At 35.2% G+C, this 72,089-nt stretch overlaps 2 protein-coding genes across 8 annotated transcripts in view; one reads left to right on the forward strand and one right to left on the reverse strand.

Annotated features, from left to right (window-relative positions):
- Positions 1-1,418: 1,418 nt before the first annotated feature.
- Positions 1,419-58,779, forward strand: LOC123546141 (uncharacterized). Of its 7 annotated transcripts, none has more exons than XM_045332332.2 (19): positions 1,419-2,055; positions 6,418-6,499; positions 14,414-14,537; positions 16,015-16,080; positions 20,759-21,217; positions 27,484-27,619; positions 28,338-28,468; positions 28,833-28,900; positions 29,368-29,551; positions 31,603-31,697; positions 35,054-36,885; positions 38,344-38,372; positions 40,703-40,738; positions 45,399-45,458; positions 48,112-48,240; positions 48,926-49,008; positions 50,988-51,115; positions 51,443-51,566; positions 53,938-58,779. In XM_045332332.2, the coding sequence occupies exons 1-19, from the start codon at positions 1,759-1,761 to the stop codon at positions 54,060-54,062; spliced, it is 4,188 nt and encodes a 1,395-aa protein (XP_045188267.2). In that variant the 5' UTR covers positions 1,419-1,758; the 3' UTR covers positions 54,063-58,779. The 7 variants fall into 7 exon arrangements, with proteins under 7 accessions (XP_045188267.2, XP_045188272.2, XP_045188276.2 ...); XM_045332346.2 differs by lacking the exon at positions 20,759-21,217 and adding an exon at positions 26,194-26,250 and having other exon boundaries at positions 1,421-2,055; XM_045332337.2 differs by lacking the exon at positions 40,703-40,738.
- A 2,204-nt stretch (positions 58,780-60,983) lies between these two features.
- Positions 60,984-72,089, reverse strand: part of LOC123546187 (N(G),N(G)-dimethylarginine dimethylaminohydrolase 1-like) — a 16,025-nt gene continuing 4,919 nt past the window's right edge. The window contains exons 3-5 of the mRNA XM_045332383.2: positions 71,945-72,089; positions 65,894-66,025; positions 60,984-65,250 (exon numbers count right to left, since the gene is read on the reverse strand). The exon at positions 71,945-72,089 is cut by the window's right edge and continues 55 nt beyond it. Coding sequence (XP_045188318.1) covers positions 65,068-65,250; positions 65,894-66,025; positions 71,945-72,089 — 460 coding nt within the window. The 3' untranslated portion in view covers positions 60,984-65,067. The remainder of the gene's footprint in view (positions 65,251-65,893; positions 66,026-71,944) is intronic.

Genomic DNA, 72,089 nt, shown 5'->3' on the forward strand with positions numbered 1-72,089 from the left:
TGTCTAAAGGAATATGTCAAAACGAAAACACAACAGATAAGATATTTGTCATGTTTTCTTGTTTTCCTATTGGCGGGACACTCAATAAATAATATATTTTTCGTGTTGAAAACTCGACAATCTTAAACTCAAATAAATATGTCGTCTCGGTACCCTCTAAACGTCGTGTTGTGTCGAGTTTTCATGTTCTTGTGATGTTGTGTTTGTGCCTGGCCGACACGACATGGCAGAAATCAGCCACACCATATTGTATTACAAGTAATTTACTGCTCTTGTGTAGGTATACTCCGGAGAGGGTGTGACACCTTATGTATCAGTCACTTTATGTACCAGTCACTTTATGTACCACTTTGACACCTAATGTACCACCTATATTATATAGTGACTGTATCTCATAGTGTAGTACTGTGAATAGATGATAATTACCTGTGAAAACAACTTTTGTTTTAATCAGCTCAATGATATTAATCTGTTGAAACAATTAACAGTTATATTATTTTTCATTTGATATTAACGTTTTGATATGAAATGACTATCAAAATTAGTTAAATATTGAATAAAATAAAATAAAATATAAGGGATACAATAATATGGATAAGATATGGCTCTTAACTTTGAGGTAGGAATATTCAAATATAACAAGTGCATATAATTTATTTACCTTATTAATTATGACAATTAACAATTAAATTTAATAAAAAAAAAACATATCAAGTAACATGAAATATAATATTTTGATCAAATCAAAACAAAAATGATAATCCACTATATATCATATATGTGGTACATAAGGTGTCCAAAGTGGTACATAAAGTGCCACATTCCTCCGGAAAGAGTGCTTTTATTTTTATTTACAATTGCACATTACGTGTATATATACAAGTGTCTGACAGATGCAGCCTAGTTTAAGAGACTATCTATCTATAAATACTGCATGACACCCTTGCGAGTATTTTATGCAGGTGCGCGTCAGTGCATAAGAGTTTAAAAGCAGGAATGTACAGGAGAAATAAAGTAATACATAAAGTATTTGTGAAAGACAGATATTCAGATACAAGGGAATCCGTGTACCAGACCCTAGCTCTTTTTTAATAGACCCCTTGGTTCTTTAACGTACCCGGTGTATAGCAACGATAAGAATTGCCTGGGTTTTTTATTTTTGACCAATACGCCTCTAGTTGGGTGGGAAACACTGAAAGCGTTTCTGAAAAATCCCGAGGCATCTGTCTGGGATCGAACCTCTGGATTGGAAAGCCAGCATGCAAACCACTGGGCTAATCCATCCATCCAAAAAGATAAAGACTAACTCGCAGAAGCTAAAGGAACGATGACAATGATCATTTAGTCAGTCGTCATTTATAAATTTAGTGTGCTTACCTCCCTTTGGGCACCTATTGTGTAGTAATTTATATGATTTTGATGATCGACTCAAAGTTTTCATGGAGAGAAGTTTTTCCAAAATGGTACTAAATAATTTAGGAAAAATGTCTTTTTTTAAAGAGATAACGGCTCAATCTTCACATGATAGTTCTTTTCCGTTAACAGGATTACTCCACCCGGGAGATTACTTTTCTTGCGTAGGAATAAGAACTATGTGTTATTCGGTGTAAACAACATGGAGGACTCCGTTGCTATCAGAACCGAAATTTCAGAAAATTATATGCTTTAATGTGAAAGCAAATGAGTGACACTCATAAACTTTTTTATCTATTGCATGTTTTATCATTTCTTGATTAATTAAAGTTCTCCACTTTACCCATGACCATGAATAAGCAAAATATTGAAAAGAAAAGCAAGAAAAATGTTAGCATGAAAAATGGTCCAAAATTGTCATTGGCTGAGGACCAACAAAATGGTACAGATAACAATCAGGAGTACCTTGAATTCGATCCAGATCTTTCAAAAGATGTAGAAATATTTTTAACAAAGGATAATCGTGCTGTTTCAAGAGCAACAATGTCTGCAAAATCCAGAAAGACCATTCAAAGTGGGCGGCTGTCCGAAAGCAGGGAAAATATTGTGAGATCTAGAGGAAGACCGATTAAGCCACATGAGGTATTTACTTAAAACAGTAATATTTAAACAAGTTCATATGTAAAAGAATGTTGCAGTGGACTATCTGATTATTATATAGATCTACATAAGTACACGCCTATAGGCTGACTCAGACCATAATTAGTCTTATTTTAGTTCAATAACATTAAACTTGCACAGGGCGCCTTTTAATATTTGGACGTTCAACATGTCCCTGTGTCAAGTTTAATCGAATGTCAGCCATTTGCATAGCACAGATTACGACTTTATTTTATTGAAGTGTAATGTAGGAAAACTCTCAAACACATGAAACATTGGTTTACCGTAACTAAAACTGCACCACCAATCACTTCCCTGACGCATTTCACAGAATCTTTTAGCGTAATTTATTGAAATATCATGAACAATACAACACCGAATAAATACATAGAATCAATTATACATGCTTAGACGAAAACAAATACGTTTAGCCTACGACACTTGTAAAAAATCTGCGGCCATTATTTAACACATGGGTACCGCCGAACGCATGTGGTCTAGCCTTTTAACCTGCTTTGATATGACTTTACAACTAATTTAAGTAACATTTAATAAAATGACAACCAATAAATGCTGATTACACCCATCGATTATAAACATATACATACTACATACACAATACGTTAGTAACGGGCCGCACTTTTTTTCAAAACCGACCGTGAGAATATTTTTTCGTCTAAAATTATTCTTTATAATAAAGAAGATTTGACAGTTTTGTGTTGTGTTGTGAAAGTGAATGGATGTAAATTTCATTTTCAAAGTGCGGACTGGTCTTCAATATCTTCAGTAAGACAGTATGTTCAATGGATGTGTAAATTATGTTTCTTTGTCAGTTGTTGGTATTTAGCTATCGCTTTCAAGTCACTTCTACCGTGAACTTGTAAAACCTTCCGCAATAACTTTTGCGGAAAGTTCTACCGGGAAATTCATACTTGCGATAAAACGTCGGACTATATGAAATGTCAAAATCGTAAAATATTGAAGTCCGACGATTATTTATAGAACTAGTCTTATTTAAATGCATAAATGATGCATTTTAGTTTATCAAAACTTCTTACCTGCTTTGATGGTGTATATTTTATGTCCTTACTTCAAGTTAAACCCCTATATAAGCTTTAATCAACATTATTTTCTGAAAATTTCTCAATCATCCAAAATATATGGTCATTATTTAGTATTAAATAAAAGTTTGTGGTCTGAATCAGCCAAAATATATGGTCATTATCTACTTTTATTCAGAGTATGTGGTCCGAATCAGCCAAAATATTTGGTCCAAATCAGCCATGGTCCGAATCAGCCACGGTCCGAATCAGCCTGTTTCCATGTACACTTCAAACAAATCTAATCCTAGGTAATTTAATTACCACTCCTGAGTATCATTAGATTTTCAATAAAATGAAACATTAACTATTTATTTAAGTTTAAATTCTGACCTAAGTAAAAAAAATCTTTATTATGCCTACTTCCTATCAACATATGTCATACTCAAATATGCATCTAATCTTATCTGAAATACCCACAAATTTGTCAGTCTTTGTCATTAACACGATGTATTTGTACTTAGTAGCTGGAAAAAAAAGCACCTAATTTATATCTACAAGATGGTTTAGGCAGTAGTCAAAATAATTCGACGTTCAGATTGTTTTTTATTTGTGACTGGCAATCTAAACGTCAAAACTTTGAAGGACTAAAATAATGGAGGATGAAACACAGTACACAGTCAAGTAAAGTTATTGGTTTTATCGCTTGCACATATCAATTGGTGTGTATACACGGTAAACGTTAATCGTGTACAGTACTTACATAGGTTTAAATCACCAGAAAATTTAAACCTATAGCATGTAAAGTGTTGGCAGCGATGAAAATTTCATGGGAAATTGCTTCAACTATATTGGTCTTTCGAGTGTTTGACACGAGTGGGGATATATGAAAAAATTATCTCAATATTTCCTAGGATTGTGTCAAATTAGTTGGACTAGTTTAGGCAGCTGCTTATAAAAATCATTCCTAAATATGGAGGAACTAATTGATTAGCCTTTAACTTTTATTGCTTAATAGAGAGCTGTGCATTTTGTATTAGTTCTTCATACTGTAAATTCAAATATTCAAAAGCCATAGAAATGTCAGGTAAGTTTTTGATACGGGTTATGGAGCAAACTTTTCCAAGAGTTATCTAAAAGTGGTCTTGGAAAACACCAACCAATTAGAAGGTAGGGCCAGATAACACAAGGTACATGTCATAAACTATTACAGGGAAACATTTTGCAGCTTACATGTTCAGTACAGTAACAATTTGAATATGAAATGGAAATGTTTTTTTTTGTTCTTCAGTTTTTCCTTCATTATTAGAAGTCAAGGTAGAGCTACTGCACTCACTCTTGTCAGGATGATTTATGCTTTTGTTTTTGGTGTCGCAATATCTCCACATTGAGATGATCTGCCATGAACAGTTTTTGGTTTTGTATGCTGGTATCTCAAAAAGTACGGGCTGGATTAGATTCAAAGTTACATACATATTCACTATGATGATCTTAATTGCAAAGCACAGATTCTCAAACCCTTAATTTAATATACCTTTCAACTACAGTTTGGTATTCATTTATTTTTAGCTCATCTGATTTTTTGAAAAAAAATGATGAGTTATTGTCATCACTTGAGCGGTTGTCGGCGTCGGCGTCTGCGTCGGCGTTGCCTGGTTAAGTTTTATGTTTAGGTCAGCTTTTCTCCTAAACTATCAAAGCTATTGCTTTGAAACTTGGAATACTTGTTCACCATCATAAGCTGACCCTGTATAGCAAGAAACATAACTCCATCTTGCTTTTTGCAAGATTTATGGCCCCTTTGTACTTAGAAAATATCAGATTTCTTGGTTAAGTTTTATGTTTAGGTCAACTTTTCTCCTAAACTATCAAAGCTATTGCTTTGAAACTTGGAATACTTGTTCATAATCATTAGCAGACCCTGTACATCAAGAAACATAACTCCATCTTGCTTTTTGCAAGAATTATTGCCCCTTTTGGACTTAGAAAATCAGTTTTCTTGGTTAAGTTTTATGTTTAGGTCAGCTTTTATCCTAAACTATCAAAGCTATTGCTTTAAAACTTGCAACACTTGTTCACCATCATAAGCTGACCCTGTACAGCAAGAAACATAACTCCGTCCTGCTTTTTGCAAGATTTATGGCCCCTTTTGGACTTAGAAAATATCAGATTTCTTGGTTAAGTTTTATGTTTAGGTCAACTTTTTCTCTTTAACTATCAAAGCTATTGCTTTGAAGCTTGCAACACTTGTTCACCATCATAAGCTGACCCTGTACAGCAAGCAACATAATTCCATCCTGCTTTTTGCAATAATTATTGCCCCTTTTGGACTTAGAAAATCATTTTCTTGGTTGAGTATTATGTTTAAGTCAACTTTTCTCATAAACTATCAAAGCTATTGCTTTAAAACTTGCAACAGTTTTTCACCATCATAAGTGGACACTGTACATCAAGAAACATAACTCTATCCTGCTTTTTGCAAGAATGATGGCCCTTTTTAGACTTAGAAAATCATGGGTAGGACAATATTTCTATTTCACAAAAAAAATCAGATGAGCGTCAGCACCCGCAAGGCGGTGCTCTTGTTTATTTTCATTTTGGCTTTGATCATGATGATCTTTCTATCAATTCTGTAAACATGGGTAGTCGTAATATTTCCAGCCATTGAAGCATATGGCAGTTGTCATATTTATCTCCCCAGCATCCAGTCTTAGCTGATACTGCTGGAAACAGTACCAATTTAAGTAAATCACCCAACACTGAATACTAGTCTGGATATCAACGGTGACTGGGAATCAAACCTGGATCACTAGTGTGATAGTGCAACCTGCTAACCACTGCGCCACTGACTCACTTTGTAAGATGCTGGCAAAGGCTTTTTCTCTAATAATGTTTTCCAGCAGGTCTTTGACTCGGGTTCAAATAAAGGCCCTGGTGATTATTGGAATATATTATATGGGCTAATTTGCTGTTAGTCTTCTTCTTCTTCTTCATACGCAACTACACTGTCAGACCAGTTGCCTCTATGAAACTTGTGATTGGCCGCAGCTCCTCATTGCCTCCATACAGTTTCTGGTGGATTGAGCCAAAGTCGCAGCTCGCTCCTGGTCATGCCTTTTACATTTCTGGAGTATATGCTCTATAGTCTGATCTTCCTCACCACATGGACAGGTTGGTGATAGTGCCAGTCTGTATTTCTTGTACATGTGAGCATTTGAACAAGAACATGTGCCCTGAACAAAACCTGACCAGCATCACTTGTTCAGACCACTGTTAAGTAACAATTCAATGTTTTGTGTTTCAGACAGAGCCTTTCCTTTCCATAGACAACTTACCTCCAGAGAAATCGTTTGTTTCAGAGAAATCTACTCTCACAGATAATACAGGTAAAACTACACTGTTAGATGCTTAAATGTTTGGTTACAATGGTATGTATTTTTAAAGGACAATGTTGTTTGATATGAAAGGACTGTAGAAAGCTAAGATGTCCAAAATGAATGTAGGTTTAGTAAAAGGAAGTAAAATTATTAAAAAATTATAGCCTGGTTCCCTGGCTGAATGGTTATTTTCAGTAAAATACAGCTAAAAATTTGTAAGCAAAATACTGAAAGCTGTTGCTGGGTATAAAGTCAGTTCAGTTCAGTTTTAATAGCAGACAACAAAGATATAGGGTTGTGTGGTTGATTTTTAGCACGACTATACAAAGTATTGAGAGCTGTCCTACTTGACCAGGCGTCAGTGTCCTTCCACGTCCGCACCTCATTTCAAGTTTTGATGTATTTTCTCTTTGTCTCTGTAATTACTTGATGGATTTGTTTTAAACTTAAAATGGTTATTCTTCATCATCATCCACATCATATTGCACAGGGGCCATAACTCTCATACCAATATTTCATGAATTATCCCCCCATTTTAATTTCAGGTTAAAGTTTTGATGCACTTTCACACTATCTCAGATATTACTTAATGGATTTGATTTAAACTGAAAGTAGTTGTTCCACATCATCTCCCACATCATATGACACAAGGGCCATAACTCAGGTACCAGTATTTAATGAATTCCCCCAACCTTACCTAATTCCATTAAAGTTATTGAATTAATAAAATAATATAGTATAAAATAAAATAACGATATGCATTTAAACTTCAAATAGTTTCAACATCATCACTCACATCATATTACACAAGGGTCATAACTCTTGCTCCAATATTTCATAAATTATCCCCCCTTTTTACTTAGAATTTCAGGTTAAAGTTTTAATCACTTTCACTCTATCTCAGTTATTACTAAATGGAGGTGAGTAACTCTTGCACCAATTTTTCATGAATTATGCCCCCTTTTACTTAGAATTTAAGGTTAAATTTGATGCATTTTCACTATATCTCAGTTGTTACCAAATAGATTTGATTCAAACTTGAAATAGTTGTTCCACATCATCACCCACATCGTATGACACAAGGTGCATAACTCTTGCACTAATATTTTATTAATTATGCCCCCTTTTTGCTTAGAATCATATTTATTTAGTGTTTTGATACACTTTATCTTTATCTCTCTTATTACTAAATATTTTTGACACAGACTCAAGCTATTGTCCAATATCTTCATCCTCCATAGGAGTCATTAATTTAATTAATAAAATAAAATAAGTAATAAAATAAAATAACAGATATGCAGAACTATTAACCCTTACCATACTGGACACAACTGAATTTGCCTTTGCGACCAGTGTAGATCATGATCAGCCTACACATCCATACAGTCTGATCATGATCTGCTCTGTTTGGTATTCAGCCAGTATCTTTTTGGTAAGCACCCCTTTTAGCAGTTAATGCTACTATCCAAATTGGAAGATGGATAAGTTCATTATAGAAATTTAGCAGGGTAAAGGTTAAAGAAAACCTCATATTGGCTGTGTTGTTTTAATCATGAAAATTTGAACATGCATTAAGTTTCAATTTATAGTATTAGGCGTAAAAAAAATTGTTTGTTTCATGATATGAACTTGTGCACCTCCTATTTTTCATTTGGGGCCGCCCCTTATTTTCAGAGTTATGGCCCCTGAAATAATAAAAAATGCACATTTTCACCTTGTGACGCGCCTAGCTCAAAAGTATTTGATATAGATTGATGAAACCTTGCATGAGTCTTTATAATATGATTCTTGGCATCTCCTATTTCCGTTTCTGCCTCCGCCCCCTATTTCCAGAGTAAGGCCCCTGAAATTAAGTCAAAAATGACATTTGCCACTTTTGAAAAACGCCTAGCTCAAAAGTATTGATATCGATTCTGAAACATTGCATGAGTCTTAATCAATAATAATATAACTTCTAATTTTTCATGTTGGTCTAATCCCCTATTATCAGAGTTTAGGCCTGAAATAGTAAAAAAATGCACATTTTCACCTTGTGACGCACCTGCTAAAAAGTATTTAATATTAAATAGTTTTTAAAACTTGCCATAAGTGCTTTGTATTAAATTGTACACACCTTATATTTTGGCTGGCTCACCCTATTTAGAACGTATGGCCCCTGAATAGTAAAAACTCAGAAAATTGTGTCCACTGGACCAGATTGCCCCCATTACATGACAAAGGACACAGATCAGCTTTAGGAAAACAACATGTTGCTATTTAAAAAAATGCCAAAAATAACCATATATAATGTACAGGGGCCATGACTCTTACAATACTGAATGAATCCGGACGCGAAACCCCAGGTGCACAACTGCACATGCTGACCAACATTCCTATAAACTTTGGTGACTCTAGGTCAAATACTTTTGGAGCTACGCGCAACACAACATTAAAATGACAAATTTTTAACTAAGTCAGGGGCCATAACTCCTACACGACAGAAAGAATCCAGACACGAAACCCCAGGTGCACAACTGCACATGCTGACCAACATTCCTGAAAACTTTGGTGACTCTAGGTCAAATACTTTTGGAGCTACGCACGACACAACATTAAAATGACCAATTTTTTACTAAGTCAGGGGCCAAAATTCCTACACGACTAAATGAATCCGTACACGAAACCCCATGTGCACAACTACACATGCTGACCAACATTCCTGTAAAGTTTTGTGACTCTACATCAAATACTTTTGGAGCTAGGCGCGACACAACATTCTCGGAAGGATGGATGGACAGACAATGGCAAATCTATATGCCCCTCCAAAAGTGGGGGCATAAAAATGCACATTTTCACCTAATTATGTGCCTAGCACAAAAAGTATTTGATGTAAATTCATGAAACCTTGCTTGAGTCTTTATCATGATGTGTCCTTGCACAATTGGCATTCTTCTTGAGAATCTTGGTGCTTATTACAGAGTTATGGCCCTTGAAATAGCCAAAATAGTGGATTTTTTGTTTGTGATGCTCATAGCTCAAAAAGTATATGGCCTAAAATAATGAATTTTTTCATAAAATGTTTGTTGAGGCTATACCCCATTAAGACTGCAAACATTTGAATTATTGCCCCTTATTTGTGACAAATGTACCAGTGGGGGGCATTCTAGTTTAACAAAAACTTGCAAAACAGCAATTTCTATGCTTTAAACATGGTCAGTGATGTTAGATGCTCTAAAGGCATAACCCCTAAATTTGTATTCATTTTTGGACACAAAAATAATTTCCGAAAAGTCTCACTTAATAAAAAAAAAACTCCGACCTACCTACCCTAATTTTTTTGAGCATGTTACCGGAAACAAAGAATTTTTTTTTAGGCCTTACAGTCATATTGTATTTTTTTTATGCATTTCTTGTTGTCTTTTTGTTTGTCAATAAACGATACATATCTCACAATACTGAGTTACTGGAGTTTTTCCAAGGAGTAATTTATACATTAAAATATGCTGTCATCTTTTGTTCAGCTGTTAATGTGTCATAATATATAAAACAAGAATTTATTGATAGATATAGTGTGTTCTTTGTTACCTGTACTTTAAGATGGTCATCTACAATGTAATAGCTTGTTAATAAATAAGAGATTTTTCTGTAACATAATATCTGATTCATTGAAGAAAATAAATGTAGATAATTTATTATTTACTCAAATACAACTTGAAAATCATTGAAATAAATCTTGAATCCAAAATTGTTTGTAATCAGTCCATATAATTCAATTCTATATAAAAATCCATTTCTTTTTATGCTCATGGGCATCCTTGGATGCTTCGTTTTTAGCTCGACTATTTGAAGAATAGTCTAGTTATTCTACTCACCCTGGCGTCGGCATCGGCATCACACCTTGGTTAAGTTTTTGCATGCAAGTATATCATTTAAAGGCATATAGCTTTGAAACTTCTTTATTCTTTTTCTAGGTCAATTCCCTACCTTGCTGGGTCAAGTCCCAAAACTCTAACATGTATTTTGAGCAAATTATGCCCCCTTTTGGACTTAGAAAATTCTGGTTAAAGTTTTACATGCAAGTCACTATCTCCAAAACTAATGCAGATATTGAATTGAAACTTCACATGTGTCTTCGAGGTTATAAAACTAGTTGATAGCACCAAGTCCCATAACTCTGACCTTCATTTTAGCCAAATTATGCCCCCTTTTGGACTTAGAAAATTCTGGTTAAAGTTTTGCGTGCAGGTCCATACAGTTATTACTAAAAGGCATATAGATTTGAAACTTATTTTTTCTTTTTCTAGGTCAATTACCAACCTCACTGGGTCAGGTCCCACAACTCTGACATGTATTTTGGCCAAATTATGCCCCCTTTTGGACTTAGAAAATCCTGGTTAAAGTTTTACATGCAAGTTACTATCTCCAAAACTAATGCAGATATTAAATTGAAACTTCAAATGTGTCTTTGGGGTTATAAAACTAGTTGAAAGAATCAAGTCCCATAACTCTGACATGTATTTTGGGCAAATTATGCACCCATTTGGACTTAGAAAATTCTGGTTAAAGTTTTGCATGCAAGTACATACAGCTATTACTAAAAGGCATACAGATTTGAAACTTATTTATTCTTTATCTAGGTCAATTACCAACCTCACTGGGTCAAGTTCCACAACTCTTAACATGTATTTTGAGAAAATTATGCCCCCTTTTGGACTTAGAAAATTCTGGTTAAAGTTTACATGCAAGTTACTATCTCCAAAACTAATGCAGATATTGAATTGAAACTTAACATGTTTCTTCGGGGTTATAAAACTAGTTGATAGCATCAAGTCCCATAACTCTGATATGCATTTTGGTCAAATTATGTCCCCGTTCCAACTTAGAACTCTTTTGATATTTAACATTTTGGGTAATAATTTCCTGCTTCTGTGACAATATTTCGAATAGTCGAGCTTGGCTGTCTTATGGATAGCTCTTGTTCTTGTTCTTTTGTGTCCGACCGAGATAGAATCACCCTAATGACATAAACAAGACCGAAGAACATTGTTCTCGGGTCAAAATTTCACACCACCTCCTAATCAGGAGGAACGCGAACAATGCGAGAACAATATGGTGGAATGAGAAAGTGAGGACGATTGGTGCATGATATGCAGGGCAAAAAAAACTCATTTCCTGATCCTTTTAGTATTGAATGCGAACGAATGATAAATTAATGACCAAATAGAATATTATTTGAATGAAGAAATTACACTACTTTTGTAGAAATGTTGGTTCAACCCCATTGATAATGTAAACAAGAGCCGTAAACAAGGCTGAAAAACTCCACCCCTGGTTCCTGGTGTTAGAACTCGAGCTAAGTGATCCGACTTGACTTATTTCCATCTGGGGAATAAATGCCCAAGGACGCCCTAGGAGTTTTTTTAAATTCTGTTTTCTATATGAAACCTCAAAAATACCAGTTTATGGGCTATTTTTACACACTGAAAAACCTCATTGACCATCCATTTGAGTATATTCATCCATTCATCCACCTCCAAATCTTTGTTTGGATAAATCCTAGTTTTACAGTTTTCAAGCAATCCTCCACCGCAAGTGGTGGTGGGTTATAGGGATGGTCTCCATCCGTAACAATTTGTGTCCGCTCTGTATCTTCTAAACCCCTTGAATGATTTTCATGAAACTTGGGTCAACTGATCACCTTATCAAGACAATGTGCAGAAATCATGTGTCAGCCATGGGCTTAAGGTTAAGGTCACAACTCAAGGTCAAAAGTTTGAGCTCTGTATTTCCTAAACCCCTTAAAGGATTTTTATGAAACTTTGGTCAAATGATCACCTCATCAAGACGATGTGCAGAACTCATGAGTCAGCCATGTCAGCTCAAGGTCAAGGTAACAACTCTAGGTCAAATGTTTGAGCTCTGTATCGCCTAAACCCCTTGAAGGATTTTTATAAACTTGGGTCAAATGATCACCTCATCAAGATGATGTGCTGAACTCATGAGTGAGCCATGTTGACTCAAGGTCACAACTCAAGGTCAAATGATGAAGCCTTCCATTTTGTGTCCATGCACTCTCTATCTCCTTCCTTGAAGGATTTTCAAATTCATTGATGTTGTCATACATGGACTTCTATATATAATGAAATACACTTAACAATGTCAATGCTTCCACTCAATAACATCAACCCTTTCACTATCCATAACACTGACGGGGGATATAGCTATCAGACTGCCTTGTTACATAAAACATCAGAAGCTAAAAGTGATTTAAATATTATTTTGTAATATTTTTGAGTCCTGCGTCTTAAGCAAGTTACTTAAGACTTTTTAGGGGTCTCTCTGGTCAGGTGGTTAAAGTTGCCGACATTGAATCACTTATCCTTCACAGCTGTGGATAACAAATCCTTCACCTTAAAATACAATCTGGAATATGACCTTACTTTGTGTCAGTGTGATTTAAACCCAACAAAACAAAAGAAACAGTTAGTTTCAAGTCTTCAAGTTTGCTGCTAGCTGCAGTTGATAAAAAATACCCAGCAAAACATTAATAAAAATGTGGATACATGGCCACATTTTTCCAGTATTTCATTGTGGCTGTTGAGTCGTTATGTACTATTATACATCCTTGTACAATGAAAAGTTTGCAAACAGCACTTCATTTTCTTTTAAGGTAGTTCTGCACATTTCACTGTAAAAACTTTTCAAAATTTTAATTAAAATCTACATTGTAAAACCTTTTCTTTATGTAAAAATGTCATAAAAGAAGTGATTTGCCCGTAGAACCCTTGTGGAAATTGACAACAAAATCAGTATATCCAAATTGATCTAACATTACCCTGTTTTCTTTATTGGCTGAATTTCATTTGAATATAATGATGCTTGGAAAAATATGGTTTAAATAAAATTTACATCATGTATTTGTTTCAAACATGCAGAACTACCTTAGTAATTGAATTGTATGTTCTTTTAATATTGAAAATTAAGTTATCATTTTATCATGATTGTGTAATACACAAGGGCATTGTAATTATAAAAGTTATTATGTATATTGGAGACTTTTCTTGGAGACAGTAAGTCTAAATTAATTTAAGTTGAAATGAAATTACGTTTTAATGATGTTGCCATAGAAACACATCCTTAAAGTATTTATTTGCTTACATGTTTTTTGAAAGTTCTTCAAAACATCTATACAACTTTTTCTATTTTAAATGTTAGGTATCCATTTAGAGTGTCTGTGTTAAAGTAGCTGTTAGACAAGCCTCTAGTAAAGTATCTGTTAGACTGACTCTAGTAGTGTCTTGTAAAGTATCTGTTAGACTGCCCTAGTAGAGGTCTGGTAAAGTCTGTTAGACTGCATAGTAAAGTATCTGTTAGACTAGCCACTAGTAGAGTGTCTGTTTAAAGTATCTGCTAGACTGGCCTCTAGTAAAGTGTCTGTGTAAAGTATCTGTTAGACTGGCCTCTAGTAGAGTGTCTGTGTAAAGTATCTGTTAGACTGACCTCTAGTAGAGTGTCTGTGTAAAGTATCTGTTAGACTGGCCTCTAGTAGAGTGTCTGTGTAAAGTATCTGTTAGACTGGCCACTAGAAGAGTGTCTGTGTAAAGTATCTGTAAAGATTCTGTTAGACTGGCCACTAATAGAGTGTCTGTGTAAAGTATCTGTTAAACTGGCCACTAGTAGAGTGTCTGTGTAAAGTATCTGTTAGACTAGCCACTAGATTAATAATTAAGATATTTCTACACTTTTTATCTTTTTAGTCTAATTCTATTTCATTAGAGATAATTGTAGTTAAAAATGATGTTAAAGTTATTATGACATTGGATATAGGATATAGACTGGCTCTATTCACTGCATTGAATCATAAAAATGTAAAAAAAGATATGTCATAGTCTAGGATCGTGGTCCTATCAGAAAGATTTTATTATATTATCATTTACTTTTTAGTTCATTCAAGAGCACCAAAACCAACACAGCAGAGTACAGATGAATCTCGCAGTCTTGAGGCCCAGCTACACAGAATGTCGGCGTACATGTCGCCATATCACCAGCAGACACCAGCTCCTCCCAGGTAGGCAACACAAATGTTCGAAGTTTTACTTGTTAACAAAAATGTTAAAAAATGATTTGATAAGTAAATATGCATAAATTGATCATTTCGTTTGATAAAAATGAGAACAGTTGAATTTTGACATAGGTTATAAATTTATACAAATTGAAATTAATTTCTGCAACTTGTCTCATAATAGAACAAAATATATATATTTATTGTTGTTGTTCATGTATATTTTCATGTTGCTTGTCATTGTTGCAAGCTGTTTGTATTCATGCTACTTGAAGTTTTCTCTTAGTACATTATTACATTCATCTCTTTTCTTCACTTTTCATATAACACTATGGTTGAAACAATAATCATATTTTAGGTTTGCTCCACAATGAGCTTTTTATACAGTAGGCTTCTTACTTTAAATTTTATTTTATGACAAAACATATTGTTGGGTCATTACTGAACACGTTGCTACTGCTAGTCAGTTAAACAAGACTTAGACATTAGCTGTTTCTGTCAAGAAATGAGCCATGCCATGAGAAAACCAACATAGTGGGTTTGCGACCAGCATGGATCCAGACCAGCCTGCGCATCCGCGCAGTCTGGTCAGGCTCCATGCTGTTCACTTTTAAAGCCTATTGAAATTGGAGAAACTGTTAGCGAACAGCATGGATCCTGACCAGACTGCACGGATGCGCAGGCTGGTCTGGATCCATGCTGGTCTCAAACCCACTATGTTGGTTTTCCCATGGCACGGCTCAAATATGTTTTTCTTGCATACCAGACAGAATTTTCCCATGATTTTGCCCATGCTAGGAAAACTTGTACTATAATAAAAATAATAAAATAGTGCTCAAAAGGAAAGCATTCATTATACTTCATTTCTGCTATTAATTAAAGAGTACAGCATGCAAGAAAAAGAATCTGTCACTAGTTGAAAGTGCAGATGGAAATAGCTGGCTCATGGATAACTGTGTTGCGGTATCTCGACACAGCCTCGTTACCACCTAAACAGTTACCCTTGAGCCGCACCTTCAACCAGTGAAAGATTCTTATAAGATTTGAACTTTTTGTCATATTTACACATCACTTTAAGTTAGGCAACAAGATACAGAAAGTGTTGCTAGAATAAGAAATGTAATTTTTCTTAACTGACTGAAGTTCAGTGAAAATATCTAGCATACTGGAAAGTGTCACAGGTGTAAACATTGTCTATACTTTTAGATTACATCTTCACTTTCTTCCTATATACTGTATATAATGTCATTAATTTGTTAACAATGTAATGATCTTTGTAGTGTACCATGACTTTTTTCATATTGCTATTTATATATATATATATATATTTTTTTTTTTTTTTTTTTTTTGTTGTAAAAAATGTATATATTATGAAGAGGCTCGTTTGGAAGATCGGGTTTTACCTGAATTCGTTGCCTCTTAAAATAAAGTCTTTATTATTATTAAAGTCTTTATTATAAATTTATCCACTTACTTTTTCTAGTCCAGTACAGTTTAGGTTGCAACATGCTGTGTTAAAGGAAGAGACATCTTCAGTTGACTCTGAACGGTATTGAAATTGCAGTTTTGTTGATTTTGTATATTGCACAATTGTTTCATGGAGAGCAAAGTTTCATGGTCTTTATGGTTGATAGGGTTTTCTTGTGCAATGTTTCTAAATTTCTGTGTGTTTCTTTTGTATATCAATATCAAGATAGATTGCAGTGAACTGCACAGAAAGTGCAGTTTTTGTGTATTTTGACTTTGTTTTTAAGTTTAGGCAGGACATGACATTATATACATGTACCAGTAATTGTGACATTTGAGCTGTGCCATGGGAAAACCAACATAGTGGGTGTGCGACCAGCATGGATCCAGACCAGCCTGCGCATCCGCGCAGTCTGGTCAGGATCCATGCTGTTCGCTAACAGTTTCTCCAATTCCAATAGGCTTTAAAAGCGAACAGCATGGAGCCTGACCAGACTGCGCGGATGCGCAGGCTGGTCTGGATCCATGCTGGTCGCACACCCACTATGTTGGTTTTCCCATGGCACGGCTCATTTATTAATTTTTAAGAAAGGTTAGTTTGTTACAAAGTTTTATTCAAGACGGTACTGTCTAAAAAATGACTGTAATTACATTAAATTTTAATTCCATAAGTTATTGATAATACTACTTTAACATTGTTTGCTCTCAAAAGTAAAAATTTAATTATTGAAAGTATTTGATAGTTAAAAGTAAGTACCTCTTACCCAATTCAAGTTACATAACTGTTGGAGGTACCATGAAATTTAACTCTCATGAAGTGCAAAGTACATTGAATTATTACTACCTTGGCTTAAATAGCTTATAGAAAATTGAACACTAATGTTTTATTTGATTGGGGTTTGTTGATATAAGATGTGAAAATGGTGGAAAGAAGAAAAAATGTTTAATGACATGGTTTATATTTTTTCAGTAGGCTTTGTTTGATTTGCATCTTCAAGGCAGAGTTAGGAAACTAAAGAAAGAAAATCATGGCAGTCAACAACAAAAGTTGTTTGAAGGCTTTGATATTATATCATATTTATGCTTGACTTCTGGGAGAGCTTGTATTGTATGGATCTCCTATATATTTGAAACTCCAGTTTCTAAATGTCTTGCATATTGAAAATTACTGAGGTTGATCAATAATTATATGAATCCATAATTCTGTTAAAATCTGATATTACCAATCGATTAACTGCATCCAAATTTGTAGCTATATTTTTGCTAAATATTGAATATTTTTATGAAAAATAAAATATAATTAATTTAATTTTTCGAACACTGGCTGGCTTTTATTTATATCAGTGTTTATTACGTGTAGTAATAAATAAAATGTGAACAAGTACAATAATTATCGCACTAATAAAATATTCAGCATTGTGATATAAAAGTCAAGATGCAAATCAAACAGAGGTTTTAGTGCATTGTTTATGACGGGGCCTAGGAGAATTTTGATTAACACATTTTTTTGTAGACTTATAGGACAGGAGTAAGCAGGGGCCAAATTTAAAAGTGAAATATTAGTAACTTCTGATGTATTTTATTTGTCTACAACTGGCTTTTGTAGAAAAATAGAAAAAAAAATAGAGAATTCCTTTAATTTCATTGCAAAAATTAAAGATACTATATGTAACTTTAACATAACATAAAGAGAATGCCAAAAAGAAATATTTCTATATTGGCCTGAACATTTGAATGTGTTTTATAATATAGGAAATAGGGGTTGGTACTAGAAATGACAGTTATGTGCTCATTTTGAACATGAACTATTTGAAGTAAGGATAATGGTGGTGTTTGGTAGTATAATATCGGATTAACACTCTTTTTCTTGTAGTTTTGTAATGAATGGAGTCATTTAGGTTCAGATGAAAATTGTTTATAATAATATCTTGCCTAACAAGCAACTTATAGGGTAATGTGTGTTTTTTGTTTTATATCTCTGTGATTTGTTGAGACAATAAATTTGTGACTACTGTCTGCAGAAATCTGATAAATGTTTTGTATGTAAGGATTTCAAATATCCTGGGGATTACACAATATAAAGCAGAAATATCATTTAAATTCCATCTTTCCAAGAGCTATTTAAACCCCCAACTGCCATATAAAAGCCAGAAGATGGCGCTGGGGCAGGTTTTTATATAAATCATGCATGTTTCACATCAGAGAGCCCTTTTTCAAAATTTTAAATAAACTACTGAATAAAAAGTTATGAAAAATTGCATAAATACACATTGAAACATTCTTTATCAATTGGTGTTTTTATTTTTTAAAACAAAAAATTGTGAAGTATAGTTTCAAAAAATTATTTAAACCTAACTGTCAAATATTTGAATTTGCCGGGAGGAGCTAATGAGGTCATGAACCCTAGAGAAACAGAGAATGTAAACAATTCCCACGTGGTTAATTTTATCAACAAACTTGATCAGCAGAAGGCTTGATGTATCAATGGAATTAACACCTAGAGTGCATTGTAAAACTTTTCCAGAAAAGTAATTTTGAATTTTTAAACTGAATAGAATATCATATTCAATCATTTCTGCAGTTATATTTTTATGTGTTATTTAAAAAATGTTTTAAAGATATAGGGAACTAAATAACAGACATAGAGTGATAAATTATTTCAGATAGCTTATCATTTTTATTAGACCTTATCACAGCAACACTTGCTAATTTGTGTGCATTGTGCTACATCTCAGACTTAAATAGTTTATTATTTCTGCATTTACCGTATTTTGGTGTGTATAGGTCGCACTTTTTCTACCCATTTTGCTGCCTGAAAAAGTTCCTGCGACCTATACGACAGAACATTGCCAGCAGTTTTTTTTTTCGGGCCAATTTTCTGACCGTAGCTTTCGCAAAATTACGTGCATCTGTTACGAACGAACAAAATGGATAAAAAATATCAATATCGGCGGCTTTTCAACCAATAGCGGTTACTTTCAATAAAATATATCGTAAATAACCCATACAGACTATTAAAATTACGAATGAGTTTAATTCAAAGATGTTTTTGCAGTCTGAATTACGTTTGTTTCTACTTTCGTTTTACTGGACGCCATTGACATGTACTCCGGGTTGGATAAAATCCGGACAGATCCGTCCTCCATTCCAAACATTGTTTATACTAATTCTTAGCGTATTAAAAAATTTGAAAGATAATTTTTTACTTTTGATTTTTAAATAAAAGAAAAAAATCCAAACAGATATTTTGTTAATCTTTTTACTCAAAATCAAAAGAACGCGGTTAATTACATGACACTGAAAGGTGTTATAATTGCTGTGCAAACAATTCACACTTAAACTTGCATGACAACAGAATGTAAACGCAAACCGTCTGCTGCCAATTAGTGTCAAAAAGCCGCTTTTCTTTGATGTAGTCTGTTACCGATACTACTGTTGGTACGAAACAGTTGGGAACGAAAATAACACTGTCCGATTTCCACCAATCAGGTTCCGATAATAATTCAGTCCGCGGCATCAATATGGCCGCCGCCATTACTTTTTTGCCGGTAAATATTAAATATTGCTGGGGAAAAAATCCGAAATTTAACTGCGACTAATACGCTAGAAGTTAAATTTTCCGACCATTTCCAGAGCAAAAATTAGATGCGGACTATACATTACCGCGACCTTTACACACCAAAATACGGTATTGCTACATTATCTCAATTAATGGACCTGCCAGCAACAGAAAAGTTAAGAACGTTTGATTTCAAGTTTCACTGTTCAGTTTACATTAATAAGAAGTTTAAAAATCAGGAATGCTAGTCTCAATTCAATTTTTCATTACAATGATATTGATATGGATGCACAAAATATGTATAATAATAATTTGTAATCATCAAAACATGTAAGTTCATATTTCTTCTTCAACTGACCATTGTTTACATTTGCTTGTGAATCATTGAAAGTGAGCTATTTTTAGCTGACAGACAGCCTAGAGTAGCCTTGTTATTTGATAGGCTCCTCCTACAAAACTTACTGCCAGGGTAGTAAAAGTTGAATTGCTGATTAAAATAGATAATTAAATGGAGTTAAATTGACTGTAATGCCTGCAGTAACATGCATGGCAATGCACTATTTCTGCAGTTGTTTATAACCATCATTCAGTGCATATTGGAGGGGTTGAGATGTCATTATTAATATATGTAACAGTCAAGTTGATTCAGGGTTGTATTTATTAAGAAAATTAGCAAAGATGTCTAGCTGAATGTTTCTGCTTACCATGTACTATTTACTGGCATGAATTTTTGAGGTGTGAAGACTTTGAATAACCAATTAATTTCAAAACTCTAGCTGATGTGCAGAAGATCTTCGTTGTGTTACCACCTAACCATAACTGAAGATCTGACATTTGCAAAAAAATAAAAGAAACGGTCAGTTTTTCTGCCTCATTTATGTTGGTTAGTTTTCAGCATTATTATTTAAAATTTTCCTCTCTAACCCCCCACCAACAGCAGGGATTCACCCCATCCTATGCTGACTACCTTTGGCATAAAGTGCCAAAATGGATTCCTGTGGTATACGTTCAACTGTAAAAACCACAAAGCAATGGCTTTCTCAGTAAAATTCAGCATCTCGCTATGATCCAGAACATAGTTATCTGTTTTGTTACCATTTGAAATCTCAACCCCTCCTTTTGCTAATGCTTCTATGTAATATTGTTGCGACTATTGAATGTTGTGTTATGTTAGTTAGCATTCTTATTTTACTTTTCCAAGCCCTAGTGTTGTGACAGGACACATTTACACAAAAAACGCACAGGCACCCAAAGGACGGAGAACCAGCCCTCGGAAAAGTTCAGGATCGAGACCCGGCTCGCAATCTGCCCAAGTTCCTGTACAAAATGAGCCTGAAAATATATCACCCGTTGACATAAGCAAACCTGTTACACCTACTATAAATGTAACAAATTCTGGAAATTTGTCTGGAGAGAAAAACAGTTTGAATGGCTCAAACCCTGATGTATCAGAAACAAAGAAATCAAAACTTTCTAGGCCAAGTTCAGCCCCTGCTGTACGTAAAACATTAGATGTTTCTGTGAAAAAAAGCAGGCCTGGGTCTGAAAAGTCGCGGTTAATGTCAAGGTCAAATACAGGTTCAGCAAGGTCAAGGGTTAGTAGTGCAGGGTCAAGGTCAGGGACTGCATCGAGGGCTGTACACAATGTGTTTGGTATTAGGTAAGACTTTATAGACAGTAGAGTTAAACTAGAGCTATTTTCACAGGTTTGGATTTTTTGCAAAGTCATGTTTGTCTATTTGAACGAAACCATAAAAGTTGGGTTGCCACACAGATCAAAATTTCAGATGGTTGGAAATGTTTTGTTCTAGTTATGTTTTCATTCAATTAGACAATGACTTATTCTAGAAATGGAGTTACTTCTTCCCCTTTTTAACATTTCCATTGTAGAATGTAGACCTAATTATTACAGGAGTTACCTTTCACAATGTCTACTCACTCAGATATTCTAACATGATGTCTGTTTCACATCCCCTTATTATGTCTCCCACCACACAGTGGTGTGGGAGACATATTGATTTACTCCTGTCTGTGTGTCTGTCTCAAATCTTGTCCGCGCTCTAATTTGAATATTTCTCTTCCGATCTTCACCAAAGTTGAACAAAATGTGTTTGACTATAAATCTTCAGCCAAGTTCTATAACTAGCCAAATCGGCCCAGGCACTTCGGAATTATGGCCATTGAATTACCGAAAATGGGCCTTTTTACTCTTGTCCGCGCTCTAAGTCAAACATTTCTCATCCAATCTTCACCAAACTTGAACAAAATGTGTTTGACCATAAGTCCTCAGCCAAGTTTGATAACTAGCCAAATTGGCTCTGGCACTTCGGAATTATGGCCCTTGAATTACCGAAAATGGGCCTTTTTACTCTTGTCCGCACTCTGAGTCAAAGATTTCTTATCCGATCTTCACCAAACTTGAACAAAATGTCTTTGACCATAAATCCTCGACCAAGTTCGATAACTAGCAAAATCGGCCCAAGCACTATGGAGTTATGGCCCTTAAATTACCAACAAGAGGACCATGATGGTCCTGAATCGCTCACCTATCCCCACATGACCCAGTGTTGAACTGAGTATGATGTTGTTATTTCTATTATTTGACAAAGTGACCTAGTTTTTGAGCACATGTGACCTAGATATCATCAAGATAAAAAATTCTGACCAATTTTCATGAAGATCCACTGAAAAATATGACCTCTAGAGAGGTCACAAGGTTTTTCTATTATTTGACCTAATGACCTAGTTTTAGAAGGCACGTGACCCACTTTTAAACTTGACCTAGATATCATCAAGGTGAACATTCTCACTAATTTTCATGAAGATCTCGTGAAAAATATGGCCTCTACAGAGGTCACAAGGTTTATATATTTTGCGACCTACTGACCTAGTTTTTGACCACACGTGACCCAGTTACGAACCTGACCTAGATATCATCAAGCTGAACATTCTCACCAATTTTCATGAAGATCCATTCAGAAATATGGCCTCTAGAGAGGTCACAAGGTTTTTCTATTTTTAGACCTACTGACCTAGTTTTTTATCCCACATGACCCAGTTTCGAACTTGACCTAGATATCATCAAGATGAACATTCTGACCAATATTCATGAAGATCTCATGAAAAATATGGCCTCTAGAGAGGTCACAAGGTTTTTCTATTTTTAGATCTACTGACCTAATTTTTAATCCCACGTGACCCAGTTTCGAACTTGACCTAGATATCATCAAGGTAAACATTCTGACCAATTTTCATGAAGATCCATTGAGAAATATGGCCTCTAGAGAGGTCACAAGGTTTTTCTATTTTTAGACCTACTGACCTAGTTTTTGACCCCACGTGACCCAGTTTCGAACTTGACCTAGATATCATCAAGTTGAACGTTCTGACCAATTTCCATGAAGATCCATTGAGAAATATGGCCTCTAGAGAGGTCACAAGGTTTTTCTATTTTTAGACCTACTGACCTAGTTTTTGACCCCACGTGACCCAGTTTCGAACTTGACCTAGATATCATCAAGTTGAACGTTCTGACCAATTTCCATGAAGATCCATTGAGAAATATGGCCTCTAGAGAGGTCACAAGGTTTTTCTATTTTTAGACCTACTGACCTAGTTTTTTAACCCACGTGACCCAGTTACAAACTTGACCTAGATATCATCAAGTTGAACATTCTCACCAACATTCATGAAGATTTCATGAAAAATATAGCCTCTAGAGAGGTCACAGGGTTTTTCTATTTTTAGATCTACTGACCTAGTTTTTGACCGCAGTTAACCCACTTTCAAACTTGACCTAGATATTATCAAGATGAACATTCAGACCAACTTTCATACAGATCCCATGAAAAATATTGCCTCTAGAGAGGTCACAAGGTTTTTCTATTATTTGACCTACTGACCTAGTTTTTGCTGGCACGTTACCCAGTTTCGAACTTGACCTAGATATCATCAAGGTAAACGTTCTGACCAATTTTCATGAAGATCTTGTGAAATATATGGCCTCTAGAGAGGTCACAAGGTTTTTCTATTTTTAGACCTACTGACCTAGTTTTTGAAGGCACGTGACCCAGTTTCAAACTTGACTTAGATATCATCAAGGTGAACGTTCTGACCAATTTTCATGAAGATCTTGTGAAATATATGACCTCTAGAGAGGTCACGAGGTTTTTCTATTTTTAGACCTACTGACCTAGTTTTTGATGGCACGTGACCCAGTTTCGAACTTGACCTAGATATCATCAAGATGAACATTCTGACTAATTTTCATAAAGATCCCACGAAAAATGTGACCTCTAGAGTGGTCACAAGCAAAAGTTTACGGACGGACGGACGCACGAATGGACGCACGGACGACGGACGACGGACGCTGCATGATCACAAAAGCTCACCTTGTCACTATGTGACAGGTGAGCTAAAAATCGGCTTTTTTTACTCATGTCTGCACTCTAAGGCGAACAGTTCTCATCCGATCTTTACCAAACTTGAACCAAATATTTTGACCATAACTCCTCGGCCAGGTTCATTAACTAGCCAAATCGCCCTAGGCACTTTGGAATTATGGCCCTTGAATTACCCAAAATCAGCCTTTTTACTCTTCAAAAGTGTATTTGTAGAGAGTAAACAGTATAATAAAGACTGACTTACTTCATGTATTTAGACAGTTGTGGGAGACATGTGCTTTTCTCAAAAGCAGCTCTAATAGTTTATTTTGATTTGAAATTCCTTTTTTTTGTAAAATCTTTATTACACACTGACTTTCAAATGTCTGAAAAAATATTGATAGTCAATAATCATACTAGTTAAAGTAAATTGAGCTAGATTTTCTTGTTCTGGGTTTGCTTTTGACACAGGTGCGTACAGTCATTATAATGTTCATAAAGACAAATTCATTAACCAGTACATACTAGAATTTGAAAAAAAAAAAATTGTCGTCGTTTTCTGACTGCACTGTAGATTGTTCTATCATAAAATTATCATTTACCTATCTTTAGATATCGGTGATGGTTTTATTTGCACAAATTTTCATGGCCATGAAATTAAAAAGGTTATGAGGACAATAATGTACCAGTCCAGCTAAGGTTACAACACTTGATAGTTTTTTGCATCAATAAACTAGATTATGGATTATGATATTTATAAGTTTATCAATTTAGATTAAACCATTTTCATAAAATTTTGCCATTTTGAAAACTTTAAATGCAAATGATGCAATATGTAATGAAATGAAGGTTTATAGGGTAACTAAATATTTAACCAAAAGTAAGTTCCAAGTCCACAAATCTTCAAAATAAAAGTGGCTTGAAACTTGCCCACTAGAACAGTGCTTGGTACAGGAACTTGATAAGTAGTTTTGCATGAGACTGTCTCATAACTTTAAAACTATTTGCCAAGTTTGGTTGACCTGATGGGGGCTTGCTTTCACATTTTGACATTTAAATTGTTAACTGTTCCAAAGAGCCCTGATGATTTTTGTGAGTTTATTTTGATTGTATAGTCTTGCATTACTTATATTATGATAGGTATATGCTTTAATTCCAAAATCACTTTGATGGACAATGTTTGATTAAAAATATTAAGCAAATAACCCACAAATGAAATTTGCATCTTAAAGGCTCATAATGCCTTTGTTTAAATTGTGGCTTTCACATTTTGTTAAGAACATAAAATACATTAATTTCTTGTTTAATCTTATTTCTAATAATTACTTTCATTAACATTTGTCAAAGGTTTGAATATTGCTGAATATTCTAGAATGTTTTATTCAATCTACTATTTTTATTACCTCCCTTTATGAAACTGCTTTATTTGATTAAACGCCTAATTTTACACATAGTATATTCACTGGCGTTGTACATTAAAATAAAAACGAAAATTCATGATAAATTACATACAAAATGGTATCAAACAATGAAACACAACATATTTGACAAAATTTCTGTACAACAAAATTACAACATTGCGTATAAAGCATACGTCGATCACACTACATATAGTAGAGTATACTCAGCGTCTCTACCATATTCAGTCCACCAACAGAGAATGATCAGAACCATGATTCAAAGCTTTTAAAAAACAGTGTTTTGAGCTTCTTCTTAAAAGTGTCTACCGAATCAGAATTTCTCACCTCTACTGGTAGTTGGTTCCATAGTTTCGGCCCTACAGTATGAAAACTTCTGTCGCCAAATGTTTTACGTTTGTTAAATGGTATCTTGTAACAACCTTTAATAGAGTCTGAAGACCTTAAACTATGTTTTGGTGCTTGTTCCGATAATAATTCAGTCAAGTAAGATGGAGCTTGGCTGATTGAACAATTAAACATGACAGTTAAAATCCCTTTATGGCTCTAAATATAACAGTTCATGTGCAATATTAAAAGTAGCGGTTTTCTAACTATAGAAGTATGCATAACATATATTTGGAAAGCTGTTTCATCTGTTTTTAAGATGAAAATTTAAAGCATTATGGACCTTTAAGGCATTGAGAGGCAGTTCAAATCAAATTTAAGGATGGCTATGATTCAGTCATTTTGCCAGTTGATCCATTTTATAAGTTCATGCTGAAATCAGGTCAGCCAAATTTGACATTAACTTTTCTTTTTCAAACAAACTGACATAAGTAATTGCATGATTTTAGGGCTAGATCTAGGTCAAGGTCAAGATCTAGATCTGCTAAAAACTCAAATGGAAGGAGGTGAGTATGGGGTTTAAAAATATTGTCAATAGTTTTGTTTTTATACTAACAGATATACCACAATGATGATCATATCAGGCAAATTCCAGCTGAACTGAGTAAAACTTGAAAAAATCTTGCCTCATTAAGGTCTTGAGCCTCGCACCTCAGATGGAACGAAGTGTGAGAGAGGCCTAAACAGCTTAAGCTTTTGTTGAACTTTTGAGACACTTAACATTTATTAAATATATATAGACTGACATCGTAACTGGATTACTATCGTATCTGATCACACAAGTCCATCATTGTTCACAAAATATTTGGAATTAACAGAAGGTGACATACTTTCTTTACATGTGTGTGAAAGTTCAGTCTAAGACATGTTCACTTAACAGGCACAATTTAAAGGGCTAGCCTATGGCACCAAACCAGAAAGAAAAAAGCCACTGTACATGGTATACCCTACCTTTAGGTATGCTATAAGAACCGTGATCATGAACAGAAAAATGTATTAACCCAGTTCAATTGTGCATTTCTCGCATTGCGTGATTGAAATAGGTTTGTATGGTACATTTTTCCATTCATGACCACGGTTCTTATGGTACACCCAGGGATGGAGTATAACATGTACAATAGCATTTTCTTTCTCAGGTCTGGCGCCAGTTGGGCTGGCAAGTCTTCTTTTTAAGAATGTGTCATTAACATACCAGCCATTGTTTATTCTTGTATAAATTTTGTTGTTTTGCAGAAATTGTATTTGAAAAATATATTTTATTTCCTGTCATGTAAAATATAACTATGTCTAAATATGCTCATTCTAATCATTTAACGCTTTGTACTTGTTAAAAAAATCCAAACTTTACAGGGACTACTTTACAGGGACTACTTTTCTATACAATGCTATCTTAAAGTATTTAACATGCACATTAATTATTCTGAATTTCTTTAAATGATTTGATTTTTGATACCAATGCAAATTTGATTACTGGCAGAAAAAAAGAAAAATAATACTGGCACTGTGACATCATTACTGGAGGAGTAGCTGCTGAAAATTATCTCACAGTACATAACTCACACAGTACACAATTCAAGACTTGAATAAAAGTTTTTTTTTTCCTTTAAAGTTAAATTGTTAAATTTACATTTGAGTGCTCAGAATTGCTTATAGAGATATATTGAACTTGGACATATACCCTTTTATCTGTACAGGCATGAAATCTTTTCCTGGCTAACATGGTATTTCCTTGTTTACAGAAGTATGCAGTCACGGACAGGAAGGATAACTCCGGCAAACACACCATACCACTCTCCAAATAAACATTTGAGACCACCAAACCACCATGTGAAGACTCCTTTCAAACATACAGTAAACCAACCTGAGTTTGGTCTGGTAAGGTCCTTTATAGATTTTAATCTCATTATTGTTTGATGAAAATATGATCAGTCTTCTCCCAAGTCATTAGCATTGGTAGGGAGAGTACTACCAGTCTAGGTCACATTCACTTCAGACCTAAGATGTAAGGTAGTAAGAAAAGGTGGAAAGTACATATATTATATTATAAAAAGAAATAAGGTATCAAAGAAAATCTGTTAAATTAGATATTTACAGTTGTGCCTTATAGTGTGTATTCATTTGAATTTGTTCTTGTAACTATAGTGTGATCCGTGTAATGATGTGTGGTTCTCACTGTACATGAACCAGTAGAGTTACCAAAGACAGCACTATAGTAGAAAGTGAAAGTTTCCCTAGGTGATCCCTAGTAAGTGAATGTGGAAGGATGGATTTGTTCAAAGTCTTTTATCGACCGTCTCATATGCAGAAGTTGTTGTTTTAGAGTTCAGAACATCTTTGTATGGAACATATTTCAGGAACACTCAGCACTAACTTGCTGTCTTACTAAGGCTTAACAAACAAGCAAACAAAGTTTTATCTAGGTTCTGTCAAACAAATATGTGAAGCACCATATTATTAATAAGCTTGATTTTATTCACACTACTTTTTCCAAACTGCAGAGACTTTGAATGAATTAAGGACCTTTAACATACAAGGTCACTAGCCACCACCATACTGATAAGAATCCTATTCTAGTTATTGTGTAATGTCACAGGATGGTCGACAGACCCCATCTATGGGAATGAAGGAGAGAACAGCCCTAGCAGCGTTCCATGTACACAAGATGTTGTCTGTAGCAGGGGAGAAAGATGTTCACAAAGTGTCTGGAAAACTTCAGAAAGGAAAGTAAGTTTATTTGAGTGCAGAAAACTTGTTTTACACAACAGTCTATCAGCAATTTAAAGTTCCGTTGCCATGAAAAGACTTTTACAAATGTTTTTACAGGAACCATGTAAAGCTAAACCTGGAACTGTCATGTTGTCTAGTGCACTGTTTCTGTTTCAGTTAGTTCTGATTCAACAATGTATATATATATGAGGCATATATAGCTGTACAAAAACTAATTTTAGACAGAATAGCTGTATTTGATAATATAGTAACAACTTTTACTATGGATATAAACCAATATGTGGAAAAAGGTTACCTATATCTTACTTGTTAGTTTTCATAATGACAGAGTACAAGTATATACATTTATGATTTATTTCAGGTTAAAGCCGCTATACCCAGTGAATGTTGAAGGCCCAAAAATTGATAAGTGTAGGGGTATTGTCTCAGGTAAATACTATATAAAATATCAGTCAGATGTAGATTAGTACAGAATCAGATAGATAAAGTAAAAAGTCTTTGTGCTTTGAGAGTATTGTTCAATCCTAAATGCATATACAAATGTACAAAAAAAAAGAGTTTTAGCAAGGTAGATATAATAGTTGTTCAGTTCTGTTACCTTGATGTATAAATTGCAAGTCAACAGTTTTTACTGTAAGCCTTGCTAGTAGTCATGTAGCCAGTCAATAGTTATTGCATTTCCAGTAAGTGTCTTTTTGAATATTAATCTGAAGTAGCTTAATTTTACTTTGCTGTATTATAAAATGCACAATATGGTTCTTTTCGAGGGTTTAAAATTTTATTTAAAAAAAACGTCTTTTATCATGTGAATTATGATTAAGCCACTTCAAATTAATGTTCAAAAGTAAATTGGAATTTTTGTCTTTTGTAATTGAAAGTTAATGGTATATTTTTAGAAACAAGATCATACCAGCCATCACCGAGTCGTACTTTGCAGCGACGTGTAAATCTAATAAACAAGATACCAAATGTACATGAATATTTATATGAGCGACCAAGGACGGTAGAATCAGTACATCAGACATCGGTAGCTTCCAGTATAGATGAGTTCTTTAATATGGAAGGTCCAGATTCAAACAGGTAAACACATACATGGACATGTAATAATCTGGCATTTCTTTTGGCAAAGTTTTATACACATTTTAAAATCACCTAATACTAGTACATGAATTTTCAATATTTTGCAGAGAAAACAAGTTTTAAAGTGAAGAAGTTTATTGATAATAACAGAAAAGTATTTCTTGAATATTGACTTTGCAGATTAATCAAATAATTAGGTCTCCCACCACACAGTGGTGTGGGAGACATATTGATTTACTCCTGTCTGTGTGTGTGTCTGTTCGTTCGTCAGTCAGTCAGTCTGTCACAAATCTTGACCGCGCTTCAAGTTGGACAGTTCTCATCCGATCTTCACCAAACTTGAACAAAATGTGTTTGACAATAAGTCCTTGGCCAAGTTCGATAACTAGCCAAATCGGCTAAGGCACTTTGGAATTATGGCCCTTTAAATCCCGAAAATACTGATGCCAGTGATACATGTCTTTGTGCATGGTTGACTCAGATACATACCGTATTTGGTGCGTATAGGTCGCACTTTTTCTACCCATTTTGCTGCCTGAAAAAGTTCCTGCGACCTATACGACAGAACATTGCCAAAAGTTTTTTTTTTCGGGCCAATTTTCTGACCGCAGCTCTCGCAAAGTTACGTGCGTCTGTTACGAACGAACAAAATGGATAAAAAATATCAATATCGGCAGCTTTTCAACCAATAGCAGTTACTTTCAATAAAATATATCGTAAATAACCCATACAGACTATTAAAATTACGAATGACTTTAATTCAAAGATGTTTTTGCAGTCTGAATTACGTTTGTTTCTACTTTCGTTTTACTGGACGCCATTGACATGTACTCCGGGTTGGATAAAATCCGGACAGATTCGTCCTCCATTCCAAACATTGTTTATACTAATTCTTAGCGTATTAAAAAACTTGAAAGATAATTTTTTACTTTTGATTTTTAAATAAAAGAAAAAAATCCAAAAAGAGATATTTTGTTAATCTTTTTTCTCAGAATCAAAAGAACGCGGTTAATTACATGACACGGAAAGGTGTTATAATTGCTGTGCAAACAATTCACACTTAAACTTGCATGATTACAGAATGTAAACGCAAACCGTCTGCTGCCAATTAGTGTCAAAAAGCCACTTTTCTTTGATGTAGTCTGTTACCGATACTACTGTTGGTACGAAACGGTTGGGAACGAAAATAACACTGTCCGATTTCCACCAATCAGGTTCTGATAATAATTCAGTCCGCGGCATCAATATGGCCGCCGCCATAACTTTTTTGCTGGTAAATATTAAATATTGCTGGGGAAAAAATCCGAAATTTAACTGCGACTAATACGCTAGAACTTAAATTTTCCGAACATTTCCAGAGCAAAAATTAGATGCAGACTATACATTACCGCGACCTATACACACCAAAATACGGTAATGAAAGGCCATTTACTCCAAAACTTACTCCAAAACTATCAAAGGTATATTTTCTGTGAGTAAACAGTTTATAAAGACAGACTTACTATTCAGATGATTAGGCAGTTGTGGGAGACATGCGCTTTTCTCAAAAGCAGCTCTAGTTTGTATAGTAATTGATATCAGAAAGATCAGCATCAACACAATAGTAACAATAATTTTACAGTTTATTTCATCAACAGTAAAAGTTAATAATTTTATAGCTTTGATATCTGCAATGCCAGATGGAATTGACTAGATCTGATGATTAGAGATTCAAATGAAGTCCTAAATCAAGGAAACCATTAATGAAAAGAAGAAATAACCTGATTTGCATATCTTAGTTTTGTAGCTCAATTCAAAAGAGATACTTCAGGCCTTCTGGAATGATATCAATAATTAATATTAACATATTCCATGTGCATTTAAGTGTCACTCAGGAATTAAGACTCTTTGATTCAAAAGGTTTGTTATGAAAGAGGTTGTTAAAATATGTTTATAAAATGTCACTAACAAGCAAAGATTTATAATATTGCTGACATTTAGTTTCTTGTTTGAACAGTTTGTTTACTATAGGGCACCTTAGTTATTTACTAGTATGTCTATTTCTTTTTAAGGAGTCTACCAGATGAGATTTTATATAGTCAGGAGAAATCCATTCTGGAGCCAAAAACACCAGAAAATACGTTCCTTCCGGAGCCAACACAAGATGGTTAGTATTTCAATTATTCGTTCATACCTGTTCACGTAGAAGTCATTCGTCTTCCACCTTTGATTCCTATGGGAGAGTTGCCAGATACTTGTGGAGAGCAAGTCACAATTTGTATAATATTAGCACTGAATCCAACTTAACTCAATAGGGAGAGAGCAGATCTACTGATCGGAAGGTTGTGAGTTCGATCCTTGGTTTAGGTGTATAATCTCTGTGACAATTTGATAAAAGACATTGTGTCTAAAATCATTCATCTCCCACCTCTGATTCATATGGAGAAGTTGGCAGTTACTAGTGGAAAACAGGCTAGTACTGGTTCAGAATCCAGGAAAACTGGTTAGGTTATCTGCCCGTTACTACATAACTGAGACACTTAAAAAAAAAACAGCACTAAACAAACTGAATCAAAAACTGGTAAGGTTAACTGATTGCAGTTATATAACCGGTATACAGGTGGTGAAAGACAGCATTAAACCTGTAACTAATAAACTAATGTTGTACTAGCATTCTACAAGAAGGACCTTGTAGTGAGATGTAGATAGAAAGGACACATGATGTATTGTGCAGCTGTAACAAAACCAACCAATGTTTCTTAGAAGGAACCAGAATTTGAACAAATTTCAATTAGACCTTGAGGTACATTCTAAAGTGTAGACTTTCAGGTTTGCCTGATTCTTAAAAGAACTGTGAAGTGCTTAGAACATCAAATGATTAAAAAAATCTATATGGTTGTACACGTGATTTTTAGCTTGATTACTCACCGTCTGTTGTGTATACTTCCGTCATCCAGACTTTTATTCAGATGAAATCTCTGAAACTAAACTTGATCCTCTTCCAATGTTGTTCAAATAGTTCTTCTTGGTTGCATATAGGGGCTGCCAGGGATAAAAATATAAAAACCTTCAAACAACATCTTCTAAAGTGCTGGTCTAATTTTTAAATAATTCCACAAAACTGTTTCTTTTAGCACTCAGTATAGAGTTAGCCAGTACCGTATTTTGGTGTGTATAGGTCGCGGTAATGTAATGTCCGCATCTAATTTTTGCTCTAGAAATGGTCGGAAAATTTAAGTTCTAGCGTATTAGTCGCAGTTAATTTTCGGATTTTTTCCCCAGCAATATTTAATATTTACCGGCAAAAAAGTTATGGCGGCGGCCATATTGATGCCGCGGACTGAATTATTATCAGAACCTGATTGGTGGAAATCGGACAGTGTTATTTTCGTTCCCAACCGTTTCGTACCAACAGTAGTATCGGTAACAGACTACATCAAAGAAAAGTGGCTTTTTGACACTAATTGGCAGCAGACGGTTTGCGTTTACATTCTGTAATCATGCAAGTTTAAGTGTGAATTGTTTGCACAGCAATTATAACACCTGTCCGTGTCATGTAATTAACCGCGTTCTTTTTATTCTGAGTAAAAAGATTAACAAAATATTTCTTTTTAGATTTTTTTCTTTTATTTAAAAATCAAAAGTAAAAAATTATCTTTCAAGTTTTTAAATACGCTAAGAATTAGTATAAACAATGTTTGGAATGGAGGACGGATCTGTCCGGATTTTATCCAACCCGGAGTACATGTCAATGGCGTCCAGTAAAACGAAAGCAGAAACAAACGTAATTCAAACTGCAAAAGCATCTTTGAATAAAAGTCATTCGTAATTTTAATAGTCTGTATGGGTTATTTACGATATATTGGTTGAAAAGCCGCCGATATTGATATTTTTTATCCATTTTGTTCGTTCGTAACAGATGCACGTAATTTTGCGAGAGCAACGGTCAGAAAATTGGCCCGATAAAAAACTCTGCTGGCAATGTTCTGTCGTATAGGTCGCAGGAACTTTTTCAGGCAGCAAAATGGGTAGAAAAAGTGCGACCTATATGCACCAAAATACGGTAAGTCATTTTAGGCAGTTGTTATTGTTCTAAATTGTTTCTTGCCTTTCATAAAATTTTCCTAAAGAGAATATATTTTTAGCTGACCTGTCATGAAGTGACAAGGTGAGCTGTTGTGACCTCTTGATGTCCGTCATGCGTAGTGCGTCGTGCATCGTGCGTAGTGCGTCAACAATTTCTAAAAAAATCTTCTTCTTGAAAACCACTGGGCAGAATTACACCAAACTTCACAGGAATGGTCCTTGGGTGGTCCCCTTTCCAAATTATTCAAAGACTTGAATTCCATGCAGAACTCTGGTTGCCATGGCAACAGAAAGGAAAGACTTTAAAAATCTTCTTGTCCAAAACCACAGGGCCTAGGGCTTTGATATCTGGTGTGTAGCATCATCTAATGGTCCTCTACCAAAATTGTTCAAATTATCCCCCTAGGGTCAAATATGGCCTTGCCCTGGGGGTCACATGGTTTATATAGACTTATAAAGGGAAAGCTTTGAAAATCTTCTTGTACAAAACCGCATGGCTTTGATATTTGGTATGTAGCATCATCTAGTGGTCCTCTACCAAAAATTTTCAAATTATCCACCTAGGGTCAAATATTGCACCACCCCGGGGGTCACATGGTTTATATAGACTTATATAGGGAAAACTTTGAAAATCTTCTTATACAAAACCACATGGCCTAGGGCTTTGATATTTGGTATGTAGCATCATCTAGTGGTCCTCTACCAAGATTGTTCAAATTATCCCCCTAGGGTCAAATATGGCTCCGCCCCGGGGGTCCCAAGTTTTACATAGACTTATATAGGAAAAAAAGTTTAAAAATCTTCTTGTCTGAAACCACAACACTAGACCTTTGATATTTGGTTTGTAGCATTGTCTTATGGTCCTCAACCAAAATTGTTCAAATTGTACCCCTTGGGTGAAAAGAGGCCCTGCCCTGGGGGTCCCAAGTTTTATATAGACTTATATAGGAAAAAGCTTTAAAAATCTTCTTGTCTGAAACCATACGACCTAGGCTTTTGATATTTGGTATGATGCATAGTCTAGTAGTCCTCTACCAACATTTTTCAAATTATGCCCCTGGGGTTAAAAGAGGCCCCGCCCTTGGGTCACTTAGTTATTATGTGAGTTATGTAGGAAAAATACTTTAAAAAAATCATCTGATCCTATTTCCAAGACTGTTTAATTATAATTACCTGATGACCCCAAGTAATATGATGTCACTTGACTGTGACCTTGACCTACTGACCTACTTCCTTGTTTTTTAAGATACAGCCTTGAAATTTTGATGACATACACAGTTTTGCACACAAATCGTAAAACTGAATTTCATGGACCATGAATGTGACCTACTGACTTTCTTAATATTTTATTATCAGTTTGACATTTGAAACATGTAGCTAATATTACTCAAGTGAGCGATCCAGGGTCATCATGACCCTCTTGTTTGTTTTTCTTAGAAATTACAGATGGTTTTCAAACAAAGGCGGATGTAACTCCAAGGATGTTTGCAACAGAAGTCGGGACCAGGGATGAGCAGGCAGTCACTGTTTCTGATGTCACTGTCCCAAGTAAGGTACAGCATGAGCTCCATTTGAGCGATTCAGGTGCTACATTACAAGAAACTGATGACATATTACCTGCAGACAGAAATAACAGCAATACCGTTGACACTGACAAAAATGACACAAATGGACCAAGTGGAAGTGTTGAGGAGAGGGCTCGTATTGGAAGTCCATCCAAATCTGTACGGTTTGCTGAGCAGAGAGACAAACTAGTAGAATCTCAAAGCAGCAAAGAAATAAAACAAATGGAGAACATGAATATAGCAAGAGGTTTGAATACTGTTAATGACGAAGATATAGATGATAATGTAATTGAAACTGTAAGTAGAAAAAATAAACAGAATTCTAAAGGATCATGTAAATCAGAGAATAGTGAAATTGCAGTTAAAAAAGATGATGATGAAGATGATGAAGGTAATTCTAAAGATGACAATAGAAAAAATAATGACAATATTAGAAGAGTTAATTCTGGTGGAAATGTAAATCATACTAAAGACAGCAGTGATAATAAAGAAAATATCTCTGGGAACAATAATGAAAGTGGACAGAAAAGACCAGTGTCTGGTTCACAAACAAGATCTGAGTCTACTTTAGGAAATAGTCAAAGGTCAAGGTCAAAAGGTGAAAGTATTAAAAGTTCTGCAAGCAATTCACAAGTACGCAAAACTGGTCCTAGCGTACCAGGCAATACAAAATCAGTATCCAAAGGTGGCCATTGCTCTAAATTTGAGCAATCCAAGGCTAGCAGAGCTCATACACATACCTTAGAAGTTTCATCTGTTCTTCATGGGCACTCAGTAACAACTGTTGTTGGACCTGAGAGTCCTAAAAGGGGTCGTAGTAGATCAGCAAGTCCTAACAGAGGTAGAGACCAAACATTCCAGTTTTTCTCACAAAAGTCTAGACCCTGTTTTGAGGATCTGGATGATTTTAGTAGTCTCTATGGTAACAGCCAGAGGTCAAGGGTCAAGTTCATGTTAGAAGGTGAAGAACCAGAAGTGGAAACAATCTTTATGGAAAATGAAGATGATGTTAAAGTAAAACCAGATAAAGAAGTAACATACGATGTTTTGGATACAGAAATTGAAATGCTAAGATCAGCTATACAAAACTCACTTATAAGTAACAACGAAATTCAAGAAGAGGTTGAAATAGAGTGTAAAAATGTGAGTGAAGAAGAAGCTGAAAGTGCTGAGGAAAGTGAGAGTGAGACTGTAGTCTTTGAAACAGATACTGTAGATACGTTAAGGGGAGAGTACTCTAATATTTTGGAAAAATATCGTCAACGTTGCATGGATAGAAGTGAAAGCTTTGGTGCTATAAGTACAACACTAGTCACCCCAAGACAAACACAAAGTTTGACATCTAGCAGGTCAAGGTCACTGGGTAATGAAACACATGAAAATTTACCTGTAAACAGAAGCAGTCCTTTTAAAGAAAAACAACTTAAAATATTGGATGATACACAACCTCTCAATACTACGATGTTAAGTGACAGCGGACATGGTTCAGTAGACAACTTGTCCGACTTATCTCTCTCAACAAGTCAAGCAAGGTCAGATGTTCCTAAATTAGATCTAGGGGGCAGCACTAGTGACCTTGGTCTTGGGTCAGGTCGTAGTGATACAACGGTTACCACTGGAAATGGAGATGAAAATGACAAAAAACATAAAGAGGAGAAGACTCTGCTAGAACTGGTCTGTGATCAGTTGTCGCCTATAGAACAAGTAAGTTATAAATAATAAGTTGTTTATAGTCACACCAACACAAAGTTAGGCCATATGGTGACTTCCCAACTTGGTGATGGAGGAAGATCCAAAGTACCCCTCCAGGCATTATTTCAGGCACAGGATGGCATCTTGCATTGAAATCTGATGTTTTATTTAAATCTGCCTAGAAATATTGATTGCTGTGGTGCTGATCATTATCTGACATGCAATGCACAGGTCCCATAACTGTTTTGCTTTTTCACAAAGTTTCAACATAGCAATATTTTGGATGTAATCTGTTATCTGTTGTTGGCCCTTTTGTTCTTCTTTATATCTATGTTTTCATTATTTTAACATATAGCATTGCTGCTGTTCTTCCTTCCGTCCATACATCCCGAAATCTTGTGTGTCCAACTCCTCTCAACTATTAAGCTAATTTGCTTCAAACTGTCACAGATGAACAAGCTTGAGGTGCAGAGGACCTTAAAGGAAGGATTTTTTTTCTGTGACTATATTCACTACAGTTATGACAGTTTGTTAGTTTTGCTATATAGAAGATAGCGAGAAATCTTGTGTGCCCAACTCCTCCCACGCTATTAGCCTGATTTGGTTCAAACTTTTGTAGATGAACAAGCTTGATGTGCACATGATCAAAAAGGAAGGAACTTTTGCTGTGACTATTTTTTTGGCAGTTATGGCCCTTTGATAGTTTCGCTATATAGAATATAGAGAAATATCTTGAATGTCCAACTCCTCAAACACTATTGAAAGGATATGTTTGAAAGTTTCACAGATAGAGACCCTTGAAGTGAGGATGACCATAAATAATGGACATTTTCCTGTGGCTATTTATTCTAGAATTATGGCCCTTTCTTAATTTCACAAAATAGGCCATAGTGAAGAAATTTTGTGTGTTCAGCTCCTCATACATTTTTAGTAGGAATGGAATTGAAGTTGCTCCGATGTACAACCATATCTGAATAAAATTTGCTTCAAACTTTTAGTTGAATATTCTTTATGTGAGGATGGTCTGTACTAAAAACTTTGCTGTTTAGAGGATGGCACAGTATGTGGGGGCATCCATGCCCAAAAGACACAATTCTAATTTCAGTGACAAAGCTTTTAACTAATCAAGCATTGCTGTCCTTTTGCAGCTTTTGTTGCTTTTTCTGTGTGTATTTAAGTTCTGAAAAAATGTAATCATTTTGTAATATTATAGAGATCTGATTTTGATTTTAAAAAGTGAAAGTGGATAAACTCAGGATGCTTATAAAGCCCTCAGGAAATGTAACTTTTAAGTAACTTTTGGAAACACAAGTTTAAACACTGTTTGTCCTTTGCTTTAAAAATTTTATTCATTTTACAAGGAATTTATGACATATCAGCTTAATTTTGAAACATCTTTCATGTATGCTCTACTTTTAGTGATAATCTCATTCTATGATACTATGTTATGATATACCTCTTTTTTTCCAGCGTCAAAAACCTGCAAAAAGACGGGAAATGTAAGTAATTCAGATTTATTATATTTTAAATTATTATATTTAAATATAATTATACTCATTTGTCTGTTCCTGTATGTTTAACAAGTACTCACACAAGTAAAATGATCCTTTAGAAACTGTTAAAAATTTGACTACCAACTGGGAGTTGTTGTGATTTCAGCTAGTTTTACAAAAACTCTCCAAACTGGTGGGAGTGGAGAGCAGAGGGGGACAGTGTATTTGTTTAAGTGTGGGTCACATATGCGCAAAACCTGTTTAAGTCATTGTTGCATTTCTATATATAATACACAAATATGCAGGTTTCTTAGGGAATGAGTTTGAGATTGGTTCAAGTAGGCTTGAAGCTTTTTCTTCATTTTTGAATCAAAATTAATTGGTAAAAATTAAATTGTGCTGTATTCATGCATGAAATTTTGATAAAGTGGGCTAACAGTATCTCTGAAAGTGGGTGGGGGATAATAATTATCTAAGAATAAATTTTCACTGTTGTAAAAGGAACCAATAAAATGGTAGAAATCAGCATACTGTGTAATATTATAGTGTTTTATATAATCTCTGTATAAGCCTGTACAATGATAAGCAAGGATTAAACATTTCTATTGGATTAAACTAATGGTGATTATAATAAGTCTTTATGAGATTACAGTTACACTTGCATTTTCAGTGGAGAATAGTTTTTAAGCCCCCGAAGGGAGGCATATAGTTTTTGAACCATCTGTCGGTCGGTCTGTTGGTCTGTCAGTCTGTCGGTCTGTCCGCAATTTTCGTGTCCGGTCCATATCTTTGTCATCCATGGATGGATTTTCAAATAACTTGGCATGAATGTGTACCACAGTAAGACGATGTGTCACGCGCAAGATCCAGGTCCGTAGCTCAAAGGTCAAGGTCACACTTAGACGTTAAAGGTCATTTTTCATGATAGTGCATTGATGGGTGTGTCCGGTCCATATCTTTGTCATCCATTGATGGATTTTCAAATAACTTGGCATGAATTTGTACCACAGTAAGACGACATGTCGCGCGCAAAGACCCAGAACCGTAGCTCAAAGGTCAAGGTCACACTTAGACGTTAAAGGTCATATTTCATGATAGTGCATTGATGGGTGTGTCCGGTCCATATCTTTGTCATTCATGCATGGATTTTAAAATAACTACGCATGAATGTGTGGCACAGTAAGGCGACATGTTGCATGCAAGACCCAGGTCCGTAGGTCAAAGGTCCTAAACTCTAACATCGGCCATAACTATTCATTCAAAGTGCCATCGGGGTCATGTGTCATCCTATGGAGACAGCTCTTGTTCTCCATAATTTGAAGATAACTTACTCATATACAACTTGTATAGCGCTTGTTTCATCTGCAACTTCTTCTCTAGCCAGAAGCTCCTTTGTCTACTGTCTCTTAGAAATAAACTGGAAGACTGGAGGTACTTCTCTAAAACTTTTTCTCTACTGAGAATAGACAAACAAAACAAGCTAACAGTTACAGTGTTTAGTATTAATTAAGTAATGTACATATGGTACAAAATACTCATCAACAAACTGCTTTGTATAAAATTGCCGACTGGCTCTTGAATAAATATCACTGTTCATATACTGCTTAAATTCTGGGGAAAATCATGTGTTATACAATTTGAAAAAAGGACATGTTAGGTAGGGTATCAATGAAAAGCTCATGGGTTTTCAAACCATGTTAACAGTTCATCTTTGACAGATTTCCATGTTGCAGAATATGTAAATTAAACAGTGGTACAATATAATTATTGGATTAAGATTAAATTATGTGAATGACCTGTCTATACTGAGTCTCAAACTCATTAAAGTGGTATTAGAAGAAAAAGGATGAGGGTTTAATAAACAAATCTCTGTTAAATGTGGATTTCATTCTTTAGTTACATGTATTATGTATCTAATACTTTTTGTAACTATGTGTTAACTGATGCTAATGAACTGAAAACTGAAATATTAGAGAGGTTGTTATTACAGAATTATTGTATTCATATGCAGGATTATATTTCTAGTGAACAAATTATCGGTAATATTGAAATTTCAAAATTTTCAACCATTATTTAAAACAGAATTTAGATTCAAATTGTGTTAACACATGTGCATAAATTTCTGAACTTTGAAACATTTTATGGCCATATGCAAGGACTGTTGTGTTAAAGTTTATGTGTTAAGGAATTCCTGTTCTGTTCTGTTGTATGAATTTAGCAGTCCATTCAAGTCAGCCTCTCTTATATTGGACAAGTAGTGATGTTCTGTGATAGAAATTTCATGTTGCATTAATAATAGTGAATAATACTTGTAACCAATTAATTTCTACGGATAGAATAAGACAGATAATGTTAAAACATAGGCAACAGAGGTAAGTTGTTGTAGAAAAATCAAAACTTCATCTGTATTACTTTGTACATACTAGTACATTAATAGTTGATTGGCTTAGAACTGAGTCTTTCATTAAGACATAAGGTTTCTGGATTTTGTTTGATATATATTTCTATAGAATCACTTAATCAAAAGAGCTTTAATTATGTCTCCCACATGTAGTGGGGTAAACATATTGATTTAGTGCTGTCCATCTTTCAGTCAGACAATCTGTCTCTGTCTGTCCGTTAGTCTGTCACAAAGTTTGTCCATGCAACTCCTCTGACACCAATGGATGAATTTACACCAGATTTTACAAGAGAGACCATTGTCAAGCCTAGTTGTGCATATCGCCGACCTTTTCTGTTTTATGATTTTCAGTGGAGTAATGGCCCTTAATTTGTCAAATTTTATTATGTTTTGGCCACTTCTCTTATATTATTGGGCAAATTTCCACCAAACCTTATAGGAGTGATCAGTGCAACTCATTGTACATATCATCGGCATTTTCTGGTAGAGTGTTTTTCAGTGAAGTTACAGCCCTTGGTTCATCAAATTTTATGATGTTTTGGCCACATCTCTTATATCATTCAGCAGATTTCCACCAAACCTTGCAAGAGTTATCAGTGCCAAGCATAGTAATTGGCATGTTCTGGTTCAGAGATTTTCAGGTGAATTATGGCCCTTGATTTGTTGTATTTTACCATGTCAGGACAGCTGCTCTGATGCAACCATGAAAAATTACACCAAACTTCATAAAAGTGATCATTTTAAAGCCTGGTTGTGCATATCACGGGCATGTTGCAATTCAGTGTTTTTCAGAGTTATGGCTCTTGATTGTCAAATTTTAAAATGTTTTAGACACTTGTTTTATATGATAGGGCAAATTTCCATCAAACCTTACAGGAGTGATCAGTAGCAAGTCTTATTATGGATATTATCAGCATGTTGTGGTTCAGTGATATTCAGGGGAGTTATGGCCCTTGATTTGTCATATTTTATATGTTGTATTTCTGTATACAATTAGGCTGAATTTCACCAAACCTCACAAGAGTAGTTGTACATATTATCAAATGATTTTCAGCAGAGTCATGATCCTTGATTTATCAAACTCTTTGATCTGTGCCTTTACTCCTATACCACCGGTTTGAATTCCACCAGTACCACTGCCAGACCTATTTGTGTACATTGTTGGAACGTTATGGTTCCATGATTTTCTCTGAAGTTATGGCCCTTAATTTGTGCGTTTTTGCAATATCTATGTGGCAAGTGGTGGGAGATACACATTTTTTGTGAAAAACAATCTCTAGTCTTAATTTTATTTATTGTATATTAAAATACTTAAAATATATACCCTTTTGTAACTGCACTTGAAACTCCATTTCTTAAATACATAGACATCATTCAATTTTGAGAATACTGTTTTTCTCGGGAAGTTGAATGAATTAATTGAAATTACATTACCAGTGAATGCATTTTTATACAGATGAAGTTTTGAAATGAATGAATATCATATATACTTTTGTAGTAAAATACATACTTATATAGTTAGTTACTCTGTATCTGTACTCGGTTATATATATATATATGACACACACACACACACACACACACACACACACACACACACACACACACACACACACACACACACACACACACACACACACACACACACACACACACACACACACACACACACACACACACACACACACACACACACACACACACACACACACACACACACACACACACACACACACACACACACACACACACACACACACACACACACACACACACACACTATAGACATGTGGCTTTAACATTTCTTTTGTTCTGTGAAATCAGACTATCATACAGGAATTTCATTTCATCAGATTACAGTGACTTCATTTTATAGCAAGCACACACACACACACACACACACACACACACACACACACACACACACACACACACACACACACACACACACACACACACACACACACACACACACACACACTATAGACATGTGGCTTTAACATTTCTTTTGTTCTGTGAAATCAGACTATCATACAGGAATTTCATTTCATCAGATTACAGTGACTTCATTTTATAGCAAGTTACATTACAATATTCAGAAACTGTAATAACTTGCATGCAATAATCAGACACTATTGCAAGTTACATTACAGTATTCAGAAAGTGTAACAACTTGCATGCAATAATCAGACACTATTGCAAGTTACATTACAGTATTCAGAAACTGTAATAACTTGCATGCAATAGGCAGACACTATAGCAAGTTACATTACAGTATTCAGAAACTGTAACAACTTGCATGCAATAGGCAGACACTATAGCAAGTTACATTACAGTATTCAGAAACTGTAACAACTTGCATGCAATAATCAGACACTATAGCAAGTTACATTACAGTATTCAGAAACTGAACAACTTGCATGCAATAGGAGGACACTATAGCAAGTTACATTACAGTATTCAGAAACTGTAACAACTTACATGCAATAGGCAGACGCTATAGCAAGTTACATTACAGTATTCAGAAACTGTAACAACTTACATGCAATAGGCAGACACTATAGCAAGTTACATTACATTATTCAGAAACTGTAACAACCTGCATGCAATAGCAGACACTATAGCAAGTTACATTACATTATTCAGAAACTGTAACAACCTGCATGCAATAGCAGACACTATAGCAAGTTACATTACATTATTCAGAAACTGTAACAACCTGCATGCAATAGCAGACACTATAGCAAGTTACATTACATTATTCAGAAACTGTAACAACTTGAATGCAATAGGCAGACACTATAGCAAGTTACATTACAGTATTCAGAACCTGTAACAACTTGCATGCAATAGGCAGACACTATAGCAAGTTCCATTACAGTATTCAGAACCTGTAACAACTTGCATGCAATAGTCAGACACTACAGCAAGTTGCATTAAAGTATTCAGAAACTGTAACAACTGACATGCAATAGGCAGACACTACAGCAAGTTACATCACAATATTCATAAACTGTAACAACTTGCATGCAATAGGCAGACACTACAGCAAGTTACATACACTAGAGCAAGTTACATTACAATATTCTGAAACTGTAACAACTTGCATGCAGTAATAGTGAGACACTATAGCAAGCTACATTATAATATTCAGAAACTGTAACAACTGACCTGCAATAGTCAGACACTACAGCAAGTTACATTACAATATTCAGAAACTGTAGCAACTTGCATGCAATAAGCAGACACTAGAGCAAGTTACATTACAATATTCAGAAACTGTAACAACTTGCATGCAATAGTCAGATACTATAGCAAGTTACATTACAGTATTCAGAACTGTAACAACTTACATGCAATAGAAAGACACTGTAGCAAGTTACATTAAAATATTCAGAAACTGTTGTCACTGACATGCAATAGTCAGACACTAAAGCAAGTTACATTACAATATTCAGAAACTGTCACAACTGACAAGCAATAGTCAGACACTATAGCAAGTTATATTACAGTATTCAGAAACTGTCACAACTGACATGCAATAGGCAGACACTATAGCAAGTTACATTACAATATTCAGAAACTGTAACAACTTACAGGCAATAGTCAGACACTATAGCAAGTTACATTACACTATTCAGAAACTGTAACAACTTACATGCAATAGGCAGACACTATAGCAAGTTACATTACAGTATTCAGAAACTGAAACAACTTGCATGCAATAGTCAGACACTATAGCAAGTTACATTACAGTATTCAGAAACTGTAACAACTTAAATGCAATAGTCAGACACCATAGTCAGACACTATTGCAAGTTATATACAAATTTTAAAGAAACATACAAATGTTGTACATTAATTTGAAATTCACATACAATATTCACAAATAATAACAACTTACATGCAATGGTCAGACACTATAGCAAGTTATATACAAATTTTAAAGAAACATACAAGTGCTGTACATTAATATGAAATTTGCATAAAATATTCACAAATAATTACAGTTTACAAACTATTTTAGGACACTCACAAGTTACATTTAATACAAAAAATAGAGAAGGTTACAAATAACACTGGTTTCTGATTACGAATTCCGAGTTGTTACATACATGTATATATATTGCAATTAATTGACATAACATGCATGTCATCTTCTAGAAATACTGCCATTTATTCTTTTAGCATTTCCATCTATTAGAAATATAGCTGTTTATTTGTAGTACATGCAATCTAAGATATATGGCCATTTAATATCTTTTCTTATTCCTTTTAACAATTTTCTGCCTTCCGCTTGAGATGTGAAAGTGATAGTCTGAGGGTATTTCTTCTCTTTTTGCCTGACTTCCCCCTTAGACAATTTTTTCTTCTGCACCTACATTCATATTTTCAGTTTTTAAATGTATTGAAACGCTTGGGTAAATTTGACCAATATTTTTCAAAATTAGATAAACCAGACTTTGATCAACTATTTAATCTTCACAAATGAAGTTAAATTATTCATAATGAAGTTAAGATAATTCACTTTTTCTCTAATTTAATTCACAAAAAGTCATAATTTCAGGTGATATTAGACAAAAGAAAGGACAAAGCGTGCAGCTGAGCACTATTTTTTTTCTTTATTTCAGAGAAGAAGATGTATCCGAGTTGAAAGTTGTTGCTACTACTAAGTCGCTGTCTAAAAACAGGTAAATTTCTGTTCACACTATGTCTGCCCGCTTAGCTCAATAGGGAGAGCTCAGATCTATGGATCGCAGGGTCGCGAGTTCAATCCCAGGACAAGGCAATGTTCTCTGTGATGATTGATATAGAATGTTGTGTCTGAAACTATTCATCCTCCACCTTTGATTTTTGTGGGGAAGTTGATAGTTACTTGCAGAGAACAGGTAAGTAGTGCTACAGAATCCAGAAACACTGGTTAGGTTAACTGCCTGCTGTTACATAACTTAAATACTGTTGAGAAAAGAGCTAAACCCAAAACAAATCTGTTCACGCTGTCCTTTGTAAAGTTAATTATGATAGAGCCATTTTAGAGGACAAGTTTTTATTATTCTGAAGTTGGCTGTATTGAAGTCAGATATTGTAAAATAGGAAATATTTGTCAGGAATCATTTTCACTGTTGTCATGTTTCCATTTCAAGTTCAGCCTGAAGCTGAACAGGTTTTGAAATACATCCATGCAGTAGTGATGGGCCAACAATCGGCGACAATCGAATAATCATCGGCATTGCATTCATAAGCGTGATCGCCGACCACTTTTCCCTGACCGATTAATTACTTGGCACCCTAAACGGATAATTTAGTTGTTTCTGACCAGTTCTTTGGGGCAATTACGCCAAGGGAAACTACTCTACCTAAAAAGGGCTTCCTCCAAAGTCTCAAAAGAAATTGAGGTCATCTTTGATCACCCAGATTTTGGAAGATATATGGTTTTACAACATTAAGCCGGGAAAACTATCAACCTAAACTCTTGACATTAGTATGGCAGTATGCATAGCATGCCGTAACAAACAATTTTAATTTAAACTAAGAATTAATAAATCATTAATACGATTTTTGCTCCTAATAATTTTAATTTGATAACACAATATCACTGGATACGTCCCTTGTGAAATTAAGACAAGTACCTGATTTGAAGTTTACTATCTTCACAAATATTTTACTTTTATGCTGTTAACTTACTGGTGTTTATGAAGGGATACAATTTGACGTCTGTACATATATGTGGTTCATTTCTTAAGTAATGACATAAAACATACACTGTGAGATGACCTTATAGATATGCAACTAGAGTAATCGATTATCTGATTATATCTGATTAATCGAATCGGTTGGCTTGTCTGATTATGCCGATTAATCGATTGGCAATCTAACCGATTGGCCCATTACTACCATGCAGTCTGATCAAGATCTGCACTGTTTGCCATTCATTTTGTATTTTTATGCCCCCGGCATCTACTGATGTGGGAGGCATAAAGTGGTTGTCCTGTCCGTTCATCTATCCATTCATCCGTCCATTCGTCCGTCCGTATGAGGTTAACCAAATGGGACCGTTTTGTCTAGCATCAATACCCCTAACTAGAATGACTTGATACTAATGCAGATGTAACCTGTGACCATTCCTCATCTTCAGACATCACCTGAATGCAGCTCCTTGTTTTGGTTAGAACCCCTTTTAACAATTAAAAGTACTGTCTAAACTGAAAGATGGACAAGTTCATTATAGAAATTTAGCAGGTAAACGGTTAACTTCACTAGCATGAAATTTTGTTGTTTTGGCCAACCAAAATGACTAGCTACTTCATGAGGATATAGATTGGTAGATTTCAACTTGTAAAAATAAAATGAACAGAAATTATATTAAAATTTTGTTTATTGGATTCAATTTCATGGATTCAAGCAACCATGAAATCCACAAAAAATACCCCCCCCCCCCTTAGATATTAACCCTTACCATGCTAAATATCTAAAATGAAGTGGTCCATCATTCAATTTGGACAGTACCACTTATTATTCAAAGGGGTGTTTACTGAAAATTTACAGACTGAGTAGCAAACAGTGCAGACCTTGATCAGCCTGCACAGATGTGCAAGCTGATCTTGGTCTGCACTGGTTGCAAAGGTAGAACCACTTGCCACTAGCAGATTAAAGGTTTACAAATTCACAGTTCTTGCTTTAAGAGCATGCTAGTAGTATAATAGTTTCGAAAAAATTAAATTCTTGATTTTCATTAGTACATTGATTCAATGTCTATTTCACATAAAGAAAAATCTTATGAAAATGGCCAACAGAAATGAGCCAGCAAGGAAAATAGATAGGTGTTTTCACATTTACACAAATTTTGTTTTGTCAGATTATGTGTATCATTCTAAAAGTATTTGAATTTTTTGCCCACTTTACAGTTTGTGTTATACAAGTGCTTAACATTTCTTGTGTCATTGTAGAAATTTCAAAGGCCATGTATACTGTAGTTATAATGTTTTTTATGCCCCCGGCATTGACCTTGACCTCGTTTTGGACTTAGGTTGCTTTGTAAGGGCCATCTCTTGGTTAACCAAATGGAACCGTTTCATCTAGCATCAATACCCCTTACTAGAATCACTTGATACTAATGCAGATGTAACCTGTGACCATTCCTCATCTTCAAACATCACTTGACCTCAGTTTGACCTTGACCTTGACCTCGTTTTGGACTTAGGTTGCTTTGTATCGACAAGGATGCCACTGGGGGCATCAAGCGTTTATTGAACGCAACTTCTTGTTCTTATAATGAAGTATTCATCACAGTGTATCTTCACATTAAAAAATCACCAATTACAAGAAATATGTCTGTATTTTCAGCAAAATGAAGAATTCTGACTCGAGTGGAATACAGGCACCTTTCCCTCCTGTGTGTTTTAAGATCAATGCTCGACCACCAAAAGGCTACCTCTACTATTTTGCATACGGACCAGACATGAACCCTAACAGGTATGTTATCTCACTAGGAACTTAAAAGTATCAAATCTGGGCTTATGCCTCAACAATGTTCAACACAAGGATGTTTTGGAAAGTTAAATATCACTTTAGAAATTAACTAGACAAATTTCTGATGAAGTTAGCATATTTTTTTGTGGACGTAAAATGTTAATATGCAATAAATTTGAAACCTTGAAACCTTTGTAATCAATATATCGGTATTTATTAAATTTCAAACAGCTGCATTGTTTAACCTTATCATGCTAGACACAATTGATTCTGCCTTTACAACTAGTTCAGATCATGACCAGCCTGCACATCCATGCAGGCATTGTTCGCCATTCAGTCCATATTGTTTTGGTTCTTTTAACAGTTAATGGTACTGTCCAAATTACAAGATGGACAAGTTCATTATAGAAATTTAGCAGGGTAAGGGTTAAGATGATTACTCAAACAGATATTTGAATCTGCTTCAGTCAAAACGAAAGATATTTGCATCAGTTGAGTTCATTCTAAATTTAAAGGACATGTTTACGAGTTTACACCATTATTCACATCCACATGTCATTTACAATCATACTTTGTTCTCTTTTAACACAATCATCATCATGTAACAGCATTTAAAATGAATTTCCAGTTAACATTGTTTCAAGCATATAGAATTTCCAGCTGCATCAAACCATGATTTTACTTGCAGGTTTAGCAGTTATATACAAAGAAACGTACAAGACAGATACTGGGGTCTTCTCTTTGGTTTCAACCTTGTATTTAACAAAAGAGGTAAATAGCTTCCCTTTTAAAAGTACATTGATTGGTAATAGAACTAAGAAAAAAATCTTTGTCAGTTGAATTATATTTCTGTACAACCACTGACCACACATTTCATTATTATTTTTTCAAATGTTACATTGTCCAGATGCCATAGACAAAATTGATTTAATCAAGCTTGGGGAGGGTGGAGGGAAATTATTTTATACCTTACTTCAATATTGTACAGCCCTTGCCAATAACCTTAAGTGTGTCCATTAACTGATCATTGCTGTGTTGTAACCAGAGGATTCCACAATGACATTTAATTTACATTTACAGCTCATTAAATGACATGCCTTTAATGTATTTCCATGACTAAACCTATGTTTGCAAGATGTCCTGGTGAAAATATAGGTTTAGTCATATGATGCCATTAATTAATTATGCCATTATCACGCTGCTATTAAACAACAGTTTGATGAGTAATATGGATATAGACTGGTGCAGACTTTCAATTTCAGTGCCCAATATTAGTTTTACATATCTGTCAATAAGAGTCGAGCACCAAATCACTTACATTATTTCTATTTTTAAGTCTGTACCTTTAGTATGCATGTATGGGATATCTGAATTACTTGGCACAAATATTAATCATAACAAGACAGTGTGTCATATACAAGACTTCTATAGACCCCTAGATCAAAGGTAAAGGTCACACTTCAAGTCATTTTTCTAATCTTGATTTTACCTTCTTTTTACTAGGATTGATACTTAATTAACTTTGCATAAAAATTAACCATACAAAACGACATGTCTCTTGAAGGAATTTGACCCCTATCTCGAAGGTGTTGTAAAAGCGCCATCAGTCAGGGGACACACACTTCTGTGTTAAATCACATAGCAGAGGCATCCATGTCCTGTGGACACATTTCTAGTTTTAATATGTAACAAAATTGACAGTGAAGTGTCATTGATACGGGGAATTTTAAACCATTTATAGCAGCATAGCTATTTAATGTAGCTAAACTTACTTGACATTATATGGTCAACATGAAATAATTATGATTATTTATTTGTATCAGTTGTGAGGTAACAAAGGATGCATGAAGTGTATTAAGTACATTAAGTACTCAGCCTTTGATGAACATATTTTTATGCCCCCACTTTGTGGGGGGGAGGGCGTATAAATTTGCCCTTGTCCGTCTGTCCTTCCGAGAATGTTGTGTTGCGCCTTGCTCCAACAATATTTGACGTAGAGTCACAAAACTTTACAGGAATGTTGGTCAGCATGTGTAGTTATGCACCTGGGGTTTCGCATCCGGATTCATTCAGTCATGTAGGAGTAATGGCCCCTGACTTTGTAAAAATTGGTCATTTTAGTGTTGTGTCATGCCTAGCTCCAAAAGTGTTTGATGTAGAGTCACCAAAGTTTACAGGAATGTTGGTCAGCATGTGAAGTTGTGCACCTTTGGTTACGTGTCTGGATTCATTCAGTCTTGTAGGAGTTATGGCCCCTGACTTAGTTAAAAATTGGTCATTTTAATGTTGTGTCGTGTGTAGCTCCAAAGTATTTTACCTAGAGGCACCAAAGTTTACAGGAATGTTGGTCAGCATGTGCAGTTGTGCACCTGGGGTTTCGCGTCTGGATTCATTCAGTCATGTAGGAGTTATGGCCCCTGACTTAGTTAAAAATTGGTCATTTTAATTTTGTGTTGCGCGTAGCTCCAAATGTACTTGACCTAGAGTCTCCAAAGTTTACAGGAATGTTGGTCAGCATGTGCAATTGTGCACCTGGGGTTTCACATCCGGATTCATTCAGTATTGTAGGAGTTATGGCCCCTGACCTAGGAAAAAATTGCCATTTTAATGTCATGTAGTGGGGGCATCTGTGTCCTATGGACACATTTCTAGTTTTCTGTAGAAAGGGTAATTCAGTCTCCTCATTCAGTTGCACTTGTCATACCCATCTTATGAGTGAGGTGACTTAATACTGTGTTCTTTCATTTAAGGTACAAGTGAGGAAGCAGGAGGATTCTCTAACCTTGAGTTTAATCCCCTCAGATCTGTCGAGGGCTGTATATACAAGATAACACCTCAGGAATTACAAGTTCTCGACAAATGTGTTGGTTATCCTCAGGTAGGAAGACTAGGGAAATTATACACAATATAGTAGGAAATGTATTACAGATCTTTATATTATGGCTAGCTTTTCTTCATCATGGTCATTGAAATGAGATATACATCTCTTTGTTAAAGATTACCTAAAAATTACACCAGATCAATCGAAATTTGTTGCTATACACAATTATTCACCTGCTTTATCTAAAAAGACAATGGATGAGTTCACAGGGATATCTTGGAATTCAGTACATGTACATGTTCATATTATATACATTCATGTCTTAATATTTTTATATGTTATATGGTACAATTTAATTTCAAAATTTAAAACACTTTATTTCAGCACTATGAACATCTTGTATTACCAGTGTGGTTGTCAAACAGTTTTGACCCAGACAGTCATGGTGTTGCACAGTACTGTGTACCTGCCCTAACATACATTGCACAGAATAGATGGACAGAAACAGGTGTGTGTGTGTTGTTTATTATGCCCCCCTTCGAAGAAGGAGGGGTATATTGTTTTGCAGATGTCGGTCGGTCGGTCTGTCGGTCGGTTGGAATGTAGACCAATCTGTTTCCGGATGATAACTCAAGAACGCTTGGGCCAAGGATCATGAAAGTTGATAGGGAGGTTGGTCATCACCAGCAGATGACCCCTATTGATTTTGAGGTCTGTATGTCAAAGGTCAAGGTCACAGTGACCCTGAATAGTAAAACGGTTTCCGGATGATAACTCAAGAACGCTTGGACCTAGGATCATGAAAGTTGATAGGGAGGTTGGTCATCACCAGTAGATGACCCCTATTGATTTTGAGGTCAGTATGTTAAAGGTCAAGGTCACAGTGACCCTGAAAAATTAAACGGTTTCCGGATGATAACTCAAGAACGCTTCAGCCTAGGGTCACGAAAGTTGATAGGCAGGTTGGTCATGACCAGCAGATGACCCCTATTGATTTTGAGGTCAGTATATCAAAGGTCAAGGTCACAGTGAACAGGAACAGTTAAATGGTTTCCGAGCAATAACTCAAGAACGCTTGGGCCTAGTTTCAGGAAAATTGATAGTTAGGTTGGCCATGACCAGCAGATGACCCCTATTGATTTTGAGGTCATTAGGTCAAAGGTCAAGGTCGCATTGACCTGGAACAGTTAAACAGTTTCTGATCTTCTTGTCCAAAACCATAGGACCTAGGGCTTTGATATTGGGTATGTAGCAAAATCTAGTGGTCCTCTACCAAGATTGTTCAGATTATTTCCCTGGGGTCAAATATGGCCCCATCCCGAGGGTCACATGGTTTATATAGACTTATACAGGAAAAAAATTTGAAAAACCTCTTGTCCAAAACCACAGGGCCTAGGGCTTTGATATTTTGTATATGACATCATCTAGTGGTCCTCTACTAAGATTGTTCAAATTTTTCCCCAATTGTCAAATATGACCCCGCTCTGGGGGTCACGTGGTTTACATAGACTTATATAGGGAAAAACTTTGAAAATCTTCTTGTCCAAACCACAAAGACTATGGCTTTGATATTTTGTAATGTAGCATCATCTAGTGGTTCTCTACCAAGGTTGTTCAAATTATCCGTCTAGGGTCAAATAGGCCCCGCCTCAGGGTCACATGGTTCATATAGACTTATATAGGAAAAACTTAAATATTCATGTCCATAACTTACATATTCAATTTGGACCACATGTATAGTTTTGAGTGGCAAGATGAACCTTGACATAGTTGACCTGATCTTGACCTAGTGACTACTTTCACATTTCTTTAGCTACAGCCTTCAAATTTGGACCACATGCATAGTTTTGTGTACTGAAACAAACTTTGATCTTGTTATTGCCCTAGTGACCTACTTTCACGTTTTGAAGGTACAAACTTCAATTTGGACCACATGCATAGTTTTTTGTTCCAAAATAAAATTTGACCTTGATTTTGACCTAGTGACCTACTTTCACATTTCTCAAGCTACAGCCTTCAAATTTGAACCACAAGCATAGTTTTGTGTACTGAAACAAATTTTGATCTTGAGATTGACCTAGTGACCTACTTTCACATTTCTGAAGGTACAGGCTTCAAATTTGGATCACTTGCATAGTTTTATGTTCCGAAATAAAATTTGACCTTGATTTTGACCTAGTGACCTACTTTCACATTTTTCAAGCTGCAGCCTTCAAATTTGAACCAAATGCATAAGTGAGCATATAATTTGTTCCTTGTGCAATTACTAAATGCATCAAGGGGGGCATTTCGTGTTCGACGAGCTCTTGTTATGTTAGGTGTAGATAACACGGACAATTTTAAACAATATGGCAGATTTCAGCTGAACCTAAGGCTGCCCTACATAGATCATTTCTTGCCTACTGGACTGGTGTTTCAGGTGATTTTATCAGTGTCTGCAAAACCAGTCTGTTACCCCTTGTGCAAGATATGACTCTCATGCTATTGATGACAACAAACAATTGATGTATTAGATTTGTGGACTGTATTCTTTTTATGTAAAGTTGGGAAAAAAAAAACATCTTGATAGTTGCTCTTTGTTCCTTATAGTGTAATTCTAGATTCATGAAAGATTATTTTTACAGAAAAACTTTGTTAATGATAAAAGGAAACCTTAACTTTTTTGTTGTTTGTCTTATATATACTCATGACAATGTTTCTCCATATGGACCTTAATTTCCCATAGTTTGTTTAAGAAAGAGTGCTACAAAGGAAGTATTTCATTTTGCTTTATTCTATAATTTATTACAGATGTCATAACTTCATAAGTACTGATTCCAGAACACATTTACACAAGGTTGCATATGTCAGCATTTAGCCATATTCTTTTCTCATTTCAGAGAAACCATTAAATTGTGACTACGCATTATCCCAGTGCATCAAGAGTGCTGACATAGTTACCACGGCATACAAAGATTCTTTAGTTGCCATGGCAACACAACAACAAGTGATGGCTTCCGCTTAGTCACAAATTTCAGTTATTTGATATACAATTTGGATTTTGCTGTTTTGCTCAATAGCTTATTTCAAGTTAATCAATTTAGGATGGCCAGTTGCTTCACACATGTAATCAACATGTTTGCTTAAATTTTTGTTACTGTGTACTTGTGACGAAAAAAATTTAATATAAGAAATCTTGTCTGTGCAGCTAGATGCTGGTGCAGGTTAGATAGCAGTATCGAGAAGTTGATTATCTACTGGAATAAGACTGAAATCTTTCTGTATGATGGATGGATGAAAGTCATTTGATGTGATAAAAGCGTCAATTTTGCTTGTTTATTTTGAGCGTCATTTACAGGAAATATAATTTAGACAACTTCCAATTTTGTTATTCCCCCGAAGGGAGGCATATAGTTTTTTAACCGTCTGTCTGTCTGTCGATCTGTCAGTCTGTCGGTCTGTCCGCATTTTTCGTGTCCGGTCCATACCTTTGTCATCGATGGATGGATTTTCAAATAACTTGGCATGAATGTGTACCACAGTAAGACAACGTGTCGTGTGCAAGACCCAGGTCCGTAGCTCAAAGGTCAAGGTCACACTTAGACATTAAAGGATAGTGCATTGATGGGCGTGTCCGGTCCATATCTTTGTCATCGATGGATGGATTTTCAAATAACTTGGCATGAATGTGTACCACAGTAAGACAACGTGTCATGCGCAAGACCTAGGTCCGTAGCTCAAAGGTCAAGGTCACACTTAGACATTAAAGGATAGTGCATTGATGGGCGTGTCCGGTCCATATCTTTGTCATAGATGGATGGATTTTCAAATAACTTGGCATGAATGTGTACCACATTAAGACGACGTGTCGCGCGCAAGACCCAGGTCCGTAGCTCAAAGGTCAAGGTCACACTTAGACGTTAAAGGTCATTTTTCATGATAGTGCATTGATGGGCGTGTCCAGTCCATGTCTTTGTCATTCATGCATGGATTTTAAAATAACTACGCATGAATGTGTGACACAGTAAGACGACGTGTCGCGCGCAAGACCCAGGTCCGTAGGTCAAAGGTCCTAAACTCTAACATCGGCCATAACTATTCATTTGAAGTGCCATCGGGGGCATGTGTCATCCTATGGAGACAGCTCTTTTTTAATATGCTTAAGGCTGCATTAAAATAAAGCATCTAGATGTTGGTTATAACACGATTATTGTTTGTTGTAATATGCAAGTTGTAGCAGTGTTGTGCTGGCAGTTATGACCTTAAGTATAGATGTTTATCAGCGTATGTTTATGTTAATATGTTGTATTAAACAGTTAAGTTGATTTTTCATAACGTGACTGTTTAAGGCATTTACATGATTCCAGTTTATGAGTTTTAATGATACTTCTGTAGCTATAGCTTTGCCTAAAATAGTTATATCTCAACAGCGACAGCTCTGAAATAAATGTCATTAGTAGTTACTGCTTACAGTGTATTACAATTGCCACTTCTGGTATATCCTGTGACAAAGTGTATTGAAAGTTTTGTTTTGTACTTTATAAGTGGTGTTCTTCACGACTGTAAGTTACAATAAATGTCAGTCAAAAGTAGATTGTTCCCTGTTTCAGTTGTTTTGCAAGGTCTCAAGGCTCAGTAGTTTTTGACATTTGACCGGCAAGCCATTCAGTAAATGTTTTATTACATCACATCAGTAGTAAAATTTTTTATGTTTTGTACTTCATGGTTTGACTTCAACCGAGCAAATTTAGTGTTGAACTTTAGACCAGTCAATAGTACGATCTATTGACCAGAGATTCGAGGAGTCGTATATTAATTGATACTGTAACTATTGTACATTAACTATCTGCTGACAGTTTTTAGCTCACCTGTCACAAGTGACAAGGTGAGCTTTTGTGGTCGCGCAGCGTCCGGCGTCTATGTGTCTGTCCGTGCGTAAACTTTTGCTTGTGACATCTCTAGAGGTCACATTTTTCATGGGATCTTTATGAAAGTTGGTCAGAATGTTCACCTTGATGATATCTAGGTCAAGTTCGAAACTGGGTCACGTGCGGTCAAAAACTAGGTCAGTAGGTCGAAAAATAGAAAAACCTTGTGACCTCTCTAGAGGCCATATTTTTCACAAGATCTTCATGAAAATTGGTCAGAATGTTCACCTTGATAATATCTAGGTCAAGTTCGAAACTGGGTCACGTGCGGTCAAAAACTAGGTCAGTAGGTCTAAAAATAGAAAAAGCTTGTGACCTCTCTAGAGGCCATATTTTTCATGGGATCTGTATGAAAGTTGGTCCGAATGTTCATCTTGATGATATCTAGGTCAAGTTCGAAACTGGGTCAGCTGCGGTCAAAAACTAGGTCATTAGGTCTAAAAATAGAAAAACCTTGTGACCTCTCTAGAGGTCATACTTTTGAATGGATCTTCATGAAAATTGGTCAGAATGTTCACCTTGATGATATCTAGGTCAAGTTTGAAACTGGGTCACATGCCATCAGTAACTAGGTCAGTAGGTCAAATAATAAAAAAACCTTGTGACCTCTCTAAAGGCCATATTTTTCATGGGAACTGTATGAAGGTTGGTCTGAATGTTCATCTTGATGATATCTAGGCCAGGTTCGAAACTGGGTCAACCGTGGTTAAAAACTAGGTCAGTAGGTCTAAAAATAGAAAAACCTTGTGACCTCTCTAGAGGCCATATTTTTCACAAGATCTTCATGAAAATTGGTCAGAATGTTCACCTTGATGATATCTAGGTCAAGTTCAAAACTGGGTCATGTGCCGTCAAAAACTAGGTCAGTAGGTCAAATAATAGAAAAACCTTGTGACCTTTCTAGAGGCCATATTTTTCATGGGATCTGTATGAAAGTTGGTCTTAATGTTCATCTTGATGATATCTAGATCAGTTTCGAAACTGGGTCAGCTGCGGTCAAAAACTAGGTCATTAGGTCTAAAAATAGAAAAACCTTGTGACCTCTCTAGAGGCCATACTTTTGAATGGATCTTCATGAAAATTGGTCAGAATGTTCACCTTGATGATATCTAGGTCAAGTTTGAAACTGGGTCACGTGCCGTCAGTAACTAGGTCAGTAGGTCAAATAATGAAAAAACCTTGTGACCTTGATTGTACATAGAAAAATCTTTAAAATTTTCTAAAAATAAACCAGAAGGCCTAGAGCTTAGATATTTGACATGTAGCATTGCCTAGTGGACCTCTACAAAATGTGTTCAAATCATGACCCCTGGGGTCAAAATTGACCCCGCCCCAGGGGTTACTTGATTGTACATAGGGAAATCTTCATAAATTTGCTAAAAATAAACCAGAAGGCCTAGATCTTAGATATTTGACATGTAGCATTGCCTTGTAGACTTCTACCAACTTTGTTCAAATCATGACCCCCAGGGTCAAATTGACTCTGCCCCAGGGGTCACTTGATTTTACATAGGAAAGTCTTCAAAAAACTTCTAAAAATAAACCAGAAGGCCTAGATCTTAGATATTTGACATGTAGCATTGCCTAATGGACCTCTACAAAATTTGTTCAAATCTTGACCCCACAGGGTCAAATTGACACAGGCCCAGGGGTTACTTGATTGTACATGAAATCTTCATAAATTTGCTAAAAATAAACCAGAAGGCCTAGATCTTAGATATTTGATATGTAACATTGCCTAGTAGACTTCTACAAACTTTGTTCAAATTATGACCCCCGGGGTAAAATTGACCCCGTCCCAGGGGTTACTTGATTGTACATTGGAAAATCTTCCAAAAAGTTTCTAAAAATGATCAGTTTGACATTTGAAACATGTAGCTCATATTACTCTGGTGAGCGATCCTGGGTCATCATGACCCTCTTGTTACTATTGTTGCTGTAGATATAACATTAATAGTACTATATTTACATTGTTCTGTGATCTCTGTATTACTGCTGTTTCCAGAATGTTGTCCTCAATATATATTTGTGATTTTTCTTTTTGTTTTATATAGTTTTATATTTACATACTTAAATGTTCTGTGATAATCCACTGAGATATTTTATATACACTGCAACAAGAGGAATAAACTTCATGAAAAAGATATATCATAATGACTTCTCCTAAAGCTGAAACCATTACCAGTTTTAGAAAGTTTAGTGCATTTGAATGTTTTAATAAGTGTTAGAAACTGCTTAAAAAATTTGGTGTATCGTGCATTCAGGTGGAAGTTTTCAAAAGTTAGAAATTTATTTTAAAAGTTTGTTTGCATTATTCATTCTTGTAGTTACAAGTTTTGAATTTTTATGATAATAATCCAGAATTGTGACATTGCACAGATAGGCTGGAAATTCTGGGAAATAATTTGAATATTGAGAATTGCAAATTAAACAGGAAAGCTCATAAAATCATCTTTAAATCTGGGAAAATGAAACAAAATCAGAAGGCAAAAAATGGGAATTCGAGAAACTGAGAAGTTTTAGAAAAAAATTAGGAAATGCTTCATATTGAAGGCATTAATTTGTCAGAAATAGAAATGAAGTGCAATTTTCCCTAAAAAATAACCACTAAGACGAATATGATTCAAACTTAAGGCATTATTTTATTCAGGTACTGAAATTTTTTGCAAAGGGTTCATTCTTCAGCAAACAGAAGTTAACTTCCATTTTTTACTAGTTTTTGGATACACTGTAGTGATGCACAATATTACATTAGCAATATTTGTTGTTTGAATTTTATACATTGTGAAAAATAAAATCAGTATTAAAGTCTTATTACTTTTTGTGTTTGTGTGTGTATAGTGCTAAACAAGTGTGGTTGGTATCTCACCCATATCCTGTGTGGAATCGAACCCTGCTTTGGTCATCATGATATCCAAGCTATCCCGTATCTTGTGTGGAATTCAGCCCTGCTTGGGTCATCGTGTAAAGAAGATATCCAAGCTATCCTATATCTTGTGTGGAATTGAACTCTGCTTGGGTCATTGTGTAAAGAAGACATCCAGCTCTCCCATATCTTGTGTGGAATCTAACCCTGCTTGGTCCATTGTGTAAAGAAGATATCCAAGCTATCCCTTGTGTGGAACCAAACCCTGCTTGGGTCATCGTGTAAAGAAGACATTCAGCTCTCCCATATCTAGTGTGGAATCAAGCCCTGCTTGGGTCATCTTGTAAAGAAGACATGCTTGCCTTGTTGTATAAAGAACACATCCTCCTCTCCCATATTTTTTGAGGAATAGGAAGCTGTTCTTGGGTCAGTGTGTAAAGAAGACCTGCTTGAGTCATTGTGTAAAGAACATGTCTAGCTCTACAGTCTAGCCCTGCTTTGGTTATTGTGTAAAGACAACATCCACCTTGTTCGTGTCTTCTATGGAATCTAGCCCTGCTTAGGTCCAGCTGGCCTACAAGACTGTTGGGGCTTCAGATGTGTCCTGTCCATGAAATAAGGCCTAGGGAGGCTTATCAAGTCTGTCTCGCCCATGAAAAATGATCCAACTCTTGTTGGTGTGACATGAAGCCCAAAGAATCACACGAAGTCTTACTTTATCTTAATACTTTGCTAGTTTGTTACTCCTGAGATACATCAAAATTGATTTCTCAGTGGATTTTTTTACATTGTTTCAATAATTTGACATTCAATATCTATAATCTTGTATTTAAATTGAATAGTTTTATCTGTAGGGAGAGAGAGCAGCTATATCCTGTTTTCTCATATTCTCGGGGGCCTAAGGGGTTGTTGTTATTCCCAGTAACAGATTAACCATTTCATAAACAACATTTGGGTATAATTTTGTAGAAAATTCACTTGTTTTTCAGATGGAGTTATAAAATGTTATTGAAATTATCCCATTTAATTATACTGTTGCTGTATTTGATACCATCCTCACCCGCAGAAATGGACCAAGAGTTTCTCATATTCTCGTGGATTTAGATTTGACTTTTCGTCACAAATAAGTTGTAGAATTTAAAACATTAAAATTACCATTGTGTTATAAAAAGATATATTCTGTAGTAAATACATCAAGAAATATTACAATTAATTGCATAATAATTTATGGCAAATTTGCTACCACCACCAGAAAAAAATAAGGATTTTTTGAAAATTGAGTAAAATGCTGATAGTTTCGTCAATATGCAATCAAATCACTTGAAATTTTCAGTGTGTCAGTTTTGTACCATTCCCTTCTAGAAAATAACAAACATTAAATTATTTGACAACTTGAAGGCAAATAACGAGAATATGAGAAACCCTGAGAATACAAGAAACAGGGATACTATTTCATAACTTTATAGGATATTTTTGAGCAAATGCATTATATTATAGTCATTACATATTCAAGTAATGAATTTGCAACCTCTCTGGTCTTTATGGAAGACTGTTTTTGACCCCCCCCCCCACCCTGAACATTTTAGTACCAAGTACAAGTATTAATTTTCATCAAAACTGACCATCTACGGATGTTAGTACACTAAAATTCCAAGAATTACATACCTACCATATTCTGGTCTTGTCAACCAGTTAAGACATGTCACAAGATGATTAAACAAGAGCTATCAATAAAGACGATTAGTACCTCAAGATGTTTTGATACAGGGAAAGTAAGATGTTATGATCATGAGCTTTGACCTTGAAGTGTGCCCTTGACCTTAGACCTAGTGACCTAATTTCTGTACTCTGCATGTCATCTTGATGAGCCAGTGGTTAACAATTGATGTATTTTATTAAAATCTTCCCAATGGTCAAGAAGATATGGGGCAGACTCAAAAACCTACCTGTGTCATCTTGACCTTGGGACCTACCCAGTAGTTATTTGGGTTGTACTCTCTGCATATGGTCAGTTTTATGAAAATCTTCCCAGTGTTTTGTAAGATACAGAGCGGACTAGAATTCTGGATGAACATCAGACTCCGTATTTTTCACTTTATACGCAACCAGCTAAACTTTGCTTATGTTTGCCGTGACAAAAACAAAGTCCATGTACAAGCATATGTGTTTTTATTGTATTAATATTTTTAGCATACATTTACAAAATGGCATTTATCAAAATAACATTTCAGTGCAACATTGTTCTGACAACAACAGTTGTGGGTAAGGCTTGCTCAGTGTCAACTTTCCTAATTTTTCTCCTGAAGAAAGTGACTAATCCTAATGCCAATCTCTTTATAAATATGCATATCTGTTTGAAAACTACAAACTATAGAGACCAAAATTAACAGTGAAATAACTTGTGTTTTATATAAGCTATTAAGTCTTTTTTGACATGCAAAAACAAATTTTTGAAATAATTGGAAAATAGTAAGACTGTATTAGATGTATTTCTTAAATACCGATACCGGATGGATTCTTTTCAAGGACCTGCTTATATATCTAACACTAGTGCTAATAAAACACTCGAGTATAATGTGTAGCCACAAGCTAACTGAATGTATTCTGCACTGGTCAATATTAAAGTTGAAAAGTCTAGATGAAAAAAAAAAGGATTACCCAGTATATGCAGGTTAATGTTCAAGTACCTGTAAACCTTGCAAGATGGTGTGAATGACAGTTCCTGGAAACACCAGACATTCTAAAACTTTTAATATAAATACAGGATAAATTGTTCAGATTGTTTTTATTAAAATAATATTTATAGTTCGGTTTTGAGGTCAGCGATGTTTTTGTACTTTTCATAATGGAATGGTTTGTTATTTGGGTAATGTTATTCAGTACGATGGTGGTTCTTACATAAAAAAAAGCAAAGTAAATAATGCTGATTTCCCCAAACAGCAGACGAGTCTATAAACTGAACTCTCAAATGTCAAAATCAAACTATCACATAATTTTTCATATTTTATCAACAATGACAACCACTTTACAAGGACCAAATAATTCATAGTGTAACTTTTCAGACAAAAACTTTTTTCGCCAATGCTAAACATTTAAACTAAATATTTTATACTTTACATTTAACTTAAGAAAAAGGAATGTAATGTTACAAACTGAGCCAAACACTTTAATCTAATATTCCATAACATCTGTCGTATTTTCACTGTACAATTCAATGGCAGTGATAGTGAGACTTAATACACAGATCTTCTATTATGGACTACAAAATAATTATGCTTAAAGCAACTACTAATACATTCAGTATAAACATCCTAGCCTTTGCAACAGAAAGCAAGGACAAGAAAATAACATATGTTTATATAAACTTATAATAGTAAAATCAAAGTCACAACCATTACAATTCAAATGCCTTCAAATTCTATTCCCTCAAAATAAAATCATATATACAATTCATGCAGAGTTGACATATTGTGAGTGTATTGTAAATTTTCTGCATTTAAAACACTGCATTTACACATGACAAAATCTTCAAACCCATTAATTGTGTGTTTAGGAATATCTTTGTTAGTTCAGATATTTTTTGCAACCAGACAAAGGCACACATGTATTCTATAAGCACCACATGAATGGCACTAGGTTGTTCAAGTTAAAGTATCTATTCCAACACATGAAATTACTAATTAATAAAGTCTGATACTAATTTTGACAGTCTACTGTGCAAAATCACTCAAACATGTCTTGTCATGCTATGCAGACTTTAAACTTTAAAGTGGATAAAACTGGACTGCACTTTATTATCAGGTCAGAATGCTAACAAGCAGAATAACAGCACACTCGGTATAAATCAAATCTGTTTACAAGGTAAAACCCCTCACACTCTAGCATCTTTTATATTAAAGTATATAACCTGTTAACTTTTCTTAAGGTCAAAAGAAATACTGGACAAAGTGACATGTACTTGAGAAACCCCTGGAAATGGTTTTATTAATTCTGGACTCCATCAAGATTTGCTTAAAACATAGAAAATACATTACATTTAATACATGACATACATACATCTATAAGAAAGAAATTAACAGCTTTGAATATAAAACATTAATTGCACTTTATGCTTCACCTCCATGTGTTCAGTATTTGATACATAAAAATATGATAAAAATAAAATGTTGTTACATAGGAATAACTTTTCGTGAGAATAATATAAAACTACGTTAAGTATGACTTGTTTGACATGAAAATATGTACTCCCATTCCCAATGAAAAACACTCATAACATTATCTATAGGGGTATTTTCAAATGAAAAAAATAGCATGTTACAGATTGAAAGACATATGATGTGAATGCTGAGTAAAACAATTATATGATGCACAAACAGTGCTTCTTAATATGTTTTTGTTGGGTTTAACATCAAAACTAAGTGATCATTATGTCATCAGGCAATGTTCCAGCCTATGATGGTGGAGGAAGACCCTAGGTGCTCTTCCAAGGGTATTATTTCAAGCAGAATCTGCTACCTGCCTTGCTTGTGTACCTAGGTAAAACCGCCAGCTTCGTGAAACTGGCTGGACGGCTTCCTCCGCGAAATAATTTTAGAACTAAACCGAGGTTTTTAACTCACAAAGGTGACGGGCAAGCGATTCAAAGACAGCTAGGGCAAGGATTCCCTTTAGTGCTACTTGATGTTTATGCCTAGCTCTAATTTTGAGGGTTCAACGCAATAAGGGCGTATCTACATATAATAATCATATGTAGATATGCCCTTATTGCGTTGAACCCTCGATTTGTGAATCACACTGTTTGTGAATATTATTGTAAATAAAACCCAACATGTATATTCAACCAAACTTGAGTTTGGTCAAACCCTGTTACTGGCAAAATTTAAACCACCAAATAATTATTATTCTAAAATGACCTATCATCATTAGTTTTAATTAAACAAGCTCACAGTGATGTCACACTGACCTTTTTGTAGTGACCAGTACATAGTGCTCTGAGATTTAATCTATTAACACTATTGTACAATTAAGACATATTAGAATCCAAATAATTCATTTAAAGTTATTTAACACTGTATCATGGAATCATTAACGCAAGACTATTCCGTTCTGAAATCATTCACTATGCCCTATTTAATAAAACACAACTTTTCTACATAATTTCTTAAATCAAAACATGAAAAAAACCCTATAAATGGTTGACTACCATACTTTTGTGTAAAAAAACATTCAAACAACCTAGTATGAAATAAATGATTCTGTGGATATAAAAAAATACAGTATACAAAGCTGCAAAACTAAATGTCATATATACAACAAAAAAATAAAAATAGATTAAAATGCCAAAAAGCTGATAAAAGTTTGCATCAAGTAATGAACAACCTTGTATATTTACTGAAAATTCTGTTTGTTTTTTTTCAATGTTTTACAAAAAAGCTACTTTAAAAACCCTTTAATTTGGCCAAGAAATAATCTACAATGTATATTTTTATTTTTTTTTGTCAATTTGGCTAGTTATTTTTCTCCTATCGTTCATAAACTGCGATCAAGCATCTCTCAAATCTTTTTTCAATTCTATAAAATCTTATAAAAATATATATCTTTTGCAAACAATGTCCTTAGAATTTCTGTAACAACATGAGATTTTTGGAAAACATTTATGGCAACTTGGAGATGTCTAACATATCCAACAGGAAAATTATATCAACACAAATTAACATCTGGAATGATCAATATATCAATTACCTGCCCTTGGGTGTAACTTCTAAGTATATCACATCCCTCAGTGTTTAATATTACCATGTGCATTTCTCAAGAAAAATAAAAAATACTTATTAACTATAATTATAATACTCTATGCTAAGTAATGCAGATGAAACTATCTTATAGTGTCTAAGTTAGCATCTAAATACATTAAATGTTTTTTTTATTGATTTTTTAAAGAAAATCTTTTTATAAAAAGATAACACATAGAATGAAGACACATTTCTATACGTAACTAAGTTTTGCAAGAAAGAGAAGGAAATTCATGGTCTGGATTTTTGCAATGACCCAAAGGTTTTATTTCAGTTTCTTTATTAAATGAACCAGTTAGCACAGTAACTAATAACATGGACCTTATTTCTTTCTATATTGCTCAAACTATATCAAAACTTAAAATCTTACAATGAATATTTTTATAAGGCATATAGCTGTGACCCTGATGTTTTCTAAGGAATTTTTTATTACAATAATGTCATTTATTTGATAGTTTTAATGGTGGCATATCGGTCCATATCCTCATCCTGAAGATTGGATACGATTTTGCGTGCACGTTTCTCTTTGTTGATTAACAAGACCATGCTGGACAGGGTGACTCGTGCTTTCTCAAGCTCCTGGATGGAAACCTGGTGGCGAGGATTCAAAATCTTCTCATCAAGTACCTGCAGAAATCAAGTTTAGATTAAAACTTGTAAAACCAAAGTTCAATGTATGAACAGCATGTAGTAATAGCAGACTGTGTCCAGTCCTTCAGTTTATTGTTCATGAAGTTTTGTAAACTTCTGTAATTTAGGCCAGTGGAATGGAAACACCTTAATTACATCACAATGTTTAAGAGCATCTTTGCAAAATACTACAAATCTACTTAAATTTTTACCCACTCTGCACACAACACATCATGAACAGCACAACCAGATCAAAATGTTTGAAATGAAAAAGCTGATTTGTTCAAAGACATTTAGAGGTTTCTATGTGTATTACAGTTCGTTTGTGTATATACATGTTCCTGTCAGAATTTTTTAATTAAGAATTTCCAGTTTTTTATAATTCATACAATTCTTTCTCTGATATGTGAATCTCCTTAATATCAGTGAAAATTGAAAGAAAAATGACCAATTATACTTCTCTGCTATATTTCAATAATACACTAAAAAAACGCAGCTGGATTGCTTCCTCACATGAAGAATTCATAGCCATGAGTGAGGCTTGAACCCAAATCATTTAGGGCAAGTAATTGGTAGTCAGCGACTTAAACCACACGGCAAAGGGGGTCCCTTAAAAAGAGATAGTCAAGTAAGTACTTACGCTCCAGCATGTTTCACCGACTTCTTCTCTAGTACGGTTTATAAGTCTTCCGTTTACATAGATCATATTGGCTGCCTCGTCTGTATCTAACTTCAGAAGTTCATAACTAAACTGAGCACGCATCTTGATTTGCTGAAATAGTATACTGTAAAATGATTATATTCATCAAACAAGAGGGTCATGATGACCCTGGATCGCTCACCTGAGAAATATGAGCTACATGTTTCAAATGTCAAACTGATGATTTTTAGAAATTTTTTGGAAGATTTTCCGATGTACAATCAAGTAACTCCTGGGGCGGGGCCAATTTTATCCCGGGGGTCATGATTTCAACAAAGTCTGTAGAAGTCTACTAGGCAATGTTACATATCAAATATCTAAGATCTAAGCCTTCTGGTTTATTTTTAGCAAATTTATGAAGTTTTCCCTATGTACAATCAAGTAACCCCTGGGGCTGGGTCAATTTGAACGTGGGGGTCAAGATATGAACAAATTTTGTAGAGGTCCACTAGGCAATGCTACATGTCAAACATCTAAGCTCTAGGCCTTCTGGTTCATTTTTAGAAAATTTTGAAGATTTTTCTTTTGTAAATCAAGTAACCCATGGGGCGGGGTAAATTTGACCCGGGGGTCATGATTTGAACAAATTTTGTAGAAGTCTACTAGGCAATGCTACATGTCAAATAACTAAGATCTATGCCTTCTGATTTATTTTTAGAAAATTTTTGAAGATTTTCCTATGTAAAATCAAGTGACCTCTGGGGTGGGGTCAGTTTTGACCATGGGGGTCATGATTTGAACAAATTTTGTAGAGGTCCACTAGGCAATGCTACATGTCAAATATCTAAGCTCTAGGCCTTCTGGTTTATTTTAAGAAATTTTTTTAAGATTTTCCTATGTAACATCAAGTGACACCTGGAGCGGGCCCGGGGGTCATGATTTGAACAAATTTTGTAGAGCTCTAGGCCTTCTGGTTTATTTTTAGAAAATTTTGAAGTTTTTTCTTTGTACAATCAAGTAACCCCATGGGGCGGGGTCAGATTGACCCCGGGGTCATGATTTGAACAAATATTGTAGAGGTCCATGGGCAATGCTAACATGTCAAATATCTAAGCTCTGGGCCTTCGGGTTTTACTTTTGAATTTTTTTTGAAGATTTCCTATGTAAATCAAGTGACCCTGGGGCGGGGTAATTTTCCCCCTGTGCCCATGTTTTTCAAAAGTTTACAAAGTCTACTAGGCAATGTTACATATCATATATCTAAGATCTAGGCCTTCTGGTCTATTTTTAGAAAATTTTTGAAGATTTTCCTATGTAAAATCAAGTGATCCCTGTGGTCATGATTTGAACAGATTTTGTAGAGGTCCATAGGCAATGCTACAGGTCAAATATCTAAGCTCTAGGCCTTTGGGTTTATTTTTAAAAAATTCTAAAGATTTTTCAATGTACAATCAAGTAACCCCCATTGGGCGGGGCAATTTGACCCCGGGGGGTCATGATTGGAACAAAATTTGTAGAAGTCTACTAGGCAATGCTACATGTCAAATATCTAAGATCTGGGCCCTTCTGGTTTTATTTTTAGAATTTTTTTTTAAAGATTTTCCTATGTAAAATCAAGTGACCCCGGGGGTCATGATTTGAACAGATTTTGTAAAGGTTCACTAGGCAATGCTACATGTCAAATATCTAAGTTTTGAGCCTTTGGTTTATTTTAGAAATTTTTTGAAGATTTTCCTATGTAAAATCAAGTGACCCTGGGGCTGGGTCAATTTTGACCCCGGGGATCATGATTTAAAAAAAATTCGTAAGGTTCACTAGGCAATGCTAAGGTCAAAATATCTAAGCTCTAGGCTTCTGGTTTATTTTTAAATTTTTTTGAAGATTTTCTACAGAAATCTATGAAAAATAAAAGTGACCCCTGGGGCGGGGTCATGATTTGAACAACTTTAGTAGAGGTCCACTAGGCAATGTACACGTCAAAATATTAATTGAGAAGATTTTTTTAAGATTTTATGTAAAACCAAGTGACCCCTGGGGCGGGGTCAATTTTGACACCAGGGTCATGATTTGAACAAATTTGGTAGAGGTCCACTAGGCAATGCTTCACACCAAATATCTAAGCTCTAGGGCTTCTGGTTTTTGAGAAGAAGATTTTTAAAGTTTTTCCTTTCGGTTGCCATGGCAACCAGAGTTCTGCTTGGAATTTAATTCTTTGAAAAAATTTTGTAGAGCTTCACCCAAGGAACATTCCTGTGAAGTTTGGATGAAATTGGCCTAGTGGTTTATGAGGAGATGTCGTTTAAAGTAAAAGTTTACGGATGACGGACAATGGACGTCGGACGGTGAGTGATCCTAATAGCAGGCTTTCAAGCATTTGGCAAAAATTTAGGGCTAAAATAAGGGATATTTTTGCAAAAAATTAGGGCTATTTTTGCCAAAAATAAGGGCTAAATTAAGGGCCCACTGACCATATATATTGTTGCTTTTAATCATCACCAGGCCCAGGTCGTCACTTGTAGTAATCAGTAACGGGAAACACTGTTTATTTTCAATGCGTGAATATTCGTTACAAAATGCTGTAAAAGTTCATTATTGTACAACTGTAAAACTATAAGGTGAGGTACATAGCACCGAGAGGGGTAGGTATGGGAGTAAGGCCTTTTTTGTCTGTATTTGGAAGAGCAGGCTCTATCCCTGAAAGCTTTTTATATATGCAGGTATGAAATGGCGGCCATTGGTGTATTTTTGTTGTAAATTTTGAGGTATACATAGGAGGGTGTAGCCCCCTAATTTTATGGAGTTCAGGGGGCTGCCTCACCCCTCTGGACAATTTTGAAATACAGGTATGAAATGCTGGATTGTAGTGCATTTTTTGGTCTTAATTTTAATGTGTGTGAGGGGTATCCCTGTAATTTTAGGGGTGTGTGGGAGGACTCACTACATCTGGAAAATTTGGAAATACAGGTATAAAATGGTGGTATCTGGTGCATTTTTCATCTAAATTTTGAAATACTGGAGGGGTACTCCCCTCATTTGAGGCGGGGTCATGGGGATTTTCCCCTGGAAAAATTTAAAATAATAGTATGGAATGGTGGCCTCTAGTGTATTTTTTTTTTGCCTCAATTTTGAGAAAATACATAGTTGGGTACAACTTATAGATGATTTTAGGTCACTTCTCAGCTAACTTGGGTGAGGGGGTGGGGGGAGCACAGAATCATCCTCTGTAAATGAATCTTAAAGAATATTAACTTCAATAAATTAATTGGTTCATTATAATATTAATCAGGCATGACTTTGTGTAAAACAAATTTAAGTTCAGACAGAAATTACCAAAAAATTAGGGATAATTTTAAGAAATAAGGGCTTTTTTAGGAATTTGGCCCTTTCTAGGTGTTTTTTTTAGGAATTTTAGGGAGGCATAAAAAAATTAGGATTTCTTAGGAATTCTAGGGCCACTTGAAAGCCTGTCATGAATGTGACCTACTGACCTACTTTCTTAATATTTTAGCATCAGTTTTACATTTGAAACATGTAGCTTATATTACTCAGGTGAGTGATCCAGGGTCATCATGACCCTCTTGTTTAAGATACAGCTTTGAAATTTGAATGACATATACAGTTTTGCACACTGATCTTTAAACTGACCTACTTTCTTAATATTTTAGCATCAGTTTGACATTTGAAATATGTAGCTAACATTACTCAGATGAGTGATCCAGGGTCATCATGACCCTCTTATTTTTGTAGTAAGATAATTTTGGCTCAGTCTTTGAACGTAACTGTGAATACTTTCATAAAATTATGTTTTTGGGTTGTTGTTTTTAGCTCACCAGAGCCAAAGGCTCAGGGTGAGCTATCACTGAAAGTCAGTTTTTAGATCAATGTGCAAAACTGTACATGTCATTCAAATTTCAAGGCTGTATCTTAAGAAACAAGAAAGTAGGTCAAGGTCACAGTCAAATGACCCCTAATTATTTGGGTTCATCAGATAATTATAATTAAACAGTCTAGGAAATATGATCAGATAATTTTTGAAGTATTTTGTCCTATATAAAAACTAAGTGACTCTCAGGCGGGGCCTCTTCTCACCCCAGGGGCATAATTTGAATAATCTTGTTAGAATGCCACTAGGCAATGCTACATACCAAATATCAAAAGCCTAAGCCTTGCAGTTTCAGACAAGAAGATTGTAAAAATATTTCCCTATATAAGACTATGTTAAACTTGGGACCCCCGGGGTGGGGCCTCTTTTCACCCCAGGGGCATAATTTGAACAATCTTGGTAGAAGACCACATGGCAATGCTACATACCAAATATCAAAGGCCTAGGTCTTGTGGTTTCAGACAAGAAGATTTTTGAAGTTCTTTCCTATATAAGTCTATGTAAAACTTGGGACCCCTGGGGCGTGGCCTCTTTTCACCCCAGGGCCATAGTTTGAACAATTTTGGTAGAGGACCTCAAGGCAATGCTACATACCAAATATCAAAGGCTTTTTAAGAATTTTCCTATATAAATCTATGAAAAACTTGGGGCCACGGGGTGGGGCCTCTTTTCACCCCAGGGGCATAATTTGAACAATCTTTATAGAGGACCATTAGATGATGTCACATGCCAAATATCGAGGCTCTACGCCTTGTGGTTTTGGACAAGAAGATTTTCAAAGTTTTCCCTATATAAGTCTATGTAAACCTCGAGGCCATAATCGACCCTAGGGGGATAATTTGAACAACCTTGGTAGAGGACCACTAGATGATACGCTAAATACCGGTACCAAATATAAAAGCCCTATGACCTGTGGTTTTAGACAAGAAGATTTTTTAAGTTTTTCCTTTCGGTTGCCACGGCAACCAGAGTTCTGTATGGATTTAAATTCTTTGGGCAATTTTGAAAGGGGGCCACCCAAGGATCATTCCTGTGAAGTTTGGTGTAAATCTGCCCAGTGGTTTTGAAGAAGATTTTTTTAGAAATTGTTGACAACACGACGCACGGCCGACATCGAGCGGTCACAAATGCTCACCTTGAGCCTTTGGCTCAGGTGAGCTGACAAGAGTTGCCTGATGACAGTGCGCTGGACTATCTGAAGCCCTTCCTCCTAATAATAGCTTTAATATATACTAAAGCTTTAGCAACATTTTATAAGTTGAAAAAGGGGCATAATTTTGTTAAAATGTAAGCCAGAGTGATGGAACTTGACAAGTGAGGTCATCCCATGATGCTAAAGATGTGTGAAGAATCTTAAAACATCTGGTCAAATAATTCCTGAGAAACATGCTTACATGCCAAACTTTAAGCAAAATGACTATGATAAAAAGTGGCATAATTTCGACAAAATAAAAGCTAGAATTATGTAACTTGTCCCATTAGGTCGACTCATGATGCCAAAGATGTGTGGAGAATCTGAAAATATTTGGTCAAGCAATTCCAGCGAAACCGGATTACATGCAAAACTGTCACATAATTTTTAAAGAATTTAATGAAATAAGACCTAGAGTTATGCTACTTGCCCTGTGAAGTCATCTCATGATATCAAGGACATAGAAGTTGGCAAAGTAATTTCTGAGACCCCTGCTTACATGCAAAACATTAACCTGAAATTCTAAGAAAAAGTCAAGGGACCACCAGAATTGCTCCAGTCAGGCCTGGTATTTGAGTCATCAATGTGTGAATGGACAACTAACCTTAATTGACTTTCAGGGACATGTGAGAATATCTTTATATCTTACAAGTTGTTAACAAGAAATTGAGTCCACTGAACAGGCATGCACATAAACTTTCATCTTGTTCACAATTCAAGGGTTTCTGACCCATTCAAAGTTCTTTTTTGGTCAAGTACACAGATCTACTAATAACGAGTGATCATCTATCAACATTTGAGACAATTGTGTTTAAAGATACATGTAACTGAGCAGTGCCGGTCTAACATGAAATTTTTGGAATGAAGAAACTTATGGGCAAAATTCTATATACTCCTTCATACTGACAGAGGCACATAAAATTGAAAAACTCAAGACAAAATGTTGCAAGAAAAAATTTATAATTGAAAAGCGTACCTTATAAACTTCAAAGCCGTCATCGGAGTTACTCACTGCAATGACCTGTCTACCTGCCATGCTGCAAACACCTTTCAAGTGGAGAGCTCGTAGTCGGTCAATGTAGATCGGTATAGTCATATATTCCGGGAATGCCTCCGCTACA

This window comes from Mercenaria mercenaria, chromosome 15 (genome assembly GCF_021730395.1).
Source record: "Mercenaria mercenaria strain notata chromosome 15, MADL_Memer_1, whole genome shotgun sequence".
Taxonomy (NCBI): domain Eukaryota; kingdom Metazoa; phylum Mollusca; class Bivalvia; order Venerida; family Veneridae; genus Mercenaria; species Mercenaria mercenaria.

Coding starts and splice junctions, on each gene's coding strand:
- LOC123546141 (XM_045332332.2), top strand. CDS start 1,759: ATGACCATGAATAAGCAAAATATTGAAAAGAAAAGCAAGAAAAATGTT. Junction 14,538..16,014: donor CAGACACCAGCTCCTCCCAG/GTAGGCAACACA, acceptor TACTTTTTCTAG/TCCAGTACAGTTTAGGTTGC. Junction 49,009..50,987: donor CCTTGTATTTAACAAAAGAG/GTAAATAGCTTC, acceptor CTTTCATTTAAG/GTACAAGTGAGGAAGCAGGA.